This window comes from Aplidium turbinatum, chromosome 2 (assembly GCF_918807975.1).
Source record: "Aplidium turbinatum chromosome 2, kaAplTurb1.1, whole genome shotgun sequence".
Classification (NCBI taxonomy): Eukaryota; Metazoa; Chordata; class Ascidiacea; order Aplousobranchia; family Polyclinidae; genus Aplidium; species Aplidium turbinatum.
Window position 1 is genome coordinate 47,275,692 of NC_137473.1, and position 72,089 is coordinate 47,347,780.

General features: G+C 38.0%; 2 protein-coding genes across 4 annotated transcripts; one reads left to right on the forward strand and one right to left on the reverse strand.

Annotated features, from left to right (window-relative positions):
• Positions 1 to 6,474: 6,474 nt before the first annotated feature.
• LOC145765376 (uncharacterized) lies at positions 6,475 to 36,692 on the forward strand. The gene is made up of 4 exons (XM_082577192.1): positions 6,475 to 6,579; positions 6,964 to 7,118; positions 7,897 to 8,069; positions 36,194 to 36,692. The coding sequence occupies exons 1-4, from the start codon at positions 6,490 to 6,492 to the stop codon at positions 36,655 to 36,657; spliced, it is 882 nt and encodes a 293-aa protein (XP_082433318.1). The 5' UTR covers positions 6,475 to 6,489; the 3' UTR covers positions 36,658 to 36,692.
• Positions 36,693 to 37,213: 521 nt separating this feature from the next.
• LOC145765375 (uncharacterized) lies at positions 37,214 to 45,236 on the reverse strand. Of its 3 annotated transcripts, none has more exons than XM_082577191.1 (13): positions 45,100 to 45,236; positions 43,878 to 43,958; positions 43,279 to 43,344; positions 42,761 to 42,877; positions 42,355 to 42,435; positions 42,123 to 42,177; positions 41,758 to 41,836; positions 40,587 to 40,720; positions 39,842 to 39,970; positions 38,852 to 38,983; positions 38,568 to 38,651; positions 38,185 to 38,253; positions 37,214 to 38,090 (listed from the first exon to the last, which is right to left on the reverse strand). In XM_082577191.1, the coding sequence occupies exons 3-13, from the start codon at positions 43,314 to 43,316 to the stop codon at positions 37,902 to 37,904; spliced, it is 1,107 nt and encodes a 368-aa protein (XP_082433317.1). In that variant the 5' UTR covers positions 43,317 to 43,344; positions 43,878 to 43,958; positions 45,100 to 45,236; the 3' UTR covers positions 37,214 to 37,901. The 3 variants fall into 3 exon arrangements, with proteins under 3 accessions (XP_082433317.1, XP_082433316.1, XP_082433315.1); XM_082577190.1 differs by having other exon boundaries at positions 42,344 to 42,435; XM_082577189.1 differs by lacking the exon at positions 45,100 to 45,236 and having other exon boundaries at positions 42,344 to 42,435; positions 43,878 to 44,092.
• Positions 45,237 to 72,089: the final 26,853 nt, after the last annotated feature.

A 72,089-nucleotide genomic window follows, 5' to 3' on the forward strand; every position in this document is an offset into this window, starting at 1 on the left:
CCAAGTCTTTATTGACACCAAGCCTAAACTATCCCGTCAATAGCCTTGTGTTTATCATTTTCTTTCTTGAACATTTTTACTAAAGCAAGATATCAAACTTGATGCTAGGTATGGCATTGACACTTTCGATTTTTGTGGCATAGAATCGTAGATACAGTGTCAGATCCAGGAAAACGATGGGGAAGATTGCCCCTCTTAAAGGCATACTAAAGGAAAATTTCAAACCGGAATTAAGCATTAAAATGAGTAAACTGAACATTCAAGAATACATTTCAAAAACAATTACCCAAAAAAATTTGTTTTCAATGGCGCTGGCAAGGCCCAAAGTCCAGTGTTTCATTTATTTTCATTTTTTTCAAAATGACCAAAACGTGCAAACACAGCTCAAGAATACGTCATAAAGTCCAGCAATAACAAAAGCCACGTTACCAATCTGATGTTTTGAGCAAACTGTCTGCTGTTTTGATGTTAAAATGTGCTGTTTTGATGTAAATACATACATAGCCTACAGTCAAATCGCCCGCAGTAACAATTATTGCGTGATCGGTTGATTGCTAGACTTTATGACGTTCTTTACAGTCGCACGCTTCGTTGCTCAGGCCAGTCTCGTTTTGAAAGCTCTGACAAAAGCACGCGCACAATGGTGATCAGACCGCAATGGGGCAAAATTTTATTGAAAATCGTTTTATGGTAGCATGTTAAACACAAAGAACGTGGAAAATCGCCAAGTCAGGTTTTTCCTTTAATACCCCTTTAAAACACCGAAAAGTAACTGTATTTAGGGTAAAGCTGTTCGAAACAAAAATATTTCGTTTCTTTCGAAGCGAAATTCCTTGTTTTAACTTCTTTTCGTTTCGAAATAATTTCTGAGTATAGAATATATAATCAATACAGTAATACTATGTAGACTGTATTAAATACAATATTTCTGCTGAATAAAACGCAATATAGTCGCTTGTTTCAAGTCAGCTGCAAGTTGGCTACTTGGCTTGATGTTTTTTCCAACTTTATGGCGAATTATGGGATTTTACTGTCAGTTTCGGTGCAAAAGTGATCCAGTTATGCGAAAAGGTGATATAGTGATCCAGCAAAGCGGAATACATTTAAATTGAAAATGCACATGTGATTCGGAACTTAGAAAAATGATCCAGCTAACCGAATGATCCAGTTATCCGTGAGCCAGTTAAGCGGAGTCTACTGTATATTCGCTAAGGGATATCTATGTATTTGCCTCAACCCGGGTTTTATTTTCCATTAGAGTTGCCAAATAAAGAATGTTATCCTAAATTTAGAGAAATTTGGAAAACTTTAAAGTGCCTCTGACAGGTAAATAAATTCGCTAAATTTACCTAAGATACCAAAAAGATGACACTAACAAACTTCCCTGACCAGCAAATCGTAAAAAATATCAACAGGCTACTAAGTTACACGCTTGCAAACTTTCGTTGACATCGGCAAATCTGGCACTCATTCAATTGCGAAAATAAAAATGGCAACAACGCTGTGACGTCACAGTAAGCGGGAAGGATACATTCTTTCTCTGTGATGACTTGGTGAAGTATGGTACGGCTACTGCAAAACGTGAATGTGTGGGGCTCTGTTGGTCTAAAGCATGTGCAAATTAAGAATTACCGAAATGAAAAAGTGAACTTATTATTACCATCAGGTTTCGATCAAATAGGTTGAGTTTACTTTTATCAAACAGCATCTCAATTCAATAGGGCTACAATTTTCATACTTTTTTATTTGTCCTAATCTGGCTATAGCCATTTGCAGTGTAACAACAGTATCTCACAAACAGCACCTTTAATTTATGGTTGAGGCAATGCCTACAAATTGCTGTTTATGTGACATTGTCAGTGACAAAGACCGTGTGCTTTCTTTTCCCACTTTCCCACAAAACAAGGTACTGAGAAGAAAATGATCAAAGTTTTCTTCAAGTGTTCGAAAGTGGGATGGGCCATACAAAACTAGTCGTATATGTTCACTTCACTGAAGATGATTTTGTTAATTCCACTAAAGTAAAAATGCCTACAGGCATGTGTTGGAGTGTATACTACAAGGTGATGCTCTCGGAACCAACAATCGGATTGTGATGCCGTCATGCATTGTTTGGCGAATCCGAAACAATTTTCCAGATCCAGATGGCCGTTTCACAGGATTTCAATGGCCAACTGAAGGCACATTATGAGAGAGAGAGAGAACTTTTATTTATTTTTGAATAGTGATGATGAATTAAATATGAATGATGATTCGTACGATTTCTTCAGTTTTTACTTAAAGTATACTTTAGGTTTTGTAGGAACGTATCCAGTACAGTTTTATTAAACTGCAAAAAACAATAAATCTTCGAAAAAAGCAACCGCTTGTACCAACTCCGACCAAACGGTGATCCACTAATTACATCTAGGAAGCGTTTGTTTCATCCGTTGCGAACGACGTCCACTTAGGATGACGTAATACCACCAAAGTCGTCCCAGAGCAGTGAAATATGGAGTTTCGCCTGTGGTGGCGCTGCGGAGCAGTCGTTTGATTAAATTACGCCCTAACCAGTCGAGCTACGAGGTTAAGATTAAAAAGTTCGCTAAGTATAATTCTGCGCTAGGAAATGCTTTAAAAAGTTACTATACTTGGATCCAACCTGTCAGGGGCACTTTAAGGTCATTGGAAATAAAACTTTTAAATTGAAGAAATTTCCAAATCTTGAAAGATTTATTCAATAAATATTTGAATAAATCTAAGTTTATTAAAAAGCTCATAAAACCTTGTAGTGTTGTACTAGACAGAAAGCAGAGCGTATGATTAAGCAAGTTCTTAGGTCGTTTCGTAAGATTTAAGCTGATTTTGTCAGATAAAGAGGTTCACCAGCGTGTCCAAAAACACTTTTAGAGCTGCATCACAAAAAGAAAGAACATCTATCGGACAAATATAGCAAAGTTTATAAAACGGAAACGAATGAAACAATTGCAGTGCGGGGATTTCAGAAAAAAGAAAAGACTTGCTCAGAAAAATTTCCAGCAGGAAATTTCGAAAGCGAAATGCAACGCTTTTAGAAACGCGAGTGGATACCAACAAACGAGTGTCCATTGCAATGGCGGAAAGTGAATGAAACTCACTTTCCATTGGTGGCTAAATTGGCACAGATTTTGTAGGTTGTACCAGCCACTTCCACCACAAGCGAGCGTTTGTGGTCTGCTGTTGCCTGCTGGTAACATTGTGATACCAAATCGAGCATCCTTGAACACATCAAGGGTTTGTGATATGCTCTTTCTCAGAGCAACGATCTGGCACTCCATTCGACAAGTGTTTTCTTTGCAAAATTTTATAACCTCCGTTGGCTGTGGCCGTTCTTTGTCTTGTTTGTAAGCTACTGCATCGTTTTTGTATTGAGTAGAGGTTTGTTTGATTAAAAAAAAAAACTTTTCAAAACCTGACAGCGGCTTACCTGGACATCATTTACAGAGTCGCTTCACACATCTCGGTCTTCTTACCAAATTCGGCTGTTTACGTTTCTGCAATCAAGTGTTTTGTTCTGCTTGGCCGAGAAAGGATGTTGACTGTCAACCTTTTTTTCTAATACCACACTTTTGTTGGCAAAAGGATAATTAAATTTTTCTATACATTTCTAAAGTATTGACCTGCTCGCTGTAAAATATTTCGTTTAGATCTAAAACTGTTAGGCTATCTTGACTTCGTTTCGTTTCGGAGTAAAAATGTTCAAGAAGGATTTCATTTCGACTTGAAAAAGTTTGTTTCGAACAGCCCTAATTTATGTTGTATTTGAAAGGTCGGATTAATGACCTACACATTATTTTGTTTTGTTAAAATCCCTCTCCCAACCCAAGGCTACTTGCTAAATTCGCTCCTGCGCGATGTAGGCTAATTGAATTTCTGTCGCATCGAAAACTATCATTTTGACGTCATCTTTTGGAAACGACAATATTACTATCAAAGACATTGCAAAACCGGTAACAGTAGTCTGTAAACTGGAGCAACATTTTTGATGCTATTTTAATATTTTTAATGAAACTGAGATGTCAACCACTTTCGAGCAGATGAACTTTTGTGGTATTGTAAATTGCTTTTCATGTAAAAACAATGTCGAAAAACAATGAAGAGTCTCTCAAAGAATCGATTCCTCTTTCGAGCAGTCACAGATCATTTCATCCCACACATGCTGCCGGCACTCGAACGAACTGCAAAAACAGGACAGCAAATAATCGTGAATCTTTAATTCTCTTTTCCATGGCTTTAAATTTGGGAGTTACTGTATTAGCAGCAAGTGCTGCAATCTACCTAAGTGAGTGGCCTATCTCTGGTACTGTATTATTATAAATTTATTTTGTTGAAAAACATCCCGTAAACGTCTTACGTAACAACAAAAGAGATTTCACAACTAAGTATAAACGATAAACTGCAAGAGTTACCTTTGCAATATTCCTTGTCATTCTACACCAGTGCCGGTCTTAGGGTGTTTCGGGCCCTGTGCGGAATATGCTTTGCGGGCCCCAATGACAATGATCCAATTCAGTAGCGTAGCTAGGTATTTAGAAAGGAGAGGGGGGTGGTTTGACGGTTGGCGGCGAAGCCTGACGGCGTGATCGCCGATGGCGACACCCAGCGGCGGGGGGTCTGGGGGTCTCCCCCAGAAATTTTTAAAACATTACTTTGAATTTAGGGCATTCTGAGAGCATTTTCAACAAAAATTTGGGTATGAATATTACTTTTAAATGGTGCTGTCCGGTGGCATAGCAAAAGGATAAGATCATGCTTTCTTTGGCATTTTTCGGAAATAAAGCTATGTCTTTATGTTGAGTCTGGATGCATCCTATTTCATCCCCTGAAAAATTCGTACCCTGAAATCGGAGTAACAAAATCAAATTTCGACCTATTTCGTCCCCTGAAAAGATCGAGAGAAATTTTGAAATGTTTGCGGCAACTCCGATCAGCGACTTTGGCTCCGTTGTTTTTTTCTCGATCTTTTCAGGGTACGAAATGTTCAGGGGACGAAATAGGTTGCACCCGTTGAACCTCTATGTTTTCTTGTTGCAAATTCCTTTGTTGAATTCACTTGTTGAATTTTTTCATTGGAAATGACAAAATTACTGCATTTTCTGAGTAAATTGTGGGTCCCCTAATTTGCGGGCCCTGTGCAATCGCACGGTTAGCACGTCCCAAATACCGGCACTGTTCTACATTACAGTATATTTTAATTCTACACCTCTACAGCAAAGTTAAAGATTTGAATATTTTCATTCTTCGTTAATTTTGTAGCTTTGTAACGAATTAGAATTCGTAAGATTTGAAGATATGACCCGAAGAATATTATTTTATGAAATATAAATGCGTGGTAGCCTAATTTGAAATGCAGATTGGATGTTTTGATTCGTCAACCGTAGATAGAAGTCGAATCAACATTGAAATAAAATACGCACATTACAGTTTATTTTCAAGTTAAAATAGTAAATCTTTCTCACAAACAGGCTCAATATTTAAACGAAAAAAAAAATCGTTAAGCCTTCTAGGGGTACATAACTAGCGTAATTAATGCTAAATTATCCAAATAGTGTATAGCCTGCAGGTTTGCACGTAGTCTAAAAATACTGTACTATGGAAATTTTCAGTGACGGAATAATTAGAAAAATAGTCTATTCTATAGGGCCACCGAAGTTTCTACATAGTAAATATAGTAAGACAAAGTGGACAATGTAAAAGTTGCAGCTCGAAAAAGTAAAACTGTTTGACAGAGAGTCTTTTGGTCAATTTTACCTTGTTTTGTCACTTTTTGTCCATTTTTAATCACAATAGGCTAATGGTTTTTTGATCAGGACAAATACTTTATATTTGACCAGTGACCTCTCATCAAAACTGGACTTCCGTAAAAACTTGAGGTTCGAGTTTTGGATTAAAATTGCAGTTACGTTTTGAATAGTGTTTTTTTTTCACGACCACTTAAAGATTTTAAAAATTTATTTGTTGAAGGTGCGTATAGGCTATAGTGTTTTGTAGACTTTCATTAAAATTTTGAAAACTTGCCGCAGTGGCCCAACCTTTCCCCATGGTGTACAAGGCACATATTTTACCTCACACCTCATGCACTCATTCACTGTTGATCAATTTAGACTTACTTGTTATCTAGTTGAGTGAGTGATGTGTTTATTTCGGAATATTGCATTATGCTTTTAGTATTTTTTCGAGTCACGTAAAAGATTTAGACCTCTTCTATCCACTGCTAAAACTCTTTTTGCCCAATGCCGCCGACTTGGTTAATAAATTGGGTTCGAGCAAGCGAGAAAGTTCTGCAGAAAGGGAGAAAAATTACAGTTTGTTTCTCAGTTTTTTGGAGGCTGCTATGTGAGCAAGTGCCCCCGTACATCCTCTGCTGGGAATATTTACGAGCCCATCATGGTTTCGATTAGATGTTGATTATGGATGTTTTCAACAGTTTTCCTTTGTTTTTCTTATACAGGCTGGGAAAACTACAAACGAATGAGTGAAAATCTGTCTGTACTTTCGAAACTAAGCGAAATCGAATCAAGAGTAGATGAAGTTTATAACGCGACTATGCGAAACATCAAGGTAAGCGTATATCACCATCATTCAGTGCTGGTTGATTTACAAAAACATGCAGTTCAGCGACATGAGTGCCAAACTGTAGCAAATAAAGAGCAGCTTGTATCATGCGGCTTCTTTTGCTTGCTGTTTACTCAAAGCTGAATGAGCTAACAACTTTATCTGTTAGCATATCTTGACCCATCAGTCCCGACTGTGAGGTTACAAACGTTTTAGCCTAAGTGAATGGTTGTAATCTGAAATCTTTTTCAGTACACTACTAGGCTACTATTGTAGATTACTCCGTCGTTTCAGAAATCCACATCATAGTCTACCTGTAGCCTACTCTGTCGTTGGAGGTGACAAAGCGATCTAACTTCAATTTACTGTTCATATTTTTTTTTGATTTAGAAAGACACGGTTTCCTTGGAGGTGGAACCAATGCCAAACATTGGAAGTAGCTTGACTATTTTAGAAGGTGACAGAAGTTCGAAGCTTTGTAATAAAAGTATCCCGACAAATATGACAAAAAGTTTAGTAACTAAACAACTTCAAAAAAATCAAAGGTGACTTCATTTATACAGTACTTTTTTATTATTTAGGTTTAATATCATAATGCCGGCCTACTACTGCATCTTAGCCTACTCATATAACCCTTATTGAATTGCATTCTATTAAAGAACAATGTAGGCTACAGACTGAATTTTTTTTTTAATACGATACGCAAAATATGTAGCGCCTTGTTTTAACTTGTACGTTTAAATTTATGCCTTACAATACGGACTTTAAAAGGTTAACCTCACTTGGGTCCAATGCCAGAAGTTTGCATTTTGTTATCTACTCTAAGCGTATCGATCTATGAGTGACAATCGTGAAATTATCATGTTAAAATTGAATTGTAACATGTTTTTTCATCAATAATGAAATGCTCAACGCATTCGACATGAGATTGCATCATATTTAAAAGGCTGCATTAGGTTCTACAAAGGGAAAAGTAGGCTAATAAATAGCCTGTATTTTTGGAACTAGTGCGACCTTGAACAACTTGGGCTATAACTGCAAATATTTGGAACCTTACAAGAAGTGCTTTATGACTGCTTATTTGGATGTTGAAAACGCTCCTTAGACCGGAGACCATCATCTTAAGCAGCTAAGAGGCACTTAGGCCTGGTTTTAAGACTTTTCTGTTTGTTTGTTGATTATGAGTTTTTCAAAGTTTTTGCAAAAAATCAATAATTTTCACCGCGCATTCACAATTGCAAGATTGTTAAGAAATCGTTATAAATGCGAGAATGCAATTTAAATTTGAATTTTCCATGTCTTATTAATATTTCAACATTGCAGCCATTCTAAAAATGATAAAGCTCAGCAACGACTTTACTACGCAGCAAGATTTAAAACTCTAGCGAATGCAATTGAGGAAGTGGAAACGTCACAGCAATTTTTTCGATCCCAAATTCAACAAAAACTCAACTTCTTGGAAAGTGACAATAGCGAGGCACAGTTGCAACGAAGAGGTATGACCAGTGATTAATTTCTAAAGTATGCAATCATTTACACAGGGCCTGTGACAACTAATTAATACCCTCATTAGATTCGTCAATACATATGCCTTAAAATTAGACCTTTGCATGTATGTCTTAAAATCATTAGGGTTTTTCCACCTTTTCCTTTTGTTGGTTATGTTACTCTATTTTATTTTCACAATACTGTTTCTTCTGCATTCGGACAAAGAAAAGCAAATTAAGTTGAAAAAAAAAGAATTCGAAAGTAAACCTTTCGAATACAAAAAAACAAAACAAAAGCGTTCGATCAGAAATATTTTGCTTACGTGGCCGAGTGGAAAGGTCATCGGACCAATGATCTGCAGGTTGCGAGTTTGACTCCCATCGAAACCACGCAGTTGTTGTTTTGACAAGACAATTATAGAGTGCGTGGTTTTCTTGCTTCCTCCACGTCAAATTAAATTGGATCCCCACCCAGGCATAGGTTAAATTGGAATAGGCCCACATGGCAAAGAAAAGCTTAGTAGGCTACATATTGTTTATATTCGGGTTTGGTATCCATGACACTTATGTGGATACCAAACTGACATGAACTAACCCCCAGAAACGTTCAACCAACTAAAAACGACTCATTTTAATGATGTATAGTCACAAATTTTAAGTCGCCTACCATTTATTGGGTAATTGCGTTGTGCAGAGAAAAAGGGTGTGGGCCATAAGTTATGAGCAGAGTACCGACAGAATTTTGACAGAAAACATATTTATAACATAGCAACAATGCACTTAAAGGCATAAAGTTTGTAACATACACCTTCTCTGCAGAGGTCACAAGTTTGTGATTGTGTTTCAGTTTATCTCCAAAGTATCGTAGGTTATGAAAATAGCTGAAATGTAGCCTACAGTTGCACATGAGGTTTGCAAAGCAGAAATAAAAAGCAGCCGTTATTTCAACATTTGAGCGCTGATTGGATATCAGTCGCAAAAACTACTCCGCAAGCAATCAATCACGTATCAAAAATTTATGGAATATGCAGCTTTTTTCCAATTGGCCGACAAAATCATTAAGCTGAGCACTTTTCTTTGAAAAGAAAAGCATTAGTTGTAAAATGAGGAAGCAAAGATATGCTTAAAACTTGTTCATTACAACTGTGCGGTAACGAACAAAAGTTCATGATCTTCATCAGCTACCGAATAAAGAAAATGCTATTCAAACGTGATTTTCCTTTTTTCATTTAAGCGACCATTTTTTGACTTTTTGTAAAGCACTTTGGCGAGACGGGTACATACTCATATGTTAGGCTACTTTTAAAGATAAAGTCAGTTGCAGTTGATTTAATCACAAGAATACGTTTAATCATCACTTTAAAATTGTTTTCTCCCAATAAAAATTAAGCACAATAAAACGACATCCCATGAAGATTTTTAAAGTCGATCGATTTTTAGGCCTACTCGACAAATACTGAACTATTGCTTTATGAGCATAAAAATAGGTAAGTGTAATACCACGTGTAATACCAGCCTAATACCACGTGTTTTGAAACATCATCCAGTTATGTTTTAAAATCGCCTGTTTAAACATTTACTCAATCATTAACAAGCAAAAAGAAGAATCAGCGATTATGGCATATGGCAATCAGGGTTCGATTTTTGCCAAGAAAATGTATGAGTTAATGAGATAATACATGCTTTTAAGTTCTAGTGCTACAAAACAATATTTGAAACATCATACATAGAAAATGTTACGAAAAAGTTAGAAACGAAGTTGGAGTGCAGCTCAAATGACTTAGCAAGATGAAACTTGCGAAGCATATTAAGAAAAAATAGGTATAGGCCTAAGTAAGTTACAGTACATCTTGTTATCGTTAAAGAAACAATGGAAGGAAAAAACACGTAAAGGAAAATGGAGAACTACAGGAGATGAAGTTAAAAAAGAAATGCTGGGCTGACTGAAACGAACATCGGGGTATCAAAGAGAAAAGTGGAATATTAAGATATGTGGCAAAAGAGAAAACGACAGTCAACTTTCAAATTGGAGACACGATGACGATTAACACTGTCCGCCTTGCTGTTGCTAGAACTGATAGATTTGTTATACTTTTCACAATCTTGTTATCGTAGTTTTCGTTTCGTGACACTTGATTGTGCGCCGCAGCTCAATTGTTGCAATGTTAATGAAAATCAACAACAGATTTAATTTTGGGTTTCTTTGCTTCCGATTGTAGCAAGAATTGACAGCGATGGACACCGCGTTTCGCCCACAAGGCTGGGCTCGTCAGTATCGCATCACTCGTTTGAACTTTTATTTGCATCAGTAACGATAAAACGCGAGTAACCACTGACGTAAAATAAAATGAGCCTGATCGTGAAGACCTTGAATAGCGGGCCTACCGCGCCCACATATGCGAGGCGCGGTGTGAGGGGACGGGCGACTTTGCCACCGAAATCGTTTAGTTTAACAGCTAAAGACGCGAGGTCAGGGCTGGGGAAATGTAATGCCTGTGGGGACAGAATTAGTGGCCGAAATTAACTCCGATTGATGAGGCCGCGCTCCGAAAATTTAGAAAGTCGGGACGGACCAGAAAGACGGGTACGAACAGGGTTGCATTCCTGGGGGGGCTCGGGGGGGCTCAGCCCCCCGAAAAACGAAAAGGCTTGATGTAGGGGGGGCTCAGGGGGGGCTCGTTCAAGCTTCCATTTTTCAGCTTTTCTGGCTGAACAACAACTTCTCGACTGAACAAGTAACACTTTAACAGCTTTCTCACAACAGAACTGCAAAAAAACACACGAACATAAGTTGATAGCAATCGCCAATTATCACTTTTGTCAGAAATTCTCCAGACTGGGAATATCAACTTTGTAGTAGCTAATCGTCATGTCAAATGGACTGTTAATTCTCTACTTCAAATAAAAAAAGCTATTCAAGAAGGAAAGTATTCGTTTGATGAAGTTGTTAACTTGAGTCCCGGAAGTACAAAAAACTACTCCTTTAAAGGCACAACATTGGACCAGTTCAAAGCTCGACGTAGAGACTAGCCTACCCTTCTTTTGATCGTAATCAGTTTATTTAAGCTTTGGTTGAGAACATTGGAAGCAGGATGGTGGACACCAACAATGAAAATTCTGTGAAGAGCTTGGGAATTATTGTACCAGAGTTATGGCCTGCTGCAGTCGAAGTTCCATGGCAAGAAGGGGAGCAGAGATTACAAAAAATAGAGGAGAGATTTCATGTCATCACTCCTATTTCCGATTTTCGATTGTATGTTGACAATCCTTGTCATATACCAGATACGATAAAGTTGCTCAAGAACGTAGTACTAAACATGATTGCTATAAGTTCTGCTGAAGCCGAACGTGGATTTTCACAAATGAACTTGGTCATCACACAGCTACGATCACGGCTGACCATATCACTTGTTTCAGCATTGTTGTTCATCAGCATCAATGGACCACCTCCTCATTTATGGAATGGCACTGCGGCAACTCAGAAGTGGTTGCAGACTCATCGGTCGGCTGTGGATGTTCAAGTTAAGCATTCTAAGCTGCCCACATTGAATGAACTCAGATCTCCGCAAAAACTGTTTGCTAGCTAAAATCAAGGACTGTCGTGGTGCTTTAAACTTAGCCCATAAAACCAAAGACCTGGCAGACAGGCTGTTTGTTTTGTGTAATCTCGTTTGCACCAACTTGGAATATACTTTTGCTGTAATTGGAGTTTTTTAAACTGTTCGTTAATAACTAAATGAGATTTTAGTGTAACTGTCACATTGGCAGCTTATTGGTTCTTATATAGCAAATCTGCAACCACAAGCGCTCATTTCAAGAATTGCATTTCCTTACTTTCCTATTGCAGTCAATGTTTTTGCAAGTGTACTTAGGATTGGCTCATACAAATAAGTTTACAATTGAGTTAAGAGATTGGAATTAGCTCACGCAAATCGAGTTTCAAGTGTAGGCCTACGCAGTAAAAAAAAAGCAAAGGAGATTGCAGTGTAGCAACCAAGCCAAATTTCAAACTTATAATTTTATATCGGATTCAACCACGCTTTCACGTTTTGTTGCTTCTACCTTTTTCTGTACTTCAAGCTATGTTTTAGCATGGGTTGTTTTTCGACATGATGTTCAGAAGTAAAAACATACTGAACAGTATTTCCTTTTAAAAAAGGTAAACATTGTTGGCTAACCTACACCGATTACTTATACATACTTTGTCTATAACAACACAGCTAAGTGTTAGAGCCCCCCCAAAAAAAATTTTAGGAATGCACCCCTGGGTACGAACCATCCTTTTGCAATGGGAGTTCGTTTTCTGGCAGGCTTGAGTCTACCGGGGAGAACTGCTTACATCCGCGGGGAAGATAGCACACGGAGAGCGTTCTCTCGCGTCTCTCTCTTGCTGTCATCATACAGACACTCACCTGAGTTTTAATTCCTGAGAACCAGGGGGTAATAAGACGTTTAAACCAATTTTCTCAATTTTGTTTCGGAGGATCGTAATTGAATTGAGTGAATTTTACTCACGGAGCACAGAGAGTTGTGCACAAATTGAGCAAAAAGCATTTTTGCTCAACTGAGTCGTGAGAGCTAGCAGACAGATTCAAAAACACACACAAAAAAGACGTTTACAGGAAGAAATCAGGGGGCAAGTTTTTGGAGTGGGGGCCTGTCAGATCAAGTGGATCTCCTGAGACCGGTCGTGCTGAGGCAAGGTTTGTGAGAGCTCAACATGAGAGGCAGCTGGTGAATACAATACACTGGAACGCGACCAAGGATTCAGGCCATAAGGGAATGGCTGCCAGATGGCCAAAATAGAAAAATCCAAACTTACCTAAAAAAAGCCAAATCTACGACAGACTCTAACAAGCCTAAATTTTTCCTGAAAAGAATAAAAAATGCAATAAATGGTCATGCTGGTACATTGAGGCGTAATCAACTAATCATTGCCTAAAATACATTACAAAGCTATCTATAAACTAGCTAGCTTATTCGAAACAAAATCAGCCGCGACAAGACACTAACAGACAAAAGGAACAGTTTAACAATATCCAAAAGCGACTGGGTCTGTAGCGAATAGACAAACGTAGAAGTCAGCAAGGCAAAAATTTAAATGGGTTCATCGTCTTCTTGCAGCAGGCACAAAAGACCTTCGTTTACTGAACCTTCGTCAACTTGGGCAGTTTCATACATGTTTTTTATGTAAATAAAGATAGCATCCTTGGTGTTACTTTGAAGTGTTTACAGGCCAGCATTGCTTTGAGAAATGCAAATGCGTTTTATTCTCAGCAATGAGTCCAACATTTGCTACCGCATTTTATTTCTCACTTTTGTTTTGGTCCAAGTGACGGTGAAAAAAATCCGTTCTACAACTTAACATACTGCATTAAAGATTGGCATGGTTATTGGTTAAACAAGACAAAGCATAGCCTATATGGCCAATTTTGCAAAACCATGTGTAGCCTACCTGCAAAATTCGGCTTCAGCAGCTTCTTTGTTGTCACTCGCTCACACAAAAGAAAAAATCAATGAATGAAGGAAGATGCAGTACTTTTTCTTCTTCAGATCTTCTGACTATTCTTTTTTGAGGGCTGGTGCCAGCCACTACTTTAGTAAGGATCTTGCTGCACTTTGTTCAGTGCAGTTGCATAGTTTCAAGCAGACTTCCTTTTGCATTGTGAACACTTACTACAGTACACCTAAGATCAATAGCCTGAATTGAAAAGTGGCATGCTGTTGTAACAGCCATTTCAATTTCGGCTCTTTTAAGCTCATCATCAACCTTCTTAATTTTTGCAAAGGGATGGGGTTTGGTGCGACGCATTGATTTCACATTCTTTGGATGCTTATCTGTCTTTTCATGATTTAAAATGTTTGACAACTTTGGTAAAATTCTTGATTGACACACCTTGCAGAAAGCATGTGCTGTTTCCATCTTTCTTTAGCCAGGGATGTTGGTTTTCCCACGAGAATGGGTGTTTTCCTGGGATGGAGGAATCATTTTAAAAGTAGGTGGGCCCAAAGGCGTAGCAGTCAAAGTTAATCAAACTTCTGGGGGGCTTCGCCCCCCAGACCCCCCATAACATTGTTGCATTTTTAATACTTCAAATCGTTTATACATTGTGTTTTCATTATTGGATTTTGTGTCTAGCCTACCAGCGAAAAATTTCCGTTTTTAGGCCGATTTGGCCAAACAAATTACAAAATTGTTAAATTGCTGTATAGCACTGTACAAAATATGGCGATGTACACACAAATAAAAAGGCAAAATACACACACACTTATAATACCAACCTCGGAGAAATAATCTGCAGCATTACTGTATACAGTAGGCCTACGTGCATGCACTCCATAATATGTAACGTTATTATTGTTTTAACCTTATGGAACAATTAGATTGATTTATAGAATAATCCACCAATCACACGCAACCACACCCACATGTACTGCCAATCAACAGTTGGGCTCAACAGAAAAGTTTGAAGATTAGAATTCATCATTCACAGGCCAACAAGAATTTTTTTAAAAAAAAAAAGCACGGTGTGAGAGTCATTTTAAGGTATTTCGAGGCCCCTGATTCCGAAAATACACTTTTTTTTTTCAAATTGGCTCTAGTTTTTGAGATAGCCTACAGCAAAAACATTTTTTTTGCAATTTTGAACCCCTATAGATTTAACGTCGTGTCGTTTATTATATAGACAAAACTGAAAGTAATCCCAGGCGCATTTCTGAGTTTTATAAACGCTATTTGGAACCAATCACGTTCATTACAACCATGACCAATAGGGTGGATCGAAAAATCCAAAAATTTTATTTTTCTAAGCTAGTATGTCAAAAAGGTGCGAAATACCCATAATAACATACATGCAAATTTTTTTTGGGTTTTGACAATTTTTTGATTGCCCCCCGCAAGGTTTTATTTTCCTAATATCGGGTTGGAGAAAGTCTCCCACAAAATTGGTCAAAAGCATAAATACTGTGTGACTCACTTATGCGCTTTATGATGTCATAATAAGCGACTTGTGTTTAAACAGATAGGCTACAATTGACCGTTTTATCACCATTGCTAAAATACTTGGTTGGGTATCTCAACAATTAGCTGATGTAGCATTTGATTCTTCAAAAGAATTCTAGATATAAAAGAAGCTTTATAGTACAATTATTGGAATTTGCTTGCACTGCAGGTTCCACAAAGTTTAATAAAAGTTATATGCGCTTCTTACAGATTAAAAGGCAGTTCACTTAGACTAGTACAGGTAACCCTTCTGGGCGATGGCCTAGTTTTATTATTGCTTGGTACTCCCTTCATCAATCTTCACCATTCAGCGTACCAGTTTGACTGCACTGGTGAATGTAGCATTGATCTGGCGATGCGAAACCCAGGATACTTGAATCACGCAGACACTCACGATGGCTGACTACAGCTAATTAATAGAACCCTTAGATTATATGTCAGCAATAACAATCTGTATGAGAAACTGCAAGCATTGGTTACGTTCATTATCCGTGTTTATGCTCCAATGTGGTTCGCAATAAAATCACACTCATCTTGCAAAGATGGAGCTAGACACATTCACCAAATGATAACCACATAACGATATCTTAGTCAGAAGCACATAAAAATTATCGACCCAGTTATGCAGTGCACCGCAACTCATACTTTGCTCATCCGGAAAATATAATTTTGGCTATGATAACTTACTATCGACCACACATTCGAGAACTAGGTCTGCGTGGAGTGATGAAAGCTAGAGCTGCAAAACCCAGCGGAAGAATACAAAAATTTAAAGTTCCCTCAAAGCTTAATTTTGATGCAGTGAAGTACTTCGAATTGATTAACTGGACAGATCTTCCTATCACGGAGCCTCCTGTAATTAAAACAATGACGGATGCTGAGCTCCTGCAATTCATCATGATAGATGTGACTCCCACTGTACTTTTTCCCGAATTTCCATGTCACACGCAGGCTGTTGAAAGGCTCGTGCAAGCTGGTTACCGATGCATCTAAAGCAGTTTGTGGACCGAAATATCGAGACGGCTTCATTCGTGCCCGAATTGCTTCTCGTTAGTTAATGCCAACATTTGAGTCTAAACGTGACTTTTCTCACTTCAATTTGTAACTGTTTGTTATATTGCTTGCAGTCTTTGTATGCATGAGCGCATAAATTAATAGGAAGTGACTTTGCCAATGGGCCACCTGTCAACCCAGTCATATAAAGTTTAAGCTTGTGAGTCTATACTCGGCCATCTGATGGTGATGGTTAATAGGCGTTTACCTGTTGGAACCGCGGGTGGTCCATCCGCCAAGTTACTTTAAAATAATCTGCTGAAAGAGGGTGAAGTCAAAACTCTTAAGTACACACATTTTCATTGTATTTGGTGTTATATTAGAACCTTTTGCCATGTCTGCAAAGCGAGTTAAAATCGAGAAAAAAAATTGCCATGCAGTTCTTGTATGTATAAGTGCCTAAATTTGTATGTCGCGGGGGGAGATCAAAAACTTGTTCAAACCTCTTCAAATTTTTACAATGTGTTATGGTGATATATTGGCAACTTTTGCCATATCTAGCTAATTAAAATTGAGAAAAAAATTTTTTTTTGCCATTTTTGATCCACCCTAATGACCATACTAGTAGAGATGACCGGCTATGTCACATTTTGAAGCCTTAAAATACCGGGCCGACTGTTTCGTAGCAGTTCGGCAGACAAAACACATTACTTTTGCCTTAAGAGTATGTAGACATGAATCGCAGGTTTGTAGACGTTGACTCAATGTAAGGAAAGTTTGTAAATTGAGAGCTGAAATATTGCGCAGCTGGACATTTTGCTTGATGGGAGTGAACCATGAAGTAAACTCATACGCAGTTAGTCACAGCATAGGCAAGTCTAGCAGCTAGAGTGAAAAGGAAAACAATGTAGTCGCACAATATGTGCACTTGTGCAGTTAGTTTTCATGTGATATTCTCATGCAACATAGCACAGAAAAGTAATGCACTGTACCGAAATTATGCAGCTGTTTACTGAGCAAATCAAGCTTCTGATATGCAATGGTTACAGGCCTAGTTGTATCTTCACTTCAGCATACTTTTTAATTGCTACTGTAGCCACGGGCGTCCGCACATAGGGGCAAATGGGGTCAGCTGACCCCCCCTGGAAAATTGTTGGATGAAAAATGAAAAAGCGAGCAAATGCAAAAATAGGCAATTTTATGAAAGGGGGGGGAGGGGTGAAGGTGATACGAGTGATGACTGGCTGGTCAAGCTCTCCGATTGTGATCATCACCCTTCTTCAGGAGTATCTCACTTCCTCTATTAATTTACGAAGATACCTACCAGCTACCCGTAATCGCAAAATTCGACAACTTGAGCTCCTGTAGCCTACTCTCAGAACCACATTACTAGTGCGGGCACTGGCTTTATCTCACATAAATCTGAAGAAGGATAATTCACAGTTTCAGATAAAATCATCTCGTATTTCGTGAATTCAATGAAGCTTATCAAGGATGAGACAGCTGATTTCTACTACACATTATATCTTCCTAGTTAAGGTCTCTATTTATGGGCCCCCTAAGAATGGCCAATGGCCAAGCTTTTTGAAAAAAACACTGAACTTTAGCGAAAAAACCGTGCTTTAATGCTTTACTGACTTACTGATTACTTACATTAGTAAAAGGAACTATTTAATGCTTGATATCACAATTATGTTCTTGAACAAAGTTCTACACGTCACATTGGTCTTTAGCTTTATTGCAAACAAAAATTTTTTGCCACGTTTTGCTACTACTTTGATATTTTCATTTGATACAGAGACCGCACAGATTTCAGGTTTTATAAGAAGGGAGTGGTTAGATTATAAATTTTATTTGAGGACTAATGAAATATTTGACAACGTCCCAAAATTTATCTGAAGTCTTTCTTGCATTACTGAACTGAACATTACATTACAGAACTGAACATTACTGAACATTACATTACTGCATTACTGAAGCGCCTGGCAGGCTCTAGCTGGGGGGCGAGGGCTGACACTTTGCGAATAGCAGCCTTAGCCCTTGTCTACTCTTCAGCAGAGTACTGTGCATCTGTCTGGTGCCGCAGTGCTCACTGCCACAACATCGACACTGCCATAAACAGCGCCCTGCGCACAGTGACCGGATGCCTGCGTCCCACACCATTGGACAATCTCCCCATTCTCGCTGGCATCCAACCTGCTGAGCTTCGTCGCGAAGAAGCCACTCTGTCCCTCGGTCGACGGGCACTGGAGCCTCATCTTCTCCACCACAAGATCTCTGCCTTCCCAAACGGGCACCCCCGCCGACTGAAATCAAGACACCCATTCGTGCCAGCCGCTCGGCTTCTGATCAACGAAGCTGATGAACAAGACATCTCTGCGGCTACTTGGGCGGACCATAAATGGAATTCTGAATGGAGGTCAAGCACCACCAGACTCCATTCATTCATCCCCGACGCCGACACACGCCCCATCGGCCTGACACTACAGAGACAGGCATGGGTGCGCCTCAACCGTCTCCGTACGGGTGTCGGGCTTTTCCGCTCAACCATGCACCAATGGGGAATGGCTTCTTCCTCCTCCTGTGAATGTGGTGCCGAGGAACAGACCGCAGACCACATCATCAATGACTGTACCATCTTCAAGCCACCTAACGGAGTGGAAGGTCTGCGCGTCATGGATGATGAAACTAAAGACTGGCTGCTCTCTAGCAGCCTTCCAGTGTAGTCCGGAAACATCGTGAATCTGGGGTGGTAAAAGGATAGACCCTCGGCCCCAGAAGCTCAGACGACGACGACGACGACGAATGAAGCTGTTCGTAACATTGAATCAAACAGAAAAGAACAATCAGCCACCAGTTTAGTTAATCAGTTCTTGAATACAAAGTGAAGTCGACATGGGTCTTTACCGAATTTTTCGATGACTTTTTGGATAAACGAATTTTTGTCCGAGTTTATTCGGTTTCTGTGGACACTCATCATACACAGCCCGGATAGCCTGTCGTCAGACATGGTTGATCTGAGCCATGTTTTGACCCGCCTCATTGTGCTGAATGATCTTTCTACCGTACAAGTAGTGGCGGGGAGGGTCAGTAATGTTATCATCGCTTGACGTACAGCGGGAAAAAGTTCCATATTTTTCACCAAGTCCACAAATTCCAATTCTTCCTGGTCTTCGGACTGAGGAAATTTTCCTTTTATGGTTATGTCATACCACGACATGGCGTCCTGCTGATTGTCAAAGTTGTAGAATTGGTGTATGGTTTTGACCAGGGCTTTGTAGTCTGAACGGTCAATTTTCTCCATCTGCGCTGGATGCAGTCGGTATAACATGAATGCCGGCATGTTCGTCTCTGAGAAGCGGCTTTTCAGAGACTGGATTAAAGAGCCTATGTAAGGAACGTAAATGGAGCGGCGATAGTATTCCTCATTGGTGCCACCAGTATTTGCTCTGAATACTTGACGCTAATTTTCAAATTTGCTGTTGATATAATAACAACTCATAACTTTTTTCTGTGTATGGTTTTAAAGATAATAGGCTCCCAAATACCATCGCGTAATTGAAATGCTTCCTTTTCTCTGTTCTTACCTTCTTTTACTACTGTATCTCTTCTTGGAACTATTAGCTACTAGCAGTTGGTCGCTGCGGAAACCACACAGTTATGACAAAACAAAGTGCATTATTACGCCAAATGTATATATTACACCTTACGCTTAAAATGTAGGCTATATATTATATGTATATATTAAAATGTATATATTACAGGTTCACTTGAGCACAATAATAGTATGCAATAAAACGATTATATAACTCTGATAATTTTTGCTCTGGCCAATTTTGATAAAAATCCGTAGAAATGTAAACACTGATAAAAATGATAGCCTAAATTGTCTGGATGGTGTAATGGTCAAATTTTCAAAAAAAATTTGCATCCGGCCGAAAGGGCGGAGTGAACCCACCTTGACCCCCCCTAACCGAAAACCTGCGGACGCCCTTGACTGTAGCCTACTTTAACTTTGTAGTCAGTTGACGAAAGGAAAGCAGATTAACTTCATGTTTGCAAAACTAAACCAGATAAACCAATCGTTTTCTGTCAGCAAAATATTGTAACTCTTTGACCAATGTATGAATCGTAATACAAGTCTTGGCATGTAAGATGGCCTACAATACAATAAAAAATGACCACGAATCGGTCATGATCTGTAGTTCACATGTGCAAGTAGATGACGGACTTGTTGTTTTATTGCATTTTATAGGAATTAAGTTACAAAATGCCTAATAAATGCGTTGCGTTTGGTTGCAAATCAGGCTACCTTAATTACTTCTACTACCAATATTTCTAAGTTTGCTTTTCCTTTGGATATAGTGTAGTGTTGCTGCCGCAATGGATAAAATTTGTCAACCGATCTGACTGGGAGCCTACAATAAAGTCTGTTTTGTGTACGAAACATTTTGAAGAGAAGTTTATAAGTTATGGTAAACGAAATAACCTCAAGTGGCATCTAAATCCAGTTCCGACAGTTCACCCAATTGAAGTATCAAAACACCCATCAGCTTTACCAACTCCAGCAGCACCTCCACGAAAAGCACCCAAACTTCGTATAAAACACCCTGATGAACTGGTAGACTTTTCGCAGAAAAACAAAATATCTGATTTTCAGTGACATAACTGAGGCACGCTGCCCAGATGGTTTCAAGTATTGTCGGGAATAAAACTTTTTGATTTTTTACAACATTATTAGACAAGTTATCTGGCTTTCCCAAGGTTGCTGAAGCTGTTGCAGTAGATCGAAATTTGCATGTGCAAAAAGATTTGTTGAAAAAGGATATTCAATTTTGGAAAGAGGATCTAGCTGCAAGTGATCCATGCATTTCCAGCTTTGAAAAGTTTCTGGAAGATCTGGATGAAGTTGCCATTGAAATGTTTGACGCAATATTATCTTCTAATAGTGCAGAAGTTGGCTTTACAATAGCCGGTGTATTGCAAAAAACTTGTTAAACGCTCCAAATGTGCAATGTACAAAAGTTTACTTACAGCTGATTCTGCAGCTAAAGCTCCTTTGTATTTTCAGCTTTTGTCAAGGGGGGCTTCAATGTGCCTTCTCAGCCACTTGCTGATTTTGTTTGTAGTGTTGTTGGTGTTTTAGATGTTGTTGAACAAAAGGTACGCAAATGTGGATTTCCTTGTCGAAAGGCTATGCAGTAACCTATGTTTTAAAAAAATATATTTTCTCCGGTGTAAAGTTTACATGCAAGACACACATGTAGTCTGGGGCCACCACTTTGCATCGAAAATTGTTGTTAATATCTATTATAATAATTACCAAAAGATTATAAATGAGTCAAAAAGAAAGGATTACATTGTAGCATTTAAGCAAAGGTAAAAGTAGTTTAAGATTCTATTGTAATTATGGGATGTCATTTTTCCGTCACCATGATCACTATCGTCTTTCTAGTTCCCCCCACTTCATTGAATAATACATAGGGCCTATATCATTATTTTCGTATGTCCTTACACTATATCTGTTATTAAAAAAATAGTCTGTGCTGTTTGTTATTGTTTATTTTGAGGTGTTTGTTCACTTTCAAATTATTAATTTGCACCATTCATTATGTAGTTTGGTAATGCAATATGTCTAAATGTAAGGTCAGGCACCTGTTAAATGCATTAAAAACGCCTAACAAGTCTAAAAAATATCTGCTTTGTTGTACCCCATGCCAGTAAGAGCAGTTTCTTTGTTAGTCAAAATTTCAAGTATTTTTCTATCGGCCCGTTGTAAAAAGGCCTTTATATGTGACATAGCTGGCCATATTCTACTAGGTGGCCATGTTACAACCCAAACAAACGGCTATTAACGTTTACTGGCCTATAACAATCAAAATACGACGTGAAGCAAGCCTTAGGATACAATTAAGATGTAGAATAAATAACTTATGCTTTGCATTAATATATTTGTTGACTTCAACAGTATCAGACTTACTAACTAAGCTACTAAGTACAAACAATAAAATACATAGGCTACATTGTTTTGCTTAACAAACTAGACGAATAAGCAAAACAAACCCATCGATGACCAAACGCAGATCTTTATTATGGTAGGCCTACTATAGGCCTACTGAGCAACACCCATCAAGGTACGAAGGCCATTTATATAATTACAGAATACAAAGTTGTGTTCTTCAATGAAGTAACTGCTTTAAATTTTATCCTTGTTACCAGTGGCGGCTGGTGGCCTCCTGAATTGGGGGGGCTGCAAGGCAGCATATCCAAGAATTGTTGGAGGGCGATACCAGGCGAACCTTGCGGGCGTGTCGCCGAAGGCGACACCCACGGCGGGGGGTCTGGGGGGCCTCCCCCAGAAAATTTTTTACAATTACTTTTAATTTGGTGCATTTTGAGAGCATTTTCAAAAGAAATTTGGGAGTGGAATAACAGTCAAAAATGCTGCTGTAGAGCTTGAAAAATACTAATATTTCAAATTTTTATATTCAAAATCAGTGCTAAATACAAATCAAACTATGTTCTATGCACTTCGTCGTTTTCTCAATAGTTCGCTCAGTTTGTTGTCTGCAAATATTTATTGTCGATCGCCGGCATCGGACACGATTGTCCACATACGATCCACACAAAAAAATACACAGAAACAAAAGACAAACAGAAGTACATTCACAGGAATGACGCTGAAGTAAGCAATAAATTTATTAATCAATCGTCCATTTCAGATCATGCGATCCATATCACACAAATTAAACATGCGAAACAAAAATCAATATTCAAAATGAAATATCATACTTAATCTGTTCAAACACCCAACTATAAAAAGAAATTTAAACTTTATCAATCGATGAATGTTGATATCACTGCTGTGCCATAGCAGCCATCAAGGCTAGGTAACGGCATAGCCTACATAGTGGTATTATAATGAAGGAGGTAGTTTGAGTTACGATAGCAGTCATACCTTATCAGGGAATCAACAATAGAGTTTGACGATGATTCACATTACCCAACAAAAAAAAGGCCCTTTTCCGTTGTAATGCATCAAATGTTATATGACATACAATGTTACACAAGACTTGATGTTCACGTAGCCTACGCTATAATGTTTGGGCAAATGGTGAATAATTCTAAATGCATTATTGAATGCAACACGCAAGCGATTAATTCACGTTGGTGATAATTTTCCCATGGTGACATGCATACATTGGGGTACAATATGAACGGAAGAGAACATTTTTAACTTCACTGGAGCTCTTGTAAAATTTTAATTTATTGGTAAAACAGTATAATGATCGTACTTGTCGGTTTATATCCTTGTCATCACACATTGCCGTGTCAAGAAATACACCCAAGTATCTGACGCTATCTACAGATTTGATTTGACTTCCGTTGAGCCGTGAAATTGGATTTAAATTTAACTTTAAGTGATTAGTTAGAAAATACATAGCAAACGACTTTTTGCAGTTAAAAACGATCTCATTACAAAGTACATAATCTTCGCACACACACAGTATATTGCAGTATACATGTAGTATAACCGTAGCTACATCTTTTTTGGAGCACCCTGCATGTATGCACCCACTGCTCCAGAACTAAAAATGCTTGGAAGTTAACATTTTTTATTCTTTCCTACAAAAATTATCTTTTGCCAGCTGAAGCCAGCTAGCAACCCTGCATGTATCACAATACAGAAGGACAAAGACAAAATCTCAATTCTATCACAAGTATAAATGCCCACTGGATGGCAAGTATAATTCAGTTCAATTCAAATTATTTTTCTTTGACAGAATGCAAAAGAAATGATATTGTAAAAAAGAAATACAGTAACAAAACCAACAAAAGGAAAAGGTGGCAAAACCTTAATGGTTTAAGACGTGCATGAAAGGATCTAATATTGCGGTATATGCATCGATAAATATAGTTAAGCACGGCCACCAAACCTGACACTTTAAAACAAGTAGATGAATTAGTTAAGAATCAGTCGCCTCCTCATTCCAGAAACAATTGGAGCGCCAATTCTTAAAGCAATGAGAACACGACTGAACCTAACATTACAAAAACAAACAAATACACACACACATATTGTAATTATAACCATTGATCTCGCTCAAGCCATAGGTGCCACATTTACTCTTTGCTACACATTACTGAGCATCACATATAAAGGACAGCGGACCTTTATTTATAGATGAATTCCATTCGGCGACTTTTTGCCATGGCAAAATGGTCAATTACCCTCTCGTTGAAATCTTTGGTTTCAGTTATTAAGCGATTTTCTATTGACACCATGGCTAATGCAGAAAGTCTTTCAGTACACATGGTGCTGCGGGAAAAGGTTTTAATCCTTTTCAGTGATGAAAAGCAACGTTCTGGTTCTGCTGTTGACATTGGAGTGGTAAGTAGAATTTTAGCTAGCTTTATTACTTCAGAAAAAGTTGATTGCATTCCTTCCAGGTTTAGCAACGAAAGCAGCTGCACAAGTCCACTCACTGAATGCATGTCATTTCTAGAATAGAGAACAGACAGCTCCGGTTTGAGCTTGTCTTTGATTAACATAGGGTATGCTTCACAACATTTTTCTAAAGCTTTTTCTGGAAACTGTCTTGCATATTGTGAAGCATTTTTCAAATTAAATAAAGTGCTTGCTTCAAGATGATTGGTGAACTTGAACCTTTCTTGACACTGCATTAAGACAACATCACATACTTCTTTAGCATCAATGATTTGGGATTCAGGCATTCTCCGTGTGGGTGAAGGTGACTCATTGTCTGCAGCAATGCCTTCCCTTATTCTTTGTATTGCTGACAGAAAATTATCCAGAGAGCACTGCACTTTGAATGACTCAAGCTCCACAGACTGCAGCTGAGCAAACAGTATGTCAACATGAGGCATGATTTTCGAAAAGAAATCTAACCAAAACACAAATTTTGGATCTATGAGCATTCGTTTTATACCAGCAGCAGCAAAGCCAGTCACCGAAGAGTTGCTTTGTTCCAAAGTTGAGCAGCATTCTATAAGTGCGTCTTTTACCTCCGATACAGCATTCACCGTCCTGCTTTTAAAATTCCATCGTGTTGCTGATGGGCGAGGAATACGCCTTTGAGCAACTTGGTCCAAAGCAGCCATTCTTTGAGGAGATTTGGAGAAAAAACTTGGGATTCCCGAAAGACTGTTAAAAAAGACTCTGACACTGGTATTCTGCGAAGTGGCTTTTTGTATAACCAAGTTTAGCTGGTGTGCATAACAATGGACAAAGTGTGCATTGCTATATACTTGCTTGATTCTTGATTGCACACCATTTCTTGCACCACTCATAGCAGCAGCACCATCATAAGTTTGTGCTACAAGTTTGGATGTATTGCTCCCAAGCAAAACTTTAAGTTCCTGAAATAGGATTGAAGACAGAGCTTCTGCTGTCTGGTTAGCAGGATTAAAAAAACCCCAAAATCTTTCAACAGGCTTCCCATGACTTTCATACCGTAGTACAATCACCATCTGTGTCTTCTCTGAGATGTCAGTAGTTTCATCACACATGATTGCTACAAATTCAGACTGTGATATTTCTTCTTTAATTTTGCTTTTGCAAAGCTCAAGAATCGTTTCCAAAAGCTCATTTTGAATAGTTTTGGATGTACCTTTGAATACCTTTGCAGAATTAAAATGATTTTGGAAGCGTGAGTCAAGATTGGAAGCAAAATCAATTAACCCCATGAACACACCAGGATTTTTTGAGCCTTGACTTTCATCATGTCCCCTTAATGGCAATTCAAATCTGCCACAAAATTTTATACAATCTATAATCTTTGACAATACTGTTCTGTTCTTCGTTACTTCTTCATTATGTTTAGTAATGGAGAGTTGATATCCAGAATCTATAAGTGTAGCAATATTAACTCTGCCAAGCACTGAAAGACTCAAAGTATTGTTCATGTGGAAAGTTGATCTACTATGCTTCTCTGTCTTTCTACTGAGATGTTTCAGGTCTTTCACACCTACTTTGGTCCAGGAATGTTCTTGATCTCCACCAAACAGTAAACAGGGAAAGCAAAAGAAAGCATTTTCACTGTTGCAGCCACACAGCCAGTCATGATCATCATACACATTTCTGTTAAACTTCCTTGCATAAGGGTTACCTCTACTGGTGGATGATTGGGAAATGTCAAGGTTTGGAGTGGGTCTTCCTTGTGCTTTGATGCTAAGTTTTTCTTGCAGAGACAACTGGGAAAACCTAATTTTTTTCAATGACATTACAGAATTATCCATTGTATATAAATTGCAAAATGTTCCAATTAAAGTGTAAATTATTATAGCATAAACCTGTTAAGACAAATGAAATCATTGTCAATTTTTTTAAATGAAGGTAGATTCAGAGTTAAAATAAGAGTATCCATATATATATGATATTTTTTTTTTATTTATTTGCATCAGACTCAAGATGAAAGTAGAAACAAAGCAGATACTCAACTCCGAAGAGCTGAGTCGTAATGTACCAAATACAAAGATTGAGTGTAACAGTCTGTTCGCATTAGTTCATATATCCATTGGTTGGAAGACAAGTTACAGCGGGTTACAAACTGATATAATTTTTTACAAATGAAAGCTTGAAAAATGGTGATATTGTTATCAACGAATGCAGAGGTGATGCTGCATCGTCTCTGCAGATTAAACAACATTCTGTAACAATTATTGTATCCAACACGTAAGCGATTACTACTGGATAGAAGATAGTTACACCATAGTTGACAGGCATATAAAGGCATACAATAAGAACGAAACAACACATTTTTAACAGCAATCAAACGTTTGGAAAACCTTGCTTTTAACATGTTTTCAGAACAATACAATGACCGTAATTGTCGTTTCATGTCTTTATCATCAGGTAGAAGCGTTAATTATTACTCCAATATATTTCAAGGGTCTCAAAGCAGATACGATTTTTATTTAAATACCGTATTATATATGATCGGATTATAGCCAAATTTCAACATTTAGGCTTTATATAAAACACCAACAGTTTTGTTGCAATTAAATATAATGTCATGAGAAACTACATACATTTGACAAACATTGATGAGTTTCTGGAGTCCCTTGACACTTGATGCAAAACAACACAAGCCTTCAGCATACATTAAATGATTGAAGACAGGAGTTGCCAATGCAGCAGCCAACAGAAAGACCGTTTAATTCAGAAGATAAATCATTCATGTAGATGCACTTCTGCAGCATACCGGTACTAGACCTAGAGGGCAGACACTAGTGAAGCACCTAACTTAACTATCTATCACTCCTGACGGATCACTGAGTGGAAACAATTATCGTTCCTTGCCCTAGAAAATACTATACCAACCCTCAGCAGCATGGAGTCACATGCAAAGATCAAAACTGGGCAAAGATCAAAACCCTAACCTTATTCCTAACTCTAACCCTTACCTTAATTAACCCTACCTAACTTTAATCCTAACTCTGGCAACACCTGATTGTAACTATGGCAACAAGTGTGTAAAAATAGCCACTTTGTAATAACAATAATAGGATGGATAAAGAAAACCGGACATAAAAGAAACCCATCCTCAGGCAAAAGCAGGTTTCGATGTGGCCCAGGAGAGCAGGTGTTGAGCTCTTTTTATGGTCAGACTGCACATCACAGTCACACAGTAGCCTAAGACGATTGAGGTTCGAGATCCAGTGTAAGTTATTGTTTCTTGTCCTAGCACTATTGTTTCTTGTCCTAGCACTGTTGTTTTCTTGCCCTAGTACCGGTACATCCTATAACCTGTTGAATACCCTAATCCTACAGCTATCACATTTACAGTCATGTCTCATCGCTACTCTGCGAAACAAAACTTAACTTTAAAAAGTCTGTAGAATTATTCGGTTAGGGGGGGGGGGGGCTGTTTTCCATGCAGCCCCAACAGATTCAAAAATTGCTGTTATGTATTCTGTAAAATACCAAAAGAGGTGGAGCTTCAAGGATATTTTTCAGCCAATCAGAGCACTTGAAATCCAAAATCTGGGGCTGCAAAGAATGTTGTCCCAAAGCCATGTTTCCAAACAAATTTTTAAATATTTTAATTTTCAATCCGCAATCCATAAGTGAAAAAAGTAATCGGGTCGGACAAACACAGAGGAAAACATATCTTCCCTTTTTTCTCTTTCTTTCAGGGGGGGCTGCAGCCCTGCAGCCCCATGGCACGAGCCGCCACTGCTTGTTACTGAAGAACGTAATCTTGGTTCGAAATTCAATTCCTAGTAGTTTCAAAAATTCGAAAAAACTAAGTGCATGCTTGGAATCAGGGGCCCTAAAATACTCTAAATTGACTCTCACCTTTTGTGCCAAATTTTTTTTGTTGGCCTGTGTAATCAAACAAGTGTGTATCAAATGAGTGAAGAGCTTTTTTTTGGAACTCCTTCTCTAATTTGCCGTTTTCGCTACCTTTTCAAAGAAATTTGGCTTTTAAAAGTGGGTGGGCCAGGCCCACCCAGAAAATAAAGTAGGTGGGCCCAAGCCCACGAGGCCCACGTGTTTCTTCCATCCCTGGTATTTTCTACCTTGTTCATACTTTCTCTTCTTTGACAATGTGGATGATTGATGGATATCACTATATATGGTGATGAACTGTTTTATTTTGGTCAACAACGCACGAGTACAAAATAATTGACACGGCGAGAAAAACACAATAGACATAGCCAGGTCAGAGACTTTAAAGAACCAGCTTGCCACGCCCTGCGAAAGCGGGGAGCGGCGTGATTATGGGGTGGCGATGCACCCGGAAGGGAAGTCCACCAGCTTAGGTCGCGGGGGCCTGGCTGGGAAGTCTAGCTACCTGTGGAAGGAAAGTGTGGATCGAAATTTTTGTGCGACTCGTCCGCAAAATTTGAAATGACGGAACGGACCAGGGAGATGGGCTTCGCTTTCCGTAAACGCAAAAAGATCAGCTCACGACGGGCCGGGCAGCCCGTCGTGTGGGGCGACTGGTACCGGTAGAAGTTTTAAAGCCGGGCAGCGCCCACGTCTCCATCACGTGACCCCAACACAGGTACGTTTGACTCCTATACACGGTCTGCCCTTAGGCAGAGCAGATAAACTTTGAGGTCTCCCACGAGGAAGAGAAGCTTAGCTACAAGGACAATTTAAATACTCGTGGGAGACGAAAATTATATAAAAATCTGGAGCAAAGGCTCAATTAATTGGTGTAAAAAAAAAGATTAGCACTTTAAAGTTTTTTTCGAGGCAATTTTTATCTTTTTGTGATGGTTTGATCTCTTCTTAATACTCATAATACCGTAATCATAATACAGTAATCATAATACCGTACTTAAGAATGTGACAGGCCGGTTCTTTAAAGTCTCTGACCTGGCTATGTTTATTGTGTTCTTCTCGCCGTGTCAATTATTTTGTACTCGTGCGTCGTTGATCAAAATAAAACAGTTCATCATCTCTTTTTTCGAGGCAATTTTCATCTTTTTGTGATGGTTTGATCTCTTCTTAATACTCATAATACCGTAATCATAATCACAGTAGCGTAGCCAGGAATTTTGAAAGGGGGGGGGTTTTAACCACCCAGCGGCGGGGGGTCTGGGGGGCCTCCCCCAGAAAATTTTGAAAAATTACTTTGAATTTGGTGCATTCTGAGAGCATTTTCAACAAAAATGTGGGTACGAATATTCTGTAAAATGGTGCTGTCTGGTAGCATAGCAAAAGGATAAGATCATGTTTTCTTCGGTATTTTTCCGAAATAAAGCTAAGTCTCTGTGTTTTCTTGTTGCTAATTCCTGGCTGAGATGTTTGAATGTTTGGTATTGGCAAAACTCGCTCTTTTAATGCAATTTTTCTTTAGACTGAAAGCATCATTCTCAATATCGTGACGTCACACGCGTGCCAAAGGGGGGATTGTAACCCCCAAAACCCCCCCCTTGGCTACGCCACTGCATAATCATAATACAGTAATCATAATACCGTACTTAAGAATGAACAAAAAAGCCTAAATTTTTTTGGCTTTATAAAAAAGCGATTGGCAAACGTGCCTAAGGGTATTTAACCACCGAATTTAGGAGTCAGTTTAACTCTTATGTTTGTGGAAAGAAAAGAGAAGAAGGGAGGGTTCTTTCTGGCTATCAGCACAAGGCTGATTAAATTCTTGCATTGATCTAAAACTAGAATAAAGAAGTAAAGTCCATAACTACGCGCCAATGTTGCTACTTTCTCTTCAAACACAAGTGGATATAATACAGAGTGTTGATTAAGTCCTTTTACAATTTTAGTTTTCAACATTTTAAAATTGTATAAGAACTTTTTGAACACTGTGTATATTAGCTCATATTAAAAGGACAAGGCTGGTTTTACTGGTTGCACAAGGAAAAGACAACATATCTCTGATGCCTTTAATGTACCGCTTAGGTAATTTGTTTGCAAGTTTTGGCAACCAGTCAGGGCCAGTGGCGGCTCGTGGTATTTATAGCAGGGGGTGCTGCAACCGGAAGTAGCCTATACGTGAAAGAGCGAGCGCCAAAGGCGCGATGCCAAGGGGTCTAGGGACATGACCCCCATAAAATTTTACCTTATTTTAGTGGTATTTTATGAATTCTGAGGCTATTTGAGCACTTAATTTCCTGATGTTCATCAAGTTTAAATAGGCTGTTTTAGCATGTGACCTTTGGCCTTAACTTATTATCGTAAGTTAACAATGAACCTAGGTTACATTTAGTTTATAAAAAATCCACCAGGTTTGGTAACTACAAAAATTTATTGGTAGAGCTTTTCTTAAATTTAATTTAACAACACTAATGAAAACCTTGTCTAAGCTTTATCTTTTTGTGTAGAAAGCAAAGCACATTAGTCTAACCATGTAACAGCATCAGTCGCAGCCACCTAATATCGTGCTTGAAAACAACAGTATTTGCAACAGTAGCTAGCCTGACCACGTGACCAGCAACTGCAAAATTTGCAGTTCGAAATTGTGGGATTTGAAGCAACCTCAGCCAAAATATGACGTCACAATTTCTCTTTGTTCTTCTTTTATAAGATCGCAACTGCAGGGCTTGCAGTTCAGAGCTGCCAAATACAAAACTTAAAAAATTATCATATTTTTTAAAACCCAGAAATTATGAAACTTCCAGTCGGTAGGATCTATAGAGAACACGAAAAAAAACGTTAAATTAATAAAAAAAATAAAATACTGAAATGTGCAGGGGGTGCTGCAGTTTTGCAGTTTCTATGGACGAGCCGCCACTGGTCAGGGCGTTGTCAAAAAAGAAATGTCATATTTGGAATAAAAAAATGTGTAGCCAAGCCAAGGTTTTGACAAGACTTCCTTCAATTTCCCGTTTGGAAAAAGAATTGACATGCTCTGTTTTTACGGTAGACTAATCAACTTATTGCAAAATTCCATGATTCGACAAAAGAAATCTGTCACACCAAAAAGCCTCAATCCTAATCAATGTTTTTTTCTTTTGATGGAGTATTACAAACAAAAAGTACGAAATGTATTATTTCTTGTTAAAAATCTATGTTTGAAACGATCTGTTTGAATTGCCACTGAACAATGGTAGCCTTTGTCCACCAAATAAGGGGGACTGGGGTCGGACAAACAATTTCTTGGTTTGCTTTGGTAATTGACGCCATTTCTTCTCGAAATCTTCCTGTTTTCGACCAAAACGTCTTTTTGACTATAAATGATAACTACCATGATCAATCTAACAACTTAAATAATCGTGTAGCTCATCTGATTGGTTGTGGGAATCTATATGAGTGAGAAAACTCATTAAGATCTTAATCCTGATAGTTTTGCATATCTACGTACATCGGTTGCTAAGTTTGAAAATCGTGGAAAAAAAGTAACCGAGAGAAAAAATTTATTGCGTGTGGTATCCCATAATGGCTAGTACACTTATCGAAGTATGCAAATGACACAGAAAGTTCGTGGGAAAAAAGTTTCTCCGATCCGGTCACCGAGATTGTCAGAGCGAAGTTTCCGATTGTTGAGGTGTAGTTGTTTGTGAATTACTCCATCCACTAGGTTCCGCTGAAAGGAGAGCAGCTCTGGACATTACTCAAGCGCATACCCCGAGAGCCAAACCAGCGTTGCTTAGTTTTCATTTACAAAGCCGAGCGCTTGACCAACTCAGAGATCCAACTGAGCTATCGAGGCGGACTATATAGGCTGCTTAAAATAAGAAAATTGTGCTTTGTTGCAAACAGTGGCGTAGCTAGGGAATGTGCCGCCCGGGGCGGATTCAGATTTTGCCGCCCCTTGAAGAAAAAGCATGTGAAAATGAAAAGCGTTTTTTTTTATCAGATTATAATCAAAATCAAAAATCGTAGTCTAAAAGTGCCGCCCCCAGACGTGCCGCCCGGGACGGTCTGCTCCCCCCCGCCCCCCCTAGCTACGCCACTGGTTGCAAATATATCTACTGTACAATATTTTTCTGGTCACTCTTCTACCAAGGTTTAACGACAGTAGGCTAGGCTATATGTTTATGAAAAATTTTCTTACATTTTCTTACGTTTGACGTTTGACATTTTCTGACGTTTGAAAGTTAGTTCGAAGTAGAATCGAGAAAAAAAAGCGTCAAAATGAATCAATCTTTCAAAATAGTTTTTGTTTCCGAATTTTCTTGTTTCGTTTTCTGTTTGTTCTGAAGAATATGCTGGCACAACTACTGTATGCTGCATGCATAGTCGATGCTCACAAAGTCGAAGACATAACCCGAACAATCAATATTTTCAGCAGGTTAGTGATCAATTTGAATCAAAAAGAAAATTTTAAAATTGTCGAAAAATCTCCTTGAGCTTATTGCCAATGGCATCAAAAGGGCAAAAAAATTATTGACAATTAATCAATTCTTGTTCATGCTAATTAATAGCTTGAAGCCATCAATCAATAATTGATTTTTGCATCTTTTTGACTTTACATTGAATGAAAAAAATACAACATTATATCAACAAAATTTGCATTTTCTTCATTGGCATTTTTTACATTTATTACCTGAAATGTGGTAATTTTCTTTCATCCGCAAACAGGTAACCTTATAAGGTGAAAAGAAATAAACTACATTTTAATAATTAAACTATTCGAAGTTCACTCATAGATATAAATATGATATGATAAATCAATCAAAACATGTTTTTAAAAGACCATTAGCTGCCCTGTACGCACTGCATTAGCTACTCTACAAGATATTTTGACATGTGCTGTGTTTTCAGTGCTGATATCTAACTTTGTTAACAAAACATCCTGTCTGTATTTTCGTTTCAAAAAATTGATGAGCTGTAGCCTACACCAGACTTTACTTAGAAATGTGTTCGCTTTTCATATGTGAAAGCACTCATCAGCTAACGTTTCCATGCGATAATTAATTGTAGCCTTCAGGATTTTTGCACGAAAGATTTGTGGTCAGCTCATAAGCTCTGCTTTTGTATATTAGATATGGCAACGTTAAAAAGATAATTTTTTCTACATAAGATGACCATTCGTTTGTATTGTTTTTCTTGCGCTAAGAAATCCATTAATAGTTGATGGCTGCAAATATCTGTGTGCAGTTATTACAGTGAGACACTTTTGATAGTATTGTAAACAAAAACATTTATTAATTATTCATGTTGTGTGGCAACGTTAGGCTGTTGAGTTGTTCAAATGTCAATACAGCACTTCCTAAGATCGCACGACGCCATTTTTCGGTTTTACCCGCATGTGAAGTTTGTTGTCAACTTACACAATGCCTCTAACTTTCCAACTTCACAAGGGCTAGATCAGAGGTGACGAACCTGCGGGCCGTCAAAGAATTTTGTGCCCGCAAAACAATTTGACAAGCGCTCATGCATTATGCCTTCACTGGTAGGCCTACACCTTTCCTTTGCTACAGGTCGAGGCTGACAGATGAAAATATTTTTTACTATTTTATGCTTCAATGCTGCATAAGATAGCTTCAGCTGTATGATTCGCATAGCCTTTAGTTTGTTGTTTGAAAAACAAATTTCATTAACTGATTTGTTGTTTCGGAGCATAATGCTCGAAACATTTCGTCAACTTGAGCAAAAAGGATAGAGCCAATAAAAGAAGAAATCATATTCATATGAAAGCAAACGCTTAAACTCGAAAATTAAACTTTTCAAAGATAATTTCAACTGTGTAGGTTTTATTACAGTAGAACTCGGTTAATCCGGATAAAACTGGAAGTTTTTTTCTTGAGAAACAGCTTTGGATTATCCGGATTATTTAATCCAGATCTTCGCCTATTCCGGACAAAAGTTGCGCTTTCTCTATCGTTTTATCCGGATTTACCCGATTTTTTGTAAGGTTTCCATAGAAACTCGTCTTCGGTAACTGTTTTCAAAAGTTTTGAGTGACTACAGATTATTCCGACACGCATGTCTGAAGATGTAACTTTTGCCAGTGTGTTCTTGCGTTAGACGCAGAGTCTACAAACACATTCATTTTACATGCATTTCAAAAGAACTCTATCACTGGGTCGCTAATGTGGTGATCGCGCGTCTCGGAATTGGCAGATGACCACACTAATGCGTTCAATTTCGGTGATTTTTACCGATACCCTTCTATCTAGGTAACGTCAGGCTTGATAGAACCGTCATCGGTTAATCCGGACCTTCGCCTAATCCGTATGGAATCGCCGGTCAAATCGAATCCGGATTAACCGAGTTCTACTGTACTTTCATTTGCCGTTTGTTACTTTTCATGAATAATATCTTGAGTCGCTTCTAAAACATTTCATAGTAGGTTACGATTAAAAAGTTGTATGTGGCCCGATAACACATGTGTATTGTGTAATTGACAAAGTGGCCCGCGACCACAAAAAGGTTCGTCACCCCTGGGCTAGATCATTCACCACAAAACTTATGTATAAAGAACAATCTTTTGAGCGCTATGACTTCTTTAAAACTTGATCTGATTTCTTTTTGATTTTCTGGAATTATTGTTATTATCCTAGCGCACTTTTGGTAGATTTAATAAGCTACACTTTCTGTTGTAGGTCAATCGAGTCCCAGCTTACAAAATCTGTCCATAAACGTTTGCAGGTGTTGGTTCAATGTAAAGAGAGCGGACTTGGCTACCTAAGATTGACGTTCCCACCGTTAAATAAAAGTCACTGATTTAACTTTACTTTTGAATATTGGCAAAAAAAAAAAATTCAAAAAAGTTTTTGCCTGCTTGATAAGAGACTGTGAGGATGATACACTGATCATGCTAAAAAAAAACAATAAACGGCTCAATCAAGCAGCGCTTTTTGGGATCTCGGTGTGCGCTTGACCAACGCATGTTAACCACTTCCAATCGGAATTCGCGTGACGCGATCGTGTAAACGGCATTTTTTTCTCACTTTTCTGCATTTTGCACTGTCTTGTACAAAAAGAAAAAGCAAACATTGTCAGTGATTGACATTTAATTTGGACGTGAAAAAATGTGGTTTTGTGTTATTATTATTTTTTTCAGCCTTTGAAGTTTCTGCAAAATGCTGTTTAGTGCAGTGCTGGATTAATGCTACTGTAATTTTTTGCAAAGGGGGCCCAAGATCTAAAAGTGCCCCGGGCCGTCTATCAGACTGAACCCGCCCCTGTGGAAAAATACTTCGATTTACAACAAAAGAAAATTCGCGATGCCTCCTCTTACAGCTAAGCAACCACTGGAATACGCCACAGGCAACTTTTCACAAACAAAATTCTGCTATAACATTGATTTATTACAGCTGAATCATTGCCTGAAGATAAAGTGTCGGTTACTTCATGTCTGAATGGAAATTATCTTCTGGAGCATAAATACTACATGTTAAGTTAGCCTCAAGTCACAGCTTGCCCCGTATCTTTGTGACGTCACGGTGAGCTGGGTTTTAGGAAGTCCAGTTTTTGCTCAGGGCTCCACCACACCGGCCCCGCGCTGTTTGATGATCGAAAGATCGAGACGTCCTATTGATCAAGCTATAGATTTTTTTTATAACTCTTTTTTCCTTTCATCCTAAATTTTTCCGAAAGTGTAACGACCGTGCCAATTTTTTTTTAATTCAATTATTTCGGTCCCAAGCGCGTTTTGTCGCTTCTCCCCCTATGTTATGTTGACATGTAGCTATCATGTTTGCAGTTGTGGTCAGAAATAAATGAACTAAACCTAATAAAGTTACTTTTGTGCAGGTAATTTCCTTTCATTTAGCACGAGTGTTGGTGAGCAGTACACACCACGGATCATGGGAAGTAAAGTGCACTTCCGAAACGTTCACCAAAACGATGGAAAAGTGTACAGAAACGGAGTATTTCATTGCCCCATTGAAGGAACTTTTCTTTTCCTTGTCAATCTGGTAATGAAGTATCGAGAAAGCTGGTCGATGTCTGACGCTCACAAGCCGCTGAGAATAACTTTGCGCGTAAATGGGAAAGATAAAATAGAACTCTTCAAACAAAGTAAACCGCTTAAAACGTTAGACAACATTTTTGATCCAACCGTGTCAAGAAGTGTGATTTTGAAGCTCAAGAAAGGCGATAGAGTGGATATTTTTTTCTATGGTACAGCTCATTGGATGATCGTTGGTAATAGAAGTCTGATTGTTTCATCTTTCATGGGAGTTTTGTTGCAAATCAAAAAAAATGTTTCACCATAAGCTTTCCGTGCTGTAGAGCATGTACTGATAAAAACTTATGATCAGGTGACCCGTTCTCGACCAGAGTAAAGTAAATCAAAAAATCACTGGAGTTTATCTTTTTTCATCAATAATTTACCAGCACCGATACACAAAGATATTTTTTGACAGTGCATTTATCTTATCTTTTTTGATTGCTAGAGACATGTAAATCTCACTTGTCAAACAGATTACTGTGGAAAACCTGGAATTGTTTGAAATCTATTTGCCAAAAGACGTTCATTGGGGCAAAAGCTGACACCTTGACAGAAAGATTTCAATTTTACGTGGAAGTGGTAACAGCTTTAGTAAAAGAATTTGAACTCACCATATCATATAAAGTATAACCACCAAAATAAAATTTTCAAAAGTTTTTTCTTGGCGTAAAAATAAGAACGTTGTAAATTAAGCTATCTTTTTTAAGCTACTACAAACGCAAAAAGTTCCCGAAACATTTTGTCCATGCTTTTTTCACATCTACATTTTTAAATTGTACTTTTCTTTTTGATCCACATCATCCCTGACTGCTTCGTCGATTAGGCACAAAACGAGATAAACACTTAAACAGTGTAGCAGCACTTTGAGCAAAGAACAATGTAGTTTATAGCTGCTAAATGATCATCATAAAAAAATTAAGAACAGCGTCTTTTTTATGTTTATTTACATACTATCTATTTACGTGAATAAAACAAAAATAAGAATATGGAAGAACGTGGGCTTTAAATACAAACAAGAACTCTGCTGTATGAAGTCGGTCATGCACCTGAGAATATCAAAATAAGAAAGCTTCTGATCTAGGTATAGTGCCTAGGTATGACAACACATACGCATTAAATTTTCCATCACAATTTCATGAACAGTTGCAAATCATAAACATTTAAAAAAAGAAGATTCTAGTCATCACTATTGTAGCAATTACACTTGAAAAATGATTGAAACATTTTCCTTCTTTTCTGATACTGCATTCAGCTAAAACATCATTGACTATTTTTGTCGGTTTTATAACTCAATTTGCAGTTGCAACAAATTCAGTTTTGTTTCATAAAAAATTGCATTTAAAACTACTACATTAAAAAGTTCATAAAAATGACCATGGGAAAGAAGACCCGGGGACGAAACTTATACTCAAGTGTAAAAATAATGCTTGCACGTTCAAAACCTTTCCATTTTACGTTGACAACACTCTTTCGCATAAAGAGCCAACGGTAAAATTTGTGAATGAAATCCTACTGCTTCTTGAGTTGATCTGGCGTCAGCGGCGGCGTTAAAATGTTGTTTTCTGACGTCACTGGCACCTCGGCAACGTTAATGACGTCACAGTAGGCAGCTGCTGGCACGGAGTTGTCAGAGATGCCGATGTATTGCACGGGAGCGAACCTCAAGGGGTCTGATGGTGGGGCAAGTAGAGTGGCAGGCTAAAAATCGAAATGTTGTAATGCAGAGAGTTTGTGAAAACAAATGTAAATGCTATTGAATATGACGCAAAACACATTTTTCAAGTTGACTTACTGGACGAAGAAGCGGATTTCGTATTGGCGGATGCATATAACCAGGCGTCGGTACCATCATTTGTATGGGCTGGAAAAACATTTTAATCCGGAAGTTAATCGCTGCTTATGTGATTAGCATTTTGCTTATTGAATATGAGTGATCCATTTCATGAAGGTCTTGAATTATTTACTGACTTGTTCTTCATAAACTTGTAATATCATTCTACTCTACTGAATAGTATTCTACCATTAAGAAGTCTATGACTAAGTGGGTTCCACGCAAAGCGTTAAAGCCTTGAGCCACTAAGCCAAATTAAATGAAAAGGAATCATGAGTACTTTAACTGAATAAGAAAAGAACAACAGCTTATGGCATAATAGTTGATCAATAGCACTGACTAACTTCTGAATGAGGTATGGTGTACACCGGGTTACTTGTTTGCTCCATGACACCACCATGTGGTCTAATATCCAATGGTTGTATGACCTAAAATTAAAACAAATATAATTTCTTGCATGTTAGATTTTACTATTGTAATCAAAGGGTATATGACTATATGCCAGAACTAGATGCTTGCTCAGAGGGTATGCTATATGCATGATTACAAGGTATAGGACTACATGCTAGCTATACTATATGACTTATTACATGGTATAATTTTATAAATAACAGCAAAATTAGTTTACCTGTGCATTAGAAGGGACAGAATGTGGAACTACATACGGAGCAGCACTTGGTGCCACGGGTACAATATTGACTGGGCCAGCACCTGGGTGTTGAATAGGCGCCGTAATGACTTGCCCACACGCTCCAGGCACCTATTTCCGACAAAATACAGATCAAAATTACAAACACTCTTACATTTAAGCGATTCTGTATAAGTTGCGAACGTTTTCGCCATACACATGTTAGCCTTTATCAATCAACGAAGTAATTGATCTGACATACATGAACTGAAAAAGGAAATATACAAGAATGAAACCAACATATAGCAGAGGAGATAACGATACATAACTCGGTGGAATGACGCAACGGACAAAGCGCTCGCTTTTCAATCATGCAATCCTGGTTCGACTCCCGGCTTAAACTGTTGAAAACTACCGACACGTCTAGGTTAAGATAAATTGGGTGAGCGTAGTTGCTGAAGGAGAGACCGCCAAGAAAAAGGAATTGGCTGCCCTTCTCTCGTTAGTGCCGAGAAATAATTATAATTGGAACTATTGGTTTGGTTTTAAATCTTTATCCTCGTGCTGACAAAGCCTTGATAGGTTATTCCTGATAGTTTCGCATACCAGTATAGAGGCTTTTGACGCAGAGGCGGTTATCGAGATGGGCAGAGTGAAGTTTCCGATGGATGAAACGTTGCTGCCGTGGAATTATTCCATGCACTAGGTGCCGCTAAATGGACAGCAGTCCTGAAATGGGTTGCTCAAGAGTAGGTTACACCCTGAAAGCCAAACCAGCGCCGCGTGATCTTGAGCGCATAACCACTGAGCTAACGTGGCGGATATGATCATCTTTAACGCAAACACTTGGAACCAAGTATGGAACTATCCTTATTTACTATAGTTTTTTCACCATCAAACACTTTTGTTTTCGTTACAGTCCAACATTAACATCTACATTAATAGAGCATCAACGAATACCAAAACCATCCATCAATTTATTATACATACCGGTTGATGACATGCCGTATGTAATGTGTTGTCGTAACTAGGATAAGCATGGGTAGTAGAGTATTGGGACAATATGGGGTACGAAACTGCATTATTGTTGTAAGCCACCATTGAATTTTGGTTTAAAGTCTGAAAAATAAAAATATTTAGGTTTAGCGGAGTAAAACAGCTACAACAATCTTCGATAAAGTTGTAGTCGAGCCCTATATTTTAGATGTCCGCCCAGGTTTGGCCCAAACGATAAAAGTTTGCCGACCTGACTATTCTAGTCAGCGAAATTGAAGTTGTACTTTCCCACTTAAATAAATTTAAATACTATTCGCACAAATTTATCAACACAAAAAGCTCATTCACTGAGTTTCAAGATAGGTTAGAGAATTTGCAGTTTAGCCATAATTTTAATATATTTTAAATTATATAGTCAACTATAATAAGTTTAACTTAGTAGCCTATAACTGTTAAAGTCAAAACAAGTCAAAAAGTTGCAACTAAGAATCACTTAATCTCACAGTCAAGTTCTTTTTTCAGTTATTTTCAATGCATTCAGAAAGTTAGAACGAGACTATTCACAGGCATTAATTTAGCAATACTGCAGGTTCTTCTGCTGTCAAATAAGCTAACCTACGAAAAAGAATTGTAAATGCGGATCAGCCTACCACGCACAAGCTACAACACTTTATGAAAATGTACTTTATTTCAAACCAAAAAAACACCACATTTTAAAAATTCAACGTTATTTTCTCACCTGTGGTTGACAAGATAAAGAAATGGGCGTTGTGAGTGCGGGTGGAAAATATGTGATGCCATTTTGATGAGTGTATGATGCGTATCCTCTTGGATGGAGTATCCAACTGCCAGGAGGCCCAGGCATGTGAATATCTGAATAAAAGTAAACATTTTTTTCATATATAGATAAACAAAGCTCATATATTCAGAATTGAACAAAAAAACAGAATATTTTTTTTGTTGGTATCTAAGTAATAAGTATTATTTCAAAAACATAACGATTTTTCTCGAGAAAATGCAATTTAAATCTCTAAAATGTGTTTTGTTGTACATCTAAGATTTAATATTGGATTGAAGTCATGATTGATCGAAGATATTTTTATCTTTAAACTACGAAACGCTCTTTGGAAGCTTAATTGTGGCATTTTTGCATACTAGTATTTGTAAAAGGTATGAACCATTTACGCAGGCCCGATCACCGAGACTGACAGAGTCAGGTTGTTGCCTCGTATCTGCAAATTATTTCATTTACAGGTGCTGCTGCATGGAGAGTGGAGACTCAAGCTGTCTTAATTACTCAAGTCCATACTCCGAGTGTTGAGTCAGCACTGCTTGGTCTCGACTCTCGACCGTTTCTTTATTTACAAAGTTGGACGCATATCCAACTGAGCTTCTATATGTCTATTATGCATAACCAATTTATCTGACAGCAAAATGAAATAACTAAATGCCTGGTGAATAGCCCTTTTCAGTTTTTAACAAAGTGAAACTTGATAACCATCTGCAGGTACGACCATGTAATTTCGCTATAAAACATACATGCCTGAAATTTGTCGCAAAATGAGCAAATCCGCCCCGATAGCTCAATTGGTTAGCGCGTCACTTCTGGAATGAAGAAGCTTCAAGATCAAGCGGCGCTGGTTCGACTCTCGGGGTATGCGCTTGAGCAACGCACGTTAAGGACTGCTCTCCATTCAGCGGCATCTAATGGATGGAATAGATCCCCGGCAACAAGACTTCAACAATCGGAAACTTCACTCTGTCAATCTCGGTGACCGGGCCTGCGTCAGTGATTCAAAGCCTCTACAAGTATGCGAAACTGCCAGGATTAAGCTCTACAAGAAGCTTTCCCAGTCCGAGGATAAAGATTCAATCAATCAATCAACTCATTCGCTACACATTGCACTTACCTTTAGGAAAGCTGGTTTGGTGTTTCTCTATGGCAGGACCGATGTTTAGCTTTTTACCATTCAAGTAGAGGCAGTCCTCCTGTATAGAAAACTCAGTTATTTTTTAAAACAAGTCAGATCTGAATCGCATAACATCAACACACTGCTTTTTAAATCGGTGCTGTATAATCCATTACAGCACTCTTTTCATGACTGTTACCAACTCTCACTACAGAGAAACTTGGCGCTTCATTGCCTCCACCAATCCTCGACAAGAGGAAGGGACTTAATGATGATGATGACCAAGTTGACATTATTAAATCGTTCAAAAGATTCTGCACCGTTCAAATGATTATATGACTCTTTGCACCAGTCTCTTCTCTTACCTGCTCCCGAACTTTATTTGCTTCTTTCACTGTTTCAAATGTAACAAAACCGAATCTGAAAGTCATTAAGATGATTAAACTCAAGTTTATAAGCGTTTTTAAAATTACAAGCGTTATGTCTAGTTATGCTCTTGAAGTGAGGCTAATTAAGCCAAAATGGGAAGATAGTTAATTTATATTTGGATAAAAGCACTTTATGTAGTAAATAAGTAAGTAAGTACCCTTTGGACACCTCGGCTCGATCTCGAACAACTTTGGTGTGTGTGATTCGGCCGAAAGAGGAAAAATATTTTTCCAAATCTTCTTCCTTAGTCTAAAAAGTATACACGCAGTTCCACTTGTATGAATACCAACAAAAGCTGCTTATACATATACACACAGCCTGTTTTGTTTGACTAAACAACATCGATTTAAATTTTAAATGATATCAAGATAGCGATTGGTAATTTAAACAATTAAAAATAAAATAAAAAAAGTAATCTATAATATAACGACTTAGGAAAAATTACCTCCCATGCTCTTACACTGGCGTGACAAGCTATGAATAAATTTAAAAAACATGAAGCTAACTGAGATAGGCCTACAAATCTACTACTAGTCGCTCAAAACAATCCATTCCACGACCTAGATGTTTTTACCTTGAAATCAATGCCACCAATGAACACACGATTGGGAACAACTTTTCCAAATTTTGGAATGTTAGCATTCGCAGCAGTGGTCCCGCATTCATACAACATCCCGGATGAATCGGCAAGCTGCTCGAAAAAGATGAGAAAATATATCTGAACCTCATCAAAATTTGTTCTAGGTAAACCAAGTTGTGTCAATGATGAAAATTGATCAGTTTTATTGTTTCAACCAACAAAACCTCTAGGACTATACTCTCATCTTAGTAGGCTGTCCTGTATGTATGATATATCTGATAAGTTATTAAATGAGCGTCAACAGCTTTAGCAGGGCAGGTAGTTCCAACGCAGATGCATTGCGGCGCTAGATATTTTAAAATTGGTGATTGAAGCAATCTAAGCTCTACAAAAGAAAAAGGAAATTAAACGTTTTTGAAAAAATGCTGTTTTTCAAAAATAAAACACGATCGGAGTTTCACAGAAAAATTTAAGACGTTCATTATTACGTATAGCCTATACGTAGTCTTCACCTCAACCGGTTGGAAATTTTGTGCTTGTTGTTGAACATTTCTTCCGGAAAAGTCGCTTTCGTGATTCTAAAAAAAAAAAATCACGTTTAATTGATCAGCACATTGTTGATTATGAAACCAAAATAAATCAAAGCTTACTGAGAAAAATAAAAGTTTACAACAATGTACGTGTGAGACATAAACTACAAGGTACCTTAAAAACAAACAATGCACGTAGTTCACGAAAAGAAACGTAGCCTAGTCGTAAAAGTGTATAATCTTTATCGAACAATGACTACCCAGACTGTTTCGAATCTCTACCAATTTATTTCTTTTGTCATTTTACAAATTTATTTAAAAAAATGTGTTTGTCGGCTTTTATACTCTACAATCTCTGCGTATTAGTTGGCTGACAGTAGGCCTACTATAAGCCTGAAATCTGAAGTATATTAATGCAAGAGGTTAAACAAGTGTGTCCCAAGGGGACGGTAATCATGCCATCATCACTAGCAGGAATTTTTAAAATGACGTTCTATTTACGTTACTTTAACGATAAACAACAAAGTAGCAGAAACAAGACTGGACTTTAGAAGGATAAATGAACATGGTATTTTCGTCACCTTGGCTGGTGAATACAAGTCGTTCTGTTCTGCACTTTCTCGAGGCATATTGTTCTCTTTAAAATCTTGGTGGTACATCTCCTGTTTATACATGAAATTTATTTAAAACTGTTGAGTTAAAAAAAATGGATGGATAAACTTCACCTCAAACGGCATAAAACAAAATGTAGGTAAAGGTAGTAATGATAGCTATAGACTTCTTTATTTTCTACTGCTCAAGTAGACTGTACATTACAATCAGACCGTCAACTGATTCAGAGAGAACTTGTCACGTGCCCCTCAAAAACTGCAAAAAAGGGATGCACTTTTTTTCAGTTTTTGCAAAGTTTGTTCGATCTTTGCGCTCGCTCAATTCTAAGCATTGTCTAAGCAGTGGATTTAATGGGAGGAATCTTTTTACGTGCTCATGAAAAGGTAACAAAATAATGCGATATTCCGAAACAAACACTTTCCTCACAACTAGTCAACAATAAAAATATCCTACTTCAGTGTTAAGTAAAGGTAACATATGCCTTGTATTTCATAGGCCGCATAGGGGAGGGTGAAAAATTCAGATTTTCGAAATTTTACAGAAAGACTCCATAACAACCGGCAAACCTTAGGCAACAAACAATTTATTGAATTTCTTCCGTGGTCGGGAAAATATTTGAAACATAACTCCAAATTTAAACCAAATCTTGTAACTCAAACTTCTACAAAATTCCGGTTTTGCAATAATTTTAGTTTTACAGTTGGTCAAATACAAAGTTTGTGCCTTGGACAAAAAAATTCTTGGATTCAAAAATAAACATAAAGTGACCAAAATAAAGAATTTTTCCAAGTTTTCTTTGAGAGAGCCCCCAGACCTCCTACCAAACTATCTACTTCTTCAGACCCCAACTTTAATATTATCTACTTTTTCTTAATAAGTTTGCTTTGTCGAAGTCTGGTGTCCCTCTTTCTAGATCCATTACTGAATCCGAATGCTCAACTGTATATTTAAATTTAGTTACTTAACATAAAAAACAACTTTTATCATATAATGTTTCTTAAAACAGATACTAAAAAATGTTAGAAAAAGATTAGGCTCAAAAGAATAACAAAAATAGAAAGTTTTTTTGACAACGTTTGTAGATACTTTCATGAAAAACAGTCAATATTATTTTACCACGCTAATCATAAACAATTATTATAATAACATTCTACCAACAAAACAGTAGCAAATAATCAAACGAAGTCTTACCATTCAGTTCATCAAGAAAATACGAGTTTGGATTTAATTTACAAAAAATAAAATACAAAGACTTTGCACTGAACGTATATAACTAAAATACAAATATTAACTAAGATTGAACGTTAGAAAACAATTCTTAGATTCACTGTCAGCTTCAAAAGCAATTAACAAGTTTAATAGATAGCAGACGATCGATTTATCAGTAGCATTGATACGGTACAAGCTATGCTCAGATCGACGTAAGCATTTGCCCTGTCAATCAAATTTTCCTCGGTGCTTTGAGTGCGTAATCTGAAAGTAAAACGACAGTCTTCAACATTTTTCATATGCCTTAGATTGTGCGACAAGTACAATAATAATATATCGAGATCTGTATATCAAGATGCTCAACCTGTAATTCAGTCCCAACTAAAAAATCTAATCGAAATTACACATATGGGTCTGACAAATAAGACCTTCTAATCTAAGTTAAACGAAAGTGGAAAAAGCAAGCGGCTAATGTAGATTTACAAAATCCCAGCTTGAATCTAACCAGATTTTTCAAACCTGAACGGAACCCGAGTTGAGAAGCGCGGATTGACATACAAGCCCAGCCAGCAAAATAAGTTTAAATTGATTTAAGGTTCGTAAACGTTGAATCCATGCACAAAGAACCTATCTGCTAGCTGGGAGAGAATGTCTGCATGCTGCTCGAAAGGCTTTGGATTCGACTCCACTTCAGAGCACACGGTTATGTCTCCGCAAGATACTTGATAAAATGCCAAAATAACTGGTGACTACATCTACTTTCGCTGCTTCCAGCTGTCAGTCGCGCTCTACCTGCTGTAGATATGTTGTCGCAATGTTGGAAAGATAAAAAAATGTTCATATATGGGCGCAAAACATGTTTTTGAGTAGATTCTAGTTTTACACACATTACACTATAGTTATAGTTGCTTCAATTTTCTGAATCAGCAAAAGAGTTCAGGCAAATAAACGCAGGTCTTTCAATATAGGCTAGAACGGATTGGAATGGCCTGCCTCGACTGTCTCACTTAAACCCTTTGCAACGAAGTCATCATGAAGACCTTTGTTGCTTAAAAGAAGGAAACTCTCTGTTAATTCATAATGCTAACATTGCTTTCTATCAGCTAAAACGATTAGCCGAAATTGCGACAATCACGTCTCGTGTATTTCTAAGACAAATGATTGACTAAAATACTAAATCTTTATCTTCGGACTAGAAAAGCTTCTTCGAGAGCTTTATCCTGGCAGTTTCGCATACTTGTGGACTCTTTAAAGTTTAAACCAACGACGCAGGCGCGGTCAGCGAGATTGACTGAGTGAACTTTCAATTGTTGAAGTGTTGTTGCCGAGGAGTTATTATCCATCCATTAGATGCCGCTGATGAGAGCAGTCCTAAACGTACGTTGCTCAAGCGCACACCCCGAAAGTCGAAACAGCGCCGCTTGATCACTGGGCCGCAACATATTTACGTCAAAACAATGAACAATTATCGTACTTTTTTAGCGCGACATCCTTTTTTCTACATTTGGAACGATAAAATCCAGTTTAAAAATATCTAGAGGAAAATATTTCCAGTCAGTTTTACGGCCAAAACTGCAAACTTTGAAGGTGTTGCAGTGGTTTTCAACCAGGGTTCCGCAGAACCCTAGGGGTTCCGCCAGTAAGTCTAGGGGTTCTGCAAGTTTACATTCAAATCCGAGAGTCTATTTTATTATTATATGCATATTGTTTAAATATAATCAAATATTGATTAGGTTTGCCGCTATTAATAAATTTGCTACACTTTAACACGTTCGCTGAATTTTTTTATGAAAATAAATGTAATTTTTTACAGTTTGTATTTTTATTGTACATAAATAAATCTGAACATGATTAATGAGTATTTTAATTTAATTTTATTAATCAAACGATGTTTTTTGCATAAGGCAATTAAATTATGGAACAGGGGTTCCTCGAGCTTTTGGAATGTTGCATTGGGTTCCGTTCCACCAAAAAGGTTGAAAACCACTGTAGTCAGTGAATAACACACCAACTTCTGAAAGATGCGAAAGAAATTTTAATAAACCTTAAATATTTAGAAACCAGCCAAAGTTTCCTGTTTGCAACTTTTGAAAACGCCGTTTTTTTTGTACAAAAAGCGGTAAAGTTGTGTATCGAATTGCATCCTATTGCGAATATGAAATACCGTAGTGAAACAGTTTTTATAAAGTTAAATGCGGCGCCCCAAATAAAAAAAAAATAAATGAAATGAAGAAGGTGGAATAAGTAGGTAGATCAACACAAATAAGTAATATTTTCTCTTTGCAGGAATTTGAACTCAATTTCAATTCAATTGTATTTTTTATTGCTGGCGCAAAAATGAAAAAAGCGGTAAAGTAAACACACGAATTTGGCACTAACAAAACGAAAAGATGGCAAAACCAAAACTTTTAAAACATGCATCGCTAAAACAGTGTTTGGAAATTAATATTTTTAATTTGCAGAGCCACCAAACCTACTTGTTAAGAGTTAAAGTGCGGTGGACAAGGACAGTCACACCCATTAAAAGCATACAAAACACAAAGCAGATTTCTTTATGTTGTCAGTTGCATTTTTTTTTCAAAAAACCAATTAGTGTAAAATAAGTCTCGTTTGAAGTTGTCTGAGTGATCTATGATGTAATAATGTCCGATCGGGCTTTTATCAGGTCATTTACACAGTGCATACTGCATATGAGTGTTCGCAGTGAGACCACTTGCAGATGATCGCTAGTATGTCAAACTATAGGTGACTGCTTGTACATCAACATGAATATGCCAACGCTCTCTGAATATAACCCAAGACCTGCTATTTTGAGGTGGATGGACTCTAAAGATCGCAAAGTTAAAAAAACGCCAAAAGCAGTGAAGCAACAAGCAAGAGTGGTTTGCAACAGTTTTCCATAATAATGACAAGATTGCGATTTCAGACGAAACAAAAACAATTCAACGCAAATTTTGAGAAAGTTAATTTCCTTTTTCATGCGTAAGATAACATAGGCTACAATGTACATTGACGTGACATCGATTTCTTGATAACCAACCTACAATTCTGCAGTAAACCTCTTTTGTGTTTTTCAAAGTTGTTCTTGATGTGACATCACATCAAAAACAGTTTTAACTAAACCAACCAAGCGCTTTGCCTGGCTTAAAAAAATTGAAGTAGGCTAACTATTTTTTAATAATTTTTATCTGTTTTATTTTTCCTAATCAAAATGCAAGGATTGGTTATCGCCTCTCCTAAATTTCACAAAAAAAAACTGGATTTTGCACAGTAGCCTAAATGAAACTACAATGCACATTGCACAGCAAGCAAAACCAAGAGCGAGGTAACCGAAAAACGGCTTTTGCAGTTTGCAATTTCATAGTTTTCATGCCATATGGCAAGGGTCTCAATCACGGCAAGGACATTCATTGTGATGCGGTCCGCGATGCATTTTTAACTTTCAAATAATTGAAATTCACTTAAAATAAAATTCACTCTAAAATTGCTCAAAAAACCTGAAAATGCCCATCAAACTTCAAGCGACTTTTCAGCGCTAGCCAATTGTAAGATTTTTGTTCTCCAGGTCCGAACTTTCGTTTGCTTTTTTGTTTTAACAGTGCTTTTATCTCTATGTTCTTACTACTATTTCTTTTTGCGATCTTACGTTCTTGATGCGTTCTTACTACCTCTTTTAATTGCCTCCTTATTGTGTTGCTTTGTTTATTGAACGGCGACAGGCCCGCAACCAGCAAATATTTTCGGGGGGGGGCATTTAATTTTTATCAAAGAACAAACATTAAAATGATGCATTGTGACATTTTTATGTTAATGTCCACGCCGATTGATAAGGGACAAGAGTGTGTGACACCAGTGGCGTTGCCACAAACAAAAATTGGGGGGGCCAAATATTTGATGAATTGAAGAGAACAACAAAGTGTTTGATTTAAAACATTGCCACCTGATGTGCAGTGATGTATCGTGGTGGGGCAAGGGAAGCAATAAAGCTGGTGGGAGTTTAGAGCGTGCCAAAGGCACGCGTATTCTAGGGGGTCCGGGGGCATACTCCCCCGGACAAATTTTGCAAAATTACACTCAAATAATGGATTATAACGCTTTCTGGAAACACTTTCAGGGTAATATTTGTATCAAATTTATTAGCAGATAAACAGCTATTAATTTATTAAAGGTAGCTATTACACACGAACGGGCAAAAACTGCGGCTAAAATTAGAGAACACAAAAAACTCAGGCTACTCTGTTGGGTTTTTGTGTAGCTAAGCGATTCTGAAATTGCTTCAACAGATCAGTTAAAAGAAGCGTAAATCGCGTAAATTTTGCGCGATTTACGATTTGCAAAATTTATTAGTGTCTTTCTGTGTGCCTAAAACAAGTCCTGGGGGGTGTTAATAGCCAGATGTCTTGAAAAACGATATAAATTTCTACAAATTATATTATATTTTCAATAAAGGGTTCAACAGCCATGGCCCTTTTCGCCCCCCCCCCCCCCCCCCCGGTTACGCCTATGTGTGACACTACCATGTTACGGTTCAATGGTCATAACTTATGTCAATCACGTTTTTGTTTAGTACAGCATTAAAGGAAACTAGCCTTTGTAACCTTTTCTCATTTAGCTATGACTACCCGAGGAAGAAAATTACGATATTACAGTAATGTGTTCAGTCGATTACAAATAAAACACAACATCTGTAGGCTACGAACTGCATTGGCACGACTGGAGTCATAAATTAATCAATAACATATATTTACATCAACATAAACAAACAGATACATATGAATAAACTCAACACGATAATTACAAATTACAATCCTGAAACATTTTGTTGGCTCAACAAGCTTTTATGTTTGTAGGCCCAAAGAAGTTGATTTTGCAAATGCAAAATGACATTTTAATTTAGAGCATAATGTCTAACTTTCTACTTGATTTGGCAAGTTCGTTTAACACCAATTCCGCGCTTGGAATTTGAGTAACAGATAGTGAGGATGCCAGCCTAGTTTATCGAACAAAATCGTTAGCATGGCTTCCAACCAGCGTAGCCTACTTTCGGTTTCGATAGTATGGCTTTACGTGTACGACGTACGTCTATTCATAGTACATTTCATACTGCATAGAACGCTTAAAGTTTTTTCAAAAAATTTCGGGGGGGGCAAATGCCCCCAATGCCCCCCCCTGGTTGCGGGCCTGAACGGCGATGAACTGTTTTATCAGCATCGACAACGTGCGGGTACAAAAGAATTGACACTGCAAGAAGAGCACAATAAAAATAGCAAGGTCAGAGACTTCCAACAACTGGCCTACCACACCCGCGGCAGCGGTATGATTCTTGGGTGGCGATGCACCTAGGGGAAGGTCCACCAGCTTAGGTCGCGGCGGCCAGGTTGTGGAGTCGAGGTGTCAGTGGAAGGAGAGTGTAAATCGAAAATTTGTGTATTATAGGACCGGTTCGTAAAATTTAAAATAGCTGAACGGGCCAGAAAGACAGGCTTAACTTTCCGCACTGCGAAAAAGTATTGCGTCCCTCGAGTGAATTCACAAGTACTTATTTGGCCCTCAGAGCAATTTAAGTTTGTAACCTTTGCGATATGCCATTATGTTACTGTTTTCTAAGAAAATGTGCTGTGATAAAATTCCTCAGAATTAGGTAGGCTATGTGTTAAAGTTAGAGCAAACGGTCGTCATAACTGCAGTGAGTAAAAGAAAACAAGCAACATCAGAAGAAAGACATAGGCTACTGAACAAAAAAACTTGGAGGCAGACCTACACTCGTAATCACTTTAAGCAAGGTGATTAAATAAACATAAACTCAAGCAAAATTTGACTGAGTAGGCTACTCAGCTAATTTGATTTAATTAAACACGAAGCGCGCTGATTGCGACAAAGCCTGCCCTACAAGCCAATCATTTGATGAGAAGTTTGAATGCACAAGGATTTTCTTTAGCATATTGAAAAAAATAGCCTACCTAGTTGAAAACACGCTGAGCTAGGCTACACTTGCAGATAGACTTTTATTGCTGCAATCTAAACCTATTTTAATCTGTGATTAACCAAGATCTGCAACCTCACCAGATTTTGTAATCGCCTGTAAAACAAATGGATTTCCTAACCAAAATTTATTAGGACTTACAGAGGCACAACTAGTTGACCTAAAGAATAACCGATTTTTAAATGTTATAGGCTGGTGTAATGACTCGGCCATATAAACTACTGCATAAAAGAATATAAAGAGTATCCTAGTTGCGAAAAGCTAAATAAAAAAGCCTCACTTAGCGCAATCAACCTAGCCATCACTTCAGCCACTTTCTAGGTAAGTCTAGTCCTCCATAAATTGTCTGGAACTTAAGAAATGCAGGTGTTAAAGTAATTGGGCAACTTGGCGGCAAATAGATCAGCTGATTTCATGACGTAAGCTTATCTATATTCTGGAACTTCCATGGCGCAAAAAAAAACTTTAATTGGTTATGAACTTGTGACGGGAATGACAATACATCACTAACACTGAGTGTTGCCGGACTGAAAACTTTGTACCCAATTTAGAAAAGTTTGTGGAAATTTCAAGGTCGTTGAGGACAAAAATTAGAAATTGTGAGCAATTTTAGGTTCCAAGAAGTTTTAACGGGCAGCGAGATTTTATATGAAGCCCTACGGAACTGCCGTCTCAAGAGGTAAAAACTTCTTTCATTGCTTTTTTTAAGAATAGTGGGCAAAAAAATCCGGCTTCAAAGCAGGTACCGGTACCAGGCCAGTAAAGATCTTTTTTGAGACCATCTTAAGTTTGACAAAAGCTAGCTGCATTAAAAAGTGTTGCTGAAATGAGGTTGCATTTGAAGAATTTGTGAAGCAACTGTGTGTGAAATTCATTTGGCAGGATCTGGCATAACTGCTATCATTTTAAGACTGAACTGAACTTCGAAAGCTTTTTCTCTGGTCGAGTGATGTCCGTGTGCGTTATTTTATTATTTAATTGTTTCTCAGTTATTTTATTAAACATATAGGCTAATTGTTTCTTGAAGCAGTCCATGAAGCCAAAACTGACAAGTAGGTGAGGCACTAGACGTTTGTACAGTAGACAAAGTGGACGGAAAAATTCACAGACAACAAACAGAAATTTACTCTGCCAATTTCAGTAACCTGCCCTGCGTCGGTGGTTCAAACCCTGTAGCCCAGTATTCGTAACGGCCAGGATTAAGCTTTCAAATTAGCTTTCTCAGTCCGACTCCGAGCATGAAGTTTGTGCAATAAACGTTTCTGCAATCAGTTAAAACTTTCAACATTTTTTGTTTGGTTAGTGCTACCAGATGGAGGATTCTGTCTCAGTTTGAGGAAATTTAAAGTCATTGGAAGCAAAAAAATCAATATCAGAACGAGGTTAAAACTTTTTTAGATGACTTGGCACGACAGCAAACTATCCTATACTCCGGTAAACTATCCTGGTATACTCCAGGCAGGGGCGCCGGAACGATTTTTGACTGGGGGGGCAAGTTCACGAAAAAAGGGCACTTTTGTTTACTAAAAGGCCAATTTTTTTTTTGAAGTTTTAAGATAAAGTATAACAATAATGATAATCCGGTATACAAAGCAGGGCACCATGCTATGTTATAATGATGTAACCTACTGTTAAGCCTTAAAGCTACCTGCGGCCATGGCCGCTAAGCAGTGTTTGAATGAACCGCCGGTGCTACCTCCTCAATCGGCCAAGTTTGGCCGCCGGTCTCTTCTAGCCAATTATTTAATTTCGCAATAGAATGATCGTGGATTAACTGTCGAAAATACGTAGTATCAAAGAGTGATGCAATATTAGGTCAGCGCGTCATAATCGCCACTGTTGCATTGTGCGGGGAATATTTGTTATTGATGGAATATAACCATCTGCGATCGCCAGCGCTGTAAGTCTTGTTTGTAATTCCCGACGTTTATTTTAACAAAGTCTTAATCCGAAGTGCTAATTTACATCGGCTGGCAATTTTGTCGTTTTTATGTCGATTCGATGTTGTCGGACATTGAACCGTTGTTAAAAAGAAGAACTAAGTTAGTTGACATCAATGGGAAAAACATTTTTTGATCATATTTTGCAAAAATTATGCTTCTTTTAGTAATTAATGTACATCATTGAAATAGCTAAAACCTTAATTGCTAAGGCAACAGGGATCAGATGTCAGTAGATGTAATAGAAAACATATTTCGCACTTGCTAGTGCATCGTCAGCTCTGATAAAGGGCAGTTAAAGCCTACAAGTAGGCTAATGTTTTAATCATTGAAATACTTATTTTATTACCTTGCCATCATCGTCAACACAATCATGTCGAACGTTGTTTTTCGTTGCTAAAAAGAATTCTAGGGGAGTGGCGAACTTCTATTAAATCAGCCACATTGGAGACACTCGTGCGAGTGTCGTTTGAATAGTACTGGATTACAATCCCGATAAAGCAGTTATTGCGTGGTGCAACGATTCTATTGTAGGACGTCGCCCAGGCTCCAGACTTCAACAACGCTAAGTGATTATTTTAGCATTGTCGCAAGTTTAATTCTATTTCCTTGTGCTATCGTTATTTTTATTTTGTATTTTGGCCTCCAAGCAAGCAGATTTGGCCGCCGAGCAGGAGCTCCCGGTAGGCCACGATGGCTGCCGGAAAAAAAACGAGTTTTAAGGCCTGTACTGTGTTGCAAACTTTTGTGCCTTAAATATTATTTTGAGGCAAAAATGAAAGATTATAATTAGGCTAAAAGCGAATAGCAGAAATTGTTATATTGCAAAATGTGCAGTAGCTTACATGACTTTAAAAGGGCACCATTGCCCCCCCTGCCCCTCCATCTGCAGAAATTTTGAGGGCAGGGGGGGCATTCGCCCCCCCGCTTCCGGCGCCCCTGACTCCAGGACGATTTACGATGGAAAAGGCGCTGATGAAATATAAATGCAATTTTTTCAAATGAGTAGAAAGGAAAGAAGCTTATTTGCAATATTCCTATAGGGCTAATTATTGTCCAAGAAGCAATCCTAATTACTATCCACCACTACCATTCAACAAAAAAATGTGTCTGCAAGGTTTTGTTTGAATCTTTATCCTTGGACTAAAAAAGTCGTTAAAAGGTTATTTGTGCCATTGGGAACAATAATAGTTAATTATTAGCCTAATTTAGGTTTATTTTCATGTGGCCCAGGGTCGTTGAGAGGATAATTTGGGCCATGTATGGTGATACCTACTGCGTAGGCCTAGTACTGACACCAGTGTTGACAGGAGGTACTTTTGGACCCGGTATAATTTTAGAGTGTCGAAAACTTGAGAAACCAGCGTGTATTCTTTGGATATAATGCGCTTTTCTTAGAATTGTTGTCATGATTTCGGGCCCGAGGATCTCATTGGTACCGGTCTCAAGATATCCTTATAATGGCCCTGCCTACTGGTGTTCAAATCAGAGTAAAACAGGGTTCTATACGCAGTGGTGCCGAAGTTAGTTGAGGATTGGGGGGGATAAATCAACATTTTATCAAATTTTGGACGATTTTGAACATTGGGGGGGATGCATATTTTTTACACAATTTTAGTGGTAGGCTCCCGGTATTAAGTTTATTAAACAATCACCGGACCTCGGTAAATTAGCTGCTAACAGCATAATATACAGATAAGAAATCATGGAGATAAAAGTTCTACCAGTGCTCTTGCGAATGACTGCTGCACGATTAAGCAACGAGCAAAGAAAAATTGGTACCTCCAGCGGGATTCGAACATATGACCTTCCAATGAATATTTAGTTTTTCCAAGAAAACAGAAGTTATGCTTTTCTTCTTGCCCTCTCCTTCACTAGAATCACTACACTTTGCGCATTATAGGACAAAGTCACTAGTCAGGAGACTGAAAACAATCGAAGCTACAGAAGAACATCTGCAAATTTATGACAAAAATAATAACTTTTAAACACATCACAAGAACTTGTTACAACCGAACATATTGCGTCTTACGGTAGTGCGCATTGAAAACTCATTAGCAATGTCATTTATGCCGATTTCATTAAGAATATTTTGGTGAATGTTGCAAACAATGCTAGCATTCAACCTTTCCTGTCCCAAAGTATTTCTCAGTCAGGTTTTCAATCTACGAAGATTTAAAAACGACCTCTCACAAGCAGCAGAGCTTACCGGGCAGACTAAGAGGATCTTAATCAGCTGGAGTATTTGAGAATAGAGAGGTTTTTCCAACTCGGACAATCATGCCTGGTAAGCTCTTTTAGCATCGTACAGAGATTTTGTTCTGTTGCCTTTCTGAATGAATCAGTTTAATAACTCATCGATTGTCTAATGTCTATTAAGCTCTGGATAATTTTTGACTATTTCAGGAACTATAAGCCGGTATTGAAAATTCGTGCAAGTTCTTTATACTTTGCCGAATCGGAATTCATGCTACTTTCAAACCGTTCGGTCAGTTCAGAGATAACTCTGTCCATGAACTGATTGTAAAGTATTGTATAATGCATCTGAGTGTCTGCAGCAGCTGCCATCGAGCATCCACCCAATCTTTCAGGGACTCTTCTTTGCCGTGGTGCTTGCAAAGGCGTGGTAATATTAGCAGCAAATTTTTCCAGAAGTGAAACTGCATTTTTGTAATTGTTCTCAAAATCCAAATCACGATACTTCTCTAGAGTAATTTTCAGGGTCTGAAACCACTCTTCACGAGAGTCAATCTCAAGCTTTTCTCCTTGCAACGTGATACTAAATTACTTCATAAGTGCGAAAGGCTTAAAAATCAGCACAAGTCCCAAATATGTTTTTGCAGTTTCTTCATTAATGCAGTGCCGTGGCCAGTGGCCTGGTCCAAATCGTCCTTAATACCTTCAATGAAGGTCCTTCATTGTCTAGCGTCAAATCCAAGACTATTTAGAACTATAATCAAACATCAATAAAAGAAAAACAACAGCAATTCGAGATGCTTGCAAACAACTAAATCGAAGTAGGCTACAACTTGATAGCAAATTTTTTTTTTTTTTTTTATAAATTATTGGGGGGGATGCTGCCAAAATATTGGGGGGGATATATCCTCCCCATCCCCCCCTACTTCGGCACCACTGTCTATACGAAACAGGTATTCACGAACATAAATTTGTGGCATTGTTGCAGTTACTGACATTATACTGGATTCGGATAGTGACATAAGTGACTTCGAGTGTGAGAGTGATGATGAAATATCTCAAACAAATACCGGTAGACCTGATGCAGAAAGAGGTTAGTCAAAAGCTTGGTAGGGTATGGTTCCGTACGGAATGGTAATCACTTCTTTTTAAAGTTAATTTTAATAACTGATCCAGTGATCCTGCTTATATAACTCGAAAGATGTATGAAAAATGTTTGTAAAATGTGCCAGCATAAAGTAAAATATCAATAAAGAATTAACCAAAACAAAGTATGATACTAAAGTACAATGACGTTCGGTGGCTTAAACCGTTGGGAAAGCAACTTGGAAATATGCTGCAGCAAGGTAGTAGGCACGAAGGGCGTAACCGTCGGGCGAAGCCCGAAAGTGTGTTGCCGAAGGCAACACTTCCAGCGGGGGGTCTGGGGGGCCTCCCCCAGAAATTTTTGAAAAACACTTCCAATTTGGTGCGTTCTGAGAGCATTTCCAAAACAAATCAAAAATAAAAATCTGTCAAATTGTGCTTCGCCTATGTCGTGATCATACATCCATTTAATGTTTAGAAGTCATGAACAATCTTAATTTTAACGTTGCAGGACCAAAATCCAGTGTTAGACACGGAATAATAGTTGTCTAAATATTTAATTCGTCATGAATGTTCATTCTCAGATATTCAGTTAGGCCTACACTACAAAAACTTAGGCCTAAACATTACAACCGCAAGCAATTTGTACAAAAAGCTGGATAAGTTTGCCTCCTGCGTATAGAAGCTTAACGAACTAAATATTGCATCCGCACCTGAACGTTCATTGGCGAAGTAACGTTATATCAATGCTGTAAAAAGGGCAAAGGCATGACTATGAAAGCCAGTAGGCCAAAGTACATGGCGAGGAGACATCAAAAAACAGCAACAATTATTTCGGCATTATGATGCTGTGCTGTGTACCGTGACGAGAGACCATTCTGACGAGTTAGTCTAGCCGCTCTAGCGAATATTCGCATTGACGTCACTGGGAAAGCAAGTCTCACCATAACACATCTGATTGGCTAAGCAGCTGGTGACGTTTTGCAAAACAAGTGAGGATTGGATAAAACGAAGGCGTTTTTTGACATTTTTGAATCTGGGGAAAGCAAGTTTGATAGTTGCTTCCCTGGAGCCTCAGTGGTTGTTTCTGACAGAAGCGTTTGCGTTAATTGGCATTTATAGGCAAGACATGCGGTTTGGTGAGGACTTAGACTACTCACAAGCGTTACGAGTAATTCTAGTCACGAATACAGTAACTTTCAAGTTAAAATAGACGTGATAAAAATAATAAGAAGTTAAACCTAGAATTCAGTCATTATATTTTGCATAGTTTTCGCTCAGGTAAGCACTGCTTTCCTTGCTTTCCCTCACTGATCGTCACTGCTAAAGTACTGTTTTTATATTACTAGGTGACGGGGTAGGAGTGGAAATGAGAGAAAGCGCAGAAGAGGAAATGGAAGCGCTGGGTGAGAGCAATGAGGGAGAAGAAGATGAGGAGGAAGCTACACATCACACCACTACACAACCAAGACCAACCACCAGCCTTCAAGCTCTGAGGAGGAGTTATGTATGGAATCCCGTGACAACAAGACCCCCTCCTCAGCTGTTCAAAGGTAGACAAGGGGCAACAAATGCAGCTAAAGTGGTTGATGAGGAAAGCCCCATGGCATATTTTCAATTAATTTTTGATAATACAATACTCAATCACATTGTTGAAAAAACTACGGTAATCGTTATGCGTACGAGTATTGGCTTGCAAAAATTAAACGTGGCACGCTGGGGCCCGATTCAAAGTGTTAGTCGTGGAAACCCACAACTGTAGATGAAATGAAGGTCTGTTTTGGAATTGTCCTGCTAACAGGTCTGGTAAAAAAACAGCATCGTCAGTTTCTGGAGCACCGGCGAACTAGAGTAGCTTACATGCCATTTTTTGGAAAATGTATGTGTAGGAATAGGTTTCAGCTCCTATACTCTCTCATGCATTTCAACAACAACTCAAAAACTCAAATATGCCTGACAATAATGACGATAGGTTGTACAAAATCAGGCCTGTTTACGACATGATTATATCTAAGTGGCGTTCTTTGTGCAACATGGGAAAGCACATCTCCATTGATGAAGGCATGTTAAAGTGGAGAGGTGGACTTAATTTCAGAGTCTACAACAAAGACAAACCCATAAAATAGGGTATCAAGTCGTACATCTTAGCAGATTCCACTACCTACTAATGCTGGAATTTGGACATGTACGGTACCATGGTGTCAGGAAGCCCCTAAAGGAGACTGTTTGTGGATTGCTGACTTCTAGTTGTAGCTATCTATGACACTCACTATACATGGATAACTTCTACAACAGTGTGGAGCTTAGTGAAGCTTTATTTTCTCGTGAGATACACACTGTGGGAACGTTGAGATCTCACAGGGGAGAGCCTCTTGAGATGAGTTCTCCTCAAAATTTGCAACGGCACTTTTTTTTACTCTGGCTACATTTTCTGCTCCGAAATTCATTTTGAAATGAAATAAGCGTGAAACTACCTTGCTCAAATAGTTTTTAAAAAACACAAAAAAGCCCAAAAAGACCTGCGGGCTTTAAAAAAAAAACAACTAGCGGGTTGGATTTTAAAAAAGCCCGGGTTTCTCTCAACCCTAATTTTGCTACACTATGCCTCCCCCCCCCCCCCCGGACAGGAGAGCAACCAACTTTTATGGTTAAATTTAGGATGTTTTTACCAAAACATTTTTGCACGTACAGCATTAAATCACCACTTTGGGCCCCTAATTTGCGCGAAATGCATTCAATTACCTTTTCGGGCCCTTTTTCTACAGTACACCCGAGACTAAAGAATAACAGCTTTTATGCTTGAATTTACTCGTTTAGAATGGATTTAACCAAACAGTTTTGCACGTAAACTATAAAATCACAGTTTTGGGCCCCCAACTATCATAGCTCTGGGCCCTCAAGGGTACGCCGTACCCCCCTCTCATAGGCCTTGCAAAGAGCTTGTGAGGCAGCTGTGTGCAAAGCCCTCAGTTGACCAGCAAGCATGTTCTTTTACTGGGGCTGCTGTTACAACGTTAGATAGGCTGTCTGGAGGATTCCAGAACCAGCATCTGGAATGCTTGCCTCCAACGCCTTGTAAAAGATTGCCATTCAAGCCCTGCAAAGTATGTACTAAATATATAGTTAGAAAAGAAACTCGGTATTATTGCAGGGAATGTAATGTTGCTCTGTGTGTTAGGCCTACACCTTGCTATAATATATTTCACACAAGTGTAAACTATTAGGCTTTGTTGGGTTTTCTTCGTTTGCTTCAAAGAAGCCTGGCTTTCAAATGGTTCCTTAAAATATGGAATGATTTACCTTCCAGTCGGGGCTACGAGTATAAAAACTTTCTCCTTCATTGGCTCCTCCATTTCTTGCAATTATTGACATTTTCAATTTTGTTGTGTTCATAACACTTTATTTTATGTCATGATTAGGGCAAGCATGGCATGGGGCAAGTGTTTGTGACTTTTTTGCACCTTCCAAAGTTTACAAAACTCATAACAGTAAATAGTAATGTATTTCGAGCTATTTTCAGGAATTACATAATGCAATTTTCTTCACTGTTATTGCAGCTTTTGTGCTAAAGGAAAATAAAGAAAAGTATTGCATTTTTTTCTTTATTTTCCTTTAGCCTTTCCTAGCATTGTGCTAATGGAAAATAAAGAAAAGTATTGTTTTTCATTTTTACTGCAATTAGGTTGAGATAAGGGTGCATTTCAATTGTCTGCATGGTTGGTAAATGCAGGGATATGTAGAGAAGGGGATACGAAGGCTTTTATTGCGTCTGACAATAGAAGGGCTAATATTTATCATAAATAATCTCTGTTTATGGTAAAATGACGATTGGCACATATGGTAATTTAATAAACTTTGTTATGACAACCTGCATTGCACTATTACAACCAGGTATGGATATTCAATGAATGCTTAAAATCAGTGGCGGCTCGTGGCCTTTGGTGATGGGGATACTGCAAATTTTTATGGCAAATATGACGTGATAATGTAACACGAAGAGGCAAGCGCCGAAGGCGCGAGCCTCCTAGGAGGGTCTGGGGGCATGCTCCCCCAGAAAATTTTGCATTTTTATAGGCTCTAAAATGCCATTCCTGGTGTTTTCAGAACAAAAAATAAAAATTTCAAGCAGTTGAAAATGTGGACTTTTAGAACTTGAAATAAAAACATTGCTTTTTCTTAAAGGTTGGTGCAAAATAGGAAATCTGAATAGATGGAAACATTTTGCTCATAATATGAATATCAGTCAATCATTTTATTTTTTGTCATTAACGCGTCCGAGACTAAAAAGATACTACTAACTACAATAGTCGATATAGGCCTACTATCACGTTAATGAATGGGAAAAGGTGGCAAAACCTTGAAAGGTTTAATACGTGCCTGAATAGAAAATCATGTAGTAGGCTATGTCTAGTTAGCACGGCCACAAAACCCAAAAAACACAGTAATCATAATAATAAGATGGAGAAAGAAAACCGAACATAAAAGAAACCCATTCTCAGGCAAAAGCTCGTTTCGATGTGGCCCAGGAGAGCAGATGTTGAGCTCTTTCTATGGTCAGACTGCACACCACACAGTAGCCTACGACGATTGAGGTTTGAGATCCAGTTTAAGTTATTGTTTCTTGTCCTGGTGGGTGATGGAATGGATGAGCTGGTAAATGATGATGATGATGATGTCCTGATGGTGTTGATGAAGCTCTCATCTCCTTTGGTGTCGTGTTAGTTATGGAGTGTTGCATTTGGTGTTAATATCTACAAACATAAAAGTACAGCACAAGCAGTCAACATTATTGTCAGGTAGGCCTAATCTTTTGTAAAGTATTTCGGATTTCAACTGGAATCTTCATAAGAATGCAAAAACAGCCTTTCTACGTTGTCTTTCTATTGCGTATCCGTTGTGTTTGCATGCTGCTTTAGTTTGTGAACAAAAAGTGACTTTGTATCACTCTTTCTAATTGAAGAAGGAAATTCGTTCCATGTGTTTGCACCTGTGAATTCTATTGAATGCTGAGTTACAAGCGTTTTTGAGAAGTATTCTTGTACACAGACTGTGAACCTCTTTGACATATTTAAAACGGTTGGAGAAGCAATCTGGTAGTAAATTGTTGTGAAATTTAAACACGAAAACACCAATTTCCAGTTTGAACACAATTGCTGAATTGATATCGGGATCTTGCTACAACTATCATTGTTGAGACAAAAAATACGATGAATTCAAAGCAGACTTTTTCTCCTAATTTACAAGTAACAAGGAAGTGTCCAATATGAGAGTGACAATCTAGCCTATACAATATACATTGGTTAAAATTATTTGCAGTATCATATATATAATATACATATAAGCACTGTTTTGTAAATAGTTACCAGTTTTAACAAATTAGATAGGCTATTAATAGGCCCAACCCGAAACATTAAAAAACTAACTAATCAGTACATACTTAACTTTAGGATGTCTTCTGAAGATTTGATTATGTGTGTCTGTGAATAAATAAATACAAAACTGTTGCCATTGATTGTCCAGACATTTCTTTTCCCAAATTGGTGGTTTGCATCATTGACGAGTTGAACTCTCCGCTAAGTAGTGAGTTACTCACTCAAAGCCATGAATGATCCAGCAAAGTTTTTCTTTTGCTGAAATACAAGATTTCTTGTGGATTGCCTGACAAACTTTAATATGATAGGTTATTTCATTACTATGAATAACAAATAAACAAAAGACACAAAGTTCCTACAGTGCATGCTGCACATGCACTATGCAGGCTATGACTAGGGTGGATACAACTTAGGTAAACAGTGGGATAAACTACAAAACATAAGTTACTTACAAATAAACTGCTCCATATCAACTGGAACCAAGCTTATCTATAGACAAAATCCATTCTTCTTGTTTTCTTTTGAGCAAAAAGGTAAATGACATTGTAGCTAATGTCTGGGAGACGAAAAATTTTTTCTTCGTTGAAATGACGGCAAGAGCATTTAGTGATTAGAGCAGTGGTTCTCAACCGGGGGTCCGCGGATCCCAAGGGGTCCGTGAAGCGATTTCCGGGGGTCCGCGAAAGTTTCCGAGTTTTCAACATGACGGATAAATTAAGAAATTTAAAAATTGTTTGTGCTTTGTTTATGTATTAGCCTACAGTGATTCTTAAACTGTAAGTCGCAACGCACTGGTGCGTCGTTTGAAATTGCAAAGGACATCGCACAAAGGTTTGGTTTCTTAACTAAGATATCATATAAATTACTTAAACCTTTTAATGAGCCTATGTTGGCTATGTTCAACTAAATTCTTTTAAGACAACAGATTGTTGATCAATGATTAATTTATAAATACAAACGTTAGTCAGCAGTCTATCACCACTCACAGTTTTGCAATGACTGTGATTATAACGAATTAATATTGATTTCAAATGAAAAAAGGGAGAAATTCTTTGTAACAGTGGCAAGTATTCTATTAACTTTTGATAAAAGTTATAGAAAAACATCAAATGAGCATATAGCTTACCGATGTTTGATCCTGTGTGCCAACATATAGCTCATAAGTCATAACATAATTTTGTCAATCTCATCAATCGTCAAGTGCGTTGCGAATTCAGCAAATTCTTTTAAGTGTGTTGCTTTGAAACTTATGTAACATATGATTCCATAAGGAAACGCGATATACCAAAATTTCAAATTGAAATTTTTAGGGGTCCGCGACCGCTTCGAAGACACCAAAAGGGGTCCACCAAGACAAAAAGGTTGAGAACCACTGGATTAGAGCCTTTCTTGATTGATGGTACTCCTCAGAAAAGTTTTGATTCTTTTTAATGTAGAAAAGCAGCGTTCAGGCACTGCTGTGGTCATAGGAATAGTCAGGAGGATTTTTACCAGTTTGGAAATTTCACTGAGAGCATCATTTAAATTACTTTTCTGAATAAATGTCAACAATTCAAATAACGCGGAATATTCATGCATGTCCGACCTGCTGCAGAATACTGCAAGTTCAGTTTCAAACTTTTCTTTTTCTATGGTGATGGGATATGCTTCAACAGTTACTGCCACCTCATGTATGGGCAGTTTATTCTTAAAGCTATTGAAGCTTCTCTTGTTGAACAATTTTGCAGCTACTAATTGATTGGTGAAGGAATATCTAGCCATTATGTCAACGCATATGCAGTCACACACCTCCTTTACTTCAGCCATAAGTGTTTTTGAAGAATTCTCACAGTACTTTTGAGTTTCTTATCACAGAAATTGCACTTTTGAAATTGCTTATATATTCATGTACTTTCAACACATCAATATCTCGAGATTGCATTTGGTTGAAAACCACTTCAACATGAGACATTATTTGATGAAACAGCTGCAACCAACATAGCAATTTTTCGTTGGTAAATTAATGCAAAATACCTGTTGCTTCTAAAATGGTATGATCAGTACCGTAGTTGATGTAGACTGTGTTTCATCAAGGCAGAATTTTAAGGGTTCCAAATGTTCATGAACTTTATTAACTGTTCGTATATGAAAATTCACATTGACAGCACCACGTTGCAGCCTCCCATGTCATAACCTATCCTTCTACCAGTCTACAACTTGCTGCACAAGTAGACTAGCACTTATAAACCATCAACACACAGCCTGAAAATAACAATGTGATGTGGAATTAATGTAAATATGGCAGACCCTGCTCAGCAAAATGCTGATAAAAAATCTAGCCGATTAAGAAGTTGCGTTGTTCTTACAGTTACATTTACACCCCTAGATTTTTGACCTTAACTTTCTTTTAGTGAAGAAAGCAAAGCACATTAGTCTATCCACGTAACAGCATCAGTCGCAGCCACCTAGCATTGTGCTTGAAAACGATGAAGTATACTTGCAACAATAGCTAGCCTGACAGGCAACTGCAATATTTGCAGTTCGGAATTGTGCAGTTTTAAAGCAACCTCAGCCAAATATGACGTCACCATTCCTGTTTGTTCTTCTTTTATAAGATCGCAACTGCAAAGCTTGCAGTTCAGAGCTTCCAAACATAAAACTTGAAAAATCATAATAATTTTTAAAATTCAGAAATTATGAAACTTCTAGTCGATAGGATCTATAGAGAAAAAAAAAAAAAACGTGAAATTAATAAAAAAAAAAATTCTGAAATGTGCAGGGGGTGCTGCAGTTCTGCAGTTTCTATAGACGAGCGAGCCGCCACTGCTTATAATCACTTGTTAATTCAACTACCCGTATACTTGTTTTACACCTAGCCAACTGCAAAGGTTTTGTCAAAAAAATAGCTAACTGGTAACCTTTCAACTGTCTTTTCAAGCAAGTATTCTTTAAATATGTCCTACATAACACTTACTAACTGTCTTGTGTAGCTGAGTGTACCAGCTGCACTACAAAACTTTCTACAATTTAAAAAAGAACCGCATGTTTAACGCGGTACCAATTACCGCCCTTCTAGTGTCATGAGAATCAGCAATTGCTCTGAGCCTTCGTATCCCCTTTGTATCAGCTTCGCGCACAGCGCCGTGGAGCGTGACGCTCGCGTTCTGATAAGATTTCCTCTTTTTTTGTAAGTAAACGCGACCTGGCAACACTGGACACACTCGGTATTTGCAAGTAGGTTTACTGTGGAATAATAATACAACGAACATAAATACATAAAACAACGAATTAAGCGGTTACCACCAAACATGCCAGTGCACTTACCAAACTTTTATGTGCTCCACACGTACTGATCACATCACAATTCACAGCCTAATCATCTTGAAAAACATGAATACAAAATAATTAACTGTACAGTGCACTGGGACCGAACACACACGGATTTCACTAACAAAACTACTGTACAATATGTTCACTATAAACTTAAAAATTTCCTTACTACCTCAAATCGGCTGCTGATATTTACAGATAAAAAACTGCACATAAAAATATTAGCTAACTTACTTACAAAACAATTCTGTCAGGTAAACTTCGGAAAGTTTCGCAGCAGCACACGACAACTAAAATGTGGTAACCGCAACTACGGAACAATAATAAAAAATAAAGGGCGTAAAATCTCATACACCCTTCTTTAGATATACCTGTGTAAATGATAGTCAAAGATTGCCAATTTTCAACAGAAAATGTTTGAAATATTTGTTCATTGTATGTGAACAAACTAGCCTACTGTGGTTTGATATGCTCGCACATAAATCCTGTACAACTTTTACTGCAACAAAAACTTACTTTAGTCATGATATGGGCTACTTTTACCTTTGTGTCTTATTTTTTTCTTGCAAAGTAAAACTAATATTACTTTCTCACCTTGTTTTGCTGAAAAGCAGTTTCTCAAGATAAAGTTTATTTCAATGGTTTTATTGAAGTTAGCTTGTGTTTGATTTTTATACTGGTATGTTGGTTAAAACATGTCAATTGTTTCATGTCAATTTGTTTTTTGTCTGGCAACACATTAGTCTGGCAACACAATTTTTCATTACCATGGTAACAAGAGGAGGAGGACGGTTCCTCCAAATGCTGGCATTCAAGGTGTTGTATCCAACACGTAAGCGATTACTACTGGATAAAAGATAGTTACACCATAGTTGACAGGCATATAAAGGCATATACAATAGGAACGAAACAACACATTTTTAACAGCAATCGAACATTTGGAAAACCTTGCTTTTAACATGTTTCCAGAACAATACAACGACCGTAATTGTCGTTTTAATTTGGTGATATTGGTTAAATAAAAGACGTGCGTTTTGTTTTCAAAGTCATTTGCCAATTGGACCTAAGAGTAGCTTCACAGAAAGCGATCCTAAACAACATTGAATTAATCAAAATTGAGGCCTATCGTCCAACACCTCAAGCTAAACTAGTTTCCTTTTCCGATCTTGACTTTTACATCAGCCTACTTTTTGTTTTACAAATTTGACTTAAACTGTGTTTAAAACGCTATGAAAAATAAAAATACATCCATATGTAGGCTAAATGTCAAACTTCGTTATTTCTATAGTCCTATAAGAAGCGCAGGGAGATGGACAGGGCCTCTGAGAGAAATTTTCACTAGGGGTACGAAGAGTCATTTTGGGCCCCTCTCTCACTCCAGGTCCCTTTGTCTTGGGCAAAACGTGTGATGTTTGCTTAGGCGTATTGCACACCATACAACATTTTACTGCAGAATTGGACGTCTGTGCAATAATAGTATCAAGCTGCAGTAAACTATTCTTTAAATTTAATAGGCTATATGTACAATAATGCTGAATATGAAAGAGGATAAATATGTAATTTCCCTCATGATATAGGCCTACCCTGCCCTGCTGCCAGATACGATAAGACTGAGCATCATAAAATACAAGTTTATAACAACAGAGAGTGGCATTGGCCTACCCTAGATTAAATTCTATTCCCATGCATCTGAATAATGACATAATGTAAGGTCTCGCTCCGATAGCTCAGTTGGTTAGCGCGTAACTTCGTGAACGAAGTAGTTCAGGCCCTTAGGGAAATCTTTAGGCTAAACGTGTTACACATTGTTTTTTTGCATATTTTTGCAGTTGATCAACCCAACTTTGATTTTAGTGGGTGCCGCAACTTTTTGGGTCACGTGATCACCCCCAAATCGGGGATTTCCCCAGAAATCACGTTTCAGCTCTTTTTACGTCATTTTTGTGCAATTACATATTTGATTTTTGCACATTTTAACTTAAAAAGCACATACAAATAAGTGAGACAAAATAAACACAAAATAATTTGATTGATGACGTCAATATGACGTCATCACATATATTTTTTTGCTTTTTTAACCTATTTTGGTCGTTTGCTGTTAGTTTTAGTTGGAGTACCGGTTACTAAAACCATTTCACAATTCCTAAAAGTAGTTTCGTCATGATTGCATCTTTTATGACGTCATCATTACATTATTAAAACTAGACAACTTCAAATTCAGGAACCAAAGGTAAGTTTATTCCGAAAAAAGCGATCAAATACTCTCATTATAAGTTTTGCAAATGCTTAAAATTTTACAATTGCAAGCAATAACAATAATTCCAGTACAGTATGACGCAATAACGACGTCATCAAGGGAATAACCAGAAGAGCAGCTACCAGGGGTGAGTTTCCCTTTTGGTCATGCCACTTTAAAATTTAAAATAATATGTAGGCCTAATTATGATCTACAAATCAAATTAATACACGACCCCAGATGATGCAATGTCAGAGTCTTAACACTGTTAATTCAAGATGAAAAAACTAGCGGTTTTCGATGTTAAATTCCTACCATACGTAATTTGATGTTAAAAAAATTCGTGTACGACAAGTTTTTTCAAGCTACAAGATAGAGTTTAGAAAGTCAAAAGCATTTCTTGAATGATCAGTGTGGATTGGAGATGAAACGTCAATGTGGATTGAAGATGAAACATCAGAGAGGATTGGATATTTTGTGGTCGAATTGCATGTTTCGTACTCGCATGAACAAAGACTTGTGCATTTTATGGATTTTTTCTTACAGGAACATCGAGAGCCACAACTAGACTGACAAAACAGAACAAGCTGATTTGCATCATTATGTTTCCAACCCCAAGCTAAAGGAGAAGGTAGTTGCTGAACATTTACGAGGCTTGATTTCCGTATTTCAGCTTGATGTATCGCTCTGCGTGTATATTGCATCAGAGCAGCTGACGTTGGTGGCAGCTTTTCAATAGTGCAACCATTGGTAAACATCATATAACGGCATTCGTCTACATCCGTGATAGTAGGACCATTGCCATAAAGAGCTATGACATACTTTTGTATGTCATTTATAGAACTAGGTGAGCTTGAGAAATTCAGAGAGTTAAATAAGCCACACATTGCGGTAAGATTAAGCATCCAACAATCCCAAGCCTTTTTTTCCAAAGACGAAACAGTATCACAGATTGTGATAGCATAAAATAAAGGTAAAGAAGCGCAAATCATCGGAGATTGAGGTGAAGATGAAACAATATCATGGATTGGAATAAAGCGAGTTTTTTCTCCAACTCCAAATTCAACCCATAGTTTACAGATTTCTAACTTGTCAAAACACGAAATTGCAATAATTACCACATCAGTATCTACTGTTTTGACTATGGCATCGGATTTTCCATGTTTCACATGGAGAAACATACGGGTGTCTGCCTCTTCGTGATCACATGGGAAACCTCAGACATGTCCAATGTTTGATTGTTAAGAGCTGTATCTAACGATGTTACAACAATCGTAAACAAGTTTGGATCGACTGAAGTTATCACAGCTTGTTGAACCAGTTGATATAACGCAGTTTTGTTGCTGTCATTTCCCAAAAACTCAGACCAGTTGAGAGGAAGACGAGTATTACTTGTGACAGCCACGTAACATCCAGACCCTGTTTCTTGCAGAAGATAAGCCTTAAATAGCTACTGCCATCACAGAACATGCCAGCAGTGTGATGTCAGCCGATTATGAAGTAGTGAAAGAATCTGCCTCGAAAATCGATCACTACGTCCTTGATGAAGGGTTCTTGTTGCATCGAGTGCCATGGAAACTGGAGACAGTTATGGGTCTATTGCACAGTCGTATGCAGATTTTACCATTTGTCATTATCGCTTAGCAACGGTGGTCTTTGATGGATATGGTGGTCCGTCCATCAAAAACAATACCCATCAAAGACGCGGCATGAACGTCCATCCGGTTGTTCACTTTACTGTAGACACCCAGTTCATTGGAAAGAAGGAGCAGTTCTTGCCTCGAGCTTCCAACAAGGAAGGATTAATTTCTGCTCAACTGAGGAATAGAAGCTGCAATGTGATGAACGCTCCAGGTGATGCAGATGTTGACATCGTCAAGACGGCAGATGGACAGCCCTCATCGACATGATGATGATGATTATGTGCCTGATCTGATACAGACTTTGGCGATCATGGTCTTCCAAACTTCTCTGTCATTTGCCATTCGTATAAAATCGTTCGTTTTAACTGTTGTGTTTGTGGCCCATTGATTCAAGCTGTTTAAATAAGTTAATCTTTGTCGACCTCTGCTTCTTTTTCCCTGTATCATCCCCAATAAAGCTAATTTTTCCAAATCTCCATGTCTGTGAATATAACCTACAAATTGCATCTGACGCCTTCTAACTGTTGTTATTAATCTCCTTTCTACATTTGCCAATTTCATAACTTCGTCATTACTCTTCTTTTCAGTCCAAGATATCCTCAACATCCTTCTGAGAAACCACATCTCAGCAGCCTCTAGTCTTTTCTTCATATCTTTACTTATTGTCCAGCATTCACATCCGTAGGTTAGAATTGATTCTACATATGCTTTTAAAACTTTAATTTTGGTCTTTATTGTCATGTTGCGATTCCTGAAGACTGTGCTCATTTTACCGAAAGTATCCTTTGCTATGGCGATTCTCTTTTTAATTTCAGTGTCACTTTTGCCATCAGAAGTTATAATGTATCCAAGATATTTAAATTTTTCAACTTGTTTCACTGTAACACCATTGAGTCTTAGCTTGCAATTTGGATAAGTTTTCTTTTTTGATACCGTCATGCATTCTGTTTTTCTTGAATTTAACTCTAAACCCATTGCTTTACTGTTATTGACAACATAATTTAATAAGTCCTGTAGATTGTTTGCAGATTCTGCTATCAAGACTGTATCATCAGCGTATCTCAAGTTTGTTATATTTTGTCCTCCAACCTTTACTCCATTCATATTTTCGATGTCTCTCAAAATCATCTCACTGTAAACGTTGAAAAGGTCTGGAGATAGGACACATCCTTGTCTGACGCCACGTTGTATCGGTTTGAATTCGCTAAGATCGTTATTTATACGTATTGCAGCCGTTTGTTCCCAATAGAGGTTTCGTATGACTCTGAGGTCTTTACCGTCGATATCTAAAGAATGCAGTATATGGAATAATTTGGCATGTTGAACCTTATCAAAGCTTTAGAAAAGTCTATGAAACATAGATAAAGATCCTTGTTTTTTTCTATACATCTCTCTGTTAACATTTTTAATGTAAAAATTCCATTTCTGGTCCCTTTGTCTGGGACAAATCCAAACTGTGCTGTTGAAATTTCCGGTTTTAGTTTTGGTCTCAATCTCATCATCACGATTCGGAGTAGGATCTTTGTTAAGTGACTCATAAGGCTAATTGTTCTGTGGAGTGAGCATTCTGTTGCTCCGGTTTTCTTTGGTAAAGTTATGAATATGGAACGTCCCATATCACTAGGGATGTTTCCGGTGTCATCAATATGATTTAAGATCACAGTGGTTAGGTCTAAACCCCACTCATCTAAAGCTTCGAGAATTTCAACTGAGATATTATCTGGTCCAACTGCTCTTCCATGTTTTGTTTTGTTCATAGCGATTCTTACTTCTTCTTTCATAATAGCAGGACCTTCCATGGGTTTGGAGATGCCTGGCTTGTTTCCGCGTTCGTCGAAAAACAGCTTTTCAATGTATTCACACCAACGCTGCAGAATATCTTTTTGGTCCATCAGAATAGTTCCATCATTTGTCATCGACATAGTACGACTTTAATTGGTGAAGACACGGACCTTTTAATGTTGATACTACGCTATGCTGACACTGACCCATACATTAAAGACCTCTACTTCCGCTCCGAAAAGGCTTACGCAACCAAGATACACGACATCAACAAACTTAAAGCAATCATCGGACCAGACATAATTATGCTTACAGCTCCTCTTCATTCACCGGTTGTGATTCAACGTCAAGGATATTTGGTATCGGGAAGAAGACGCTTTCAAGAAACTAGTGAAAAGTCAACCAATAAATCAAAGAATGTGCAAATTACTTTATTCTCCCAAATCAGACAGACCACATCATTAAGGATCTTGGAAACAAAGCTATGACCGTTATGTTTGGCAACGATGGCAGTAGTAACCTAGAAACACAGCGATACAATACATTGGTCAAGAAAATTAAAACAGCCAAATCCTTTGTTCACCCTGAACGTTTGCCACCTACATCATCCTTTACCAAATTCCACTGCCTCAGAGTTTACTACCAGATTATGGTCAGGATGGGTAGGCTACTGACGATGGTATGGATGCTCTAGACTGGGGATGGAAAGTAGACAATAATCAGATGGTTCCAATCAGGCGCGGATCTAGGAGTTTTTTTCGGGGGGGGCCAGAAAATTTGAAAATCAATTAAACGGAAAGAAAAAGATAAAACAGATATGAACAATGATACTACGACAGTAGCGTAGCCAGGAATTTTGAAAGGGGGAGTTTTGACAGCCGGCGGGAGAAGCCCGTCGGTGTCTTCTTCAAAGACGACACCCAGCGGCAGGGGGTCTGGGGGCAGCCCCCGGAAAATTTTGAAAAATTACTTTGAATTTGGTGCATTCTGAGAGCATTTTCAACAAAAATGTGGGTATAAATATTCCTGTAAAATGGTGCTGTCCGGTGGCATATCAAAAGGATAAGATCACGTTTTCGATAGCTAGCTCAATTGGTTAGCGCGTCACTTCTGGAACGAAGAAGCTTCAAGATCAAGCGGCGCTGGTTCGACTCTCGGGGTGTGCGCTTGAGCAACGCACGTTAAGGACTGCTCTCCATTCAGCGGCATCTAATGGATGGAATAGTTCCACAGCAACAAGACTTCAACAATCGGAAACTTCACTCTGTCAATCTCGGTGACCGGGCCTGCGTCAGTGATTCAAAGCCTCTACAAGTATGCAAAACTGCCAGGATTAAGCTCTGCATTGAAGCTTTCCCAGTCCGAGGATAAAAATTCAATCAATCAATCAATTCTTGGGCATTTTTCGGAAATAAAGCTAAGTCT

What these genes read in the sequence shown, in the direction of transcription:
- LOC145765376 (XM_082577192.1), top strand. Translation starts at nt 6,490, where the DNA reads ATGAGTGAAAATCTGTCTGTACTTTCGAAACTAAGCGAAATCGAATCA. An exon ending in CGACTATGCGAAACATCAAG is followed by an intron (nt 6,580 to 6,963) that starts GTAAGCGTATAT and finishes TTTTTGATTTAG; the next exon opens with AAAGACACGGTTTCCTTGGA. An exon ending in CAACTTCAAAAAAATCAAAG is followed by an intron (nt 7,119 to 7,896) that starts GTGACTTCATTT and finishes TCAACATTGCAG; the next exon opens with CCATTCTAAAAATGATAAAG.
- LOC145765375 (XM_082577189.1), bottom strand. Translation starts at nt 43,970, where the DNA reads ATGTATAAACAGGAGATGTACCACCAAGATTTTAAAGAGAACAATATG. An exon ending in CAAATAAAGTTCGGGAGCAG is followed by an intron (nt 41,837 to 42,122) that starts GTAAGAGAAGAG and finishes TTTTCTATACAG; the next exon opens with GAGGACTGCCTCTACTTGAA. An exon ending in GAAATCCGCTTCTTCGTCCA is followed by an intron (nt 38,091 to 38,184) that starts GTAAGTCAACTT and finishes TTCGATTTTTAG; the next exon opens with CCTGCCACTCTACTTGCCCC.